A 72,089-nucleotide genomic window follows, 5' to 3' on the forward strand; every position below is an offset into this window, starting at 1 on the left:
AGATGCACCTATGCAGGGGGAGCATACTCAAGAACATATCACATCTCAAGAAGCATCAGAACATACATCTGGCTCGTCAAGTTCTGATAAGCCAAGTTCTGATAGTTCTGAAACTCTAAATTGTGAAGAATCCAACTCAGAGAGCATAGTTTCAGGGGGAGCATCAGAAAATGAAAATGAAGACAGCATGGATCATGGGGGAGAATCCAATTCTAGAGAAAACCTTCCATCTGCAAGGAAGTGGACTAAATCACATACACCTGATTTGATAATTGGAAATCCTGATGCAGGTGTCAGAACTAGAACAGGTACTTCAAACGAATGTCTTTACAATTCTTTTCTCTCTCAGACTGAGCCAAAGAAAGTGGAAGAAGCTCTTCAAGATGCTGATTGGGTGCAAGCAATGCAGGAAGAGTTAAATGAATTTGAAAGAAACAAAGTCTGGACCCTAGTGCCAAGACCAAAGAATAGATCTGTTGTTGGTACAAAGTGGGTATTCAGAAACAAAACTGACAGTGATGGCATAATTATAAGGAATAAGGCAAGGACTGGTTGTAAAAGGATATTCTCAACAGGAGGGAATTGATTATGATGAAACATTTGCACCAGTTGCTAGGTTAGAAGCCATAAGGATATTTTTGGCTTATGCTGCTCACAAAAGTTTACTGTCTTTCAAATGGATGTGAAAAGTGCTTTTCTCAATGGAGAATTGGAGGAGGAAGTATATGTTGAACAACCTCCAGGCTTTGTAGATTCCAAACATCCAGATTATGTCTACAGGCTTGATAAAGCACTTTATGGACTTAAGCAAGCTCCCAGAGCATGGTATGAGACTTTAGCTCAGTTTCTTCTGGAAAGTGGATTCAACAGAGGAACAATAGACAAAACACTGTTCCTACCTCAACCATGGAAAGGACTTACTACTGGTCCAGATTTATGTTGATGATATCATTTTTGGGTCTACAAATGACAGACTTTGCAAGAAGTTTGCCAAACTGATGCTAGTCAAGGTATCAGATGAGTATGATGGGGGAACTTAGCTATTTTCTGGGCCTTCAAGTCAAGCAAAATGAAGAAGGCACTTTTATTTGTCAAACTAAGTACACCAGAAACTTGCTGAAGAAATTTGGAATGCAAGATTGTTCAAGTGCATCCACTCCATGGCCACTGCAACAAAATTGGATAAGGATACTGGTAAATCAGTAGATATTAGTGATTACAGAGGTATGATTGGCTCTCTACTCTATCTAACTGCTAGTAGACCTGATATCATGTATGCTACCTGTCTTTGTGCAAGATTTCAAGCAGATCCAAGAGAACCTCACTTAACAGCTGTGAAAAGAATTTTCAAGTATCTTAAGGGAACAGCTGATCTGGTATTGTGGTATCCCAGAGAATCAGATTTTAAACTAATAGGTTACTCAGATGCAGATTTTGCAGGTTGCAAAATTGACAGGAAAAGCACAAGTGGAAGCTGCCAATTTCTTGGAGGCAGATTGGTTTCTTGGTTTAGCGAGAAACAAAAGTCAATTTCCACATCAACTGCAGAAGCAGAACATATTACTGCAGGAAGCTGTTATGCACAGATTCTTTGGATGAAGAATCAGTTACTGGATTATGGGTTAACATATTTCAAAATCCCTATTTACTGTGATAATCAAAGTGCTATTGCTATGACAGGTAATCCAGTTCAACACTCTATGACAAAGCACATCAGCATCAGGTACCACTTCATCAGGGAACATGTAGATGAAGGTACAGTGGAATTGCACTTTGTTCCAACAGATCAACAACTAGAAGATATCTTCACAAAACCATTGTGTGAAACTACTTTTACAAGATTGGTAAATGAACTTGGAATGGTTTCAGGTTCTTTCTCTAAATCTGCTTAGTTTTGTTCAGTTGCATCAGACTTTATGATCAGTATTTACAGAATTTAATCTCTTTGATGTATTCTATGCTTAATTGAAAAATATGTTTAAGTACTGACTATTGTCTGATCAATGTTTGTAAACTCTGATAGTGATATGTCTGTTTAGGTAACTATTCAATCCTATGAGGATAACTGTGCTAGATGATGACCTAGTAGTCTTCAATAAACAAGGGATCCCATATAAGAAGTAATTATATCTGTGGAAATCTATTGACACAAGCAAATTCTGATAATTGAGCTTAGTTGAGTTTACTTTGTCTATCTTATTCCTAAGTCACAAACTAGAATAATGCTACTCATCTGTTAAGTTCTGATGCTAGTAAATCTGTTGAATAGTACTAAGTGCTGATAAACCTCACTTATCAAAAGAAAAAGAAAGAGAAACAAGGATTAAAAATCAGGTACTCCTTTGAGATCTAGAGTAAAAATGTGGAAGGGAAGACCCAAGTGCATTGCTGGTATTAAGTAATATGCATCAGAAAAGAAAATAAAATATTTTCTTGGTGACTTTTCACACTCTATGATTACTGGAGAAATACTCTGATAATAGCATAAATTCTGATAAGCAGTCATGACTCACTTACACTGAGAAGCCACTGTAAAATAGAATTTAAAAAGATGTACACAAAATTAGCACAAAATAGTTGAGGTGGACTCAAGCATGAATTCATTCAATAGTAGGTTTCAGAATATTGACAGGTTTTTAGTAAAGTTTTAGTTATGCCTTATTTCTAAGATGTACTGAAGTGAATCAGACTTTTCTCTTTGTCTGATATTTAGCTTAATGCACACACTAACCACTCCATATGAATGATGAAAATCACTGTGGGGATCTATGTTGTTTTAGATGAACAGTCGTTGTGTCACATTGCACAAATTCTGAGGATAAGTTCTGATTGCATGTTCTGATGATTAAGTTCTGAAGAATATAAATCAGAATTTGTGTGAGGACTTACTAAAATAGGCATTTATTTTTCGAGTTAAGAAAATATGTTCTGATGACTGTTAAGTTCTGATATAAGTCTAAGTTCTGATATTACAGTCTGATTCTTTACTTGACTTATTTTTGGATAAAATTTGACAACAGTCTCAGTTTAAACCAGAATACTGTTGAAGTGGAAGATTAATAGTCACTATAGTTAGGGATAGTGGTACTCGTACATGAACAGTCAACTTTTACTTGCTTCTTGTGCGCATTAAATCATGTTTTCTCTTTCCAATGAATGTTTTTCTTTTTCCAAGTCTGGGGAGACGAGGTAGAATTAATTCCACCTGTCAGCATTAAATTTCTTTGCGTCTCCTGGCATTCTCTTGCCTATATAAACAACCACTTCACATTAGCATTCCCATCAACTCTTTTATCACAAACTCACCTTCATACTTTTTCTATCAAAAACACCATGGTCAATTATAATATGTTTTTGAACTACGAAACATTCAACATGGAGCTGAGCTGTGCCGATTGGCAGCAGGAATGGCACGTCACTGCCATTCCTAATGAGATATGGGACTCCGTTCCCCAGGAGGTACTCACCCACCTCCTGTTCTTCTACATGGACTACCATCGCCATCTGGAGCGATTGGAGGAGGAAAGGCTGGAAGCTCTCCACCAGCAAGAGCGAATCATTCGACTCGCTATTCTGTTTGTCGAGAGTAGGAAGAAGAAATAATTTATTTTCTTCCTGTTTTTCTTCATCATCAGCCTTGCCCTGCTTCTTGAGCTAGGACAAAGGCTGTTGACGTTAGGTTTAGCAGCTTAGGGAAATCTTGTACAAGTTCTGATGTAATTTAAATTTCATGAATGTATTCTCTTGATATATTAATGAAATTTGTTTTTGTTTCAAGATCTTGTCTCTGAGATATTTTGTAATGCATTGATAAATCCTGATACATATTCATATTCTGATGACCATATAAATTCGTTTTAACTTAAGTTCTGATTTTTTTATCAGTACTTGCTCGTCGATTTATTATGGTCATTTTCACTCGATTTTTTTTTCAGAATATTGATGTTGCAGTGAAAAATAATTAAATAAGTGGGAACAGTTTTTCTCAAGCCAACAAGTTCTGACACTTTGGAGAACTGGAAACTTTGATAATGGTGGTCAATATGGTACTCCTAGTATTGTTTTCGAAGTGGGTGATTCTCCAAATGTCAGCAACAATCCATCAACAATCTGTTACTGATGCTGCTCAAAATTCAGACTTCTCTTCTACACCTTCTCTGCATCTCGATGCTGATGATCAGAATATAGGTGAGCATCAGGATATGGCTGTTGATCAGAACTTAGAACCAGATCAGCAATTAAAGGATGCTGAAGCCTCCATTGCTACTCACACTGTTGTTTTATCAGAAGATACTGATTCTATAAGTTCTGATGCTGCAAATACTGGAGATACTAGTGATGTTGCTCCAAATGTAGATGCTGATGAAGCAGGTCCTTAGGACATGCTCCTCAATAAACTATTCTTAAATCTGAACTTGTTAAGAAGTTTGTTACCAGAGAAGCACCAGTGCCTTGGAGTGAAACTCCTGCAGGACAGAAGTGGACTAAGGAATGAAATTCAGTTTCCTGTGTTCCAAATGCAAAGCATCTTGCTGAGCACTTGACAAAAGCTGATGAAATGTTAATTTTTGATGATTTCAAAACCCAGCTTAGAGTCACTGCATTGAGTACTAAACATCTACAAGGTCTCCATTCAACTACTCATGCAGAGCTACACAAGATTCAGGAAGAATTCATCAAACAGGACCAAATTCAGAAAATTCACAAGAAAAATTTCTTCCAACCTACCTTTGACAGGATTGCTTATATTGAGAAGACTCAAGAGAAACAACAAGCTCAGATTGATGATATTCTGAAAAATCAAGCTTCTCAGCAATCTCAACTTACTAAAATCCAAGCCTCAGTGGAATTGCTTGTCTCTCTTCTACTACCTGCTAATGCCAAAAAGGGGGAGAAAGTAATTAAGTCCAAATGCAAGACTGGCAAGACACTGAAAGGGAAGGATGATGAAAAGGATGATCAAGGAAACTCTGGAATGGGTAGAGGTCATAGTCAAGGTAGAGGTTTCTCATCAAGAAAAGCTGAAATCCCAAGTCACAGGACAAGTTCTGATACTGGGAAAAGAATTAGTTCTGCTACTGGTAAAAGGATAAGTTCTGATGAACTTTTAGATCTTGATGAAGAAATGTCAAGACAGTTATTTCTTCAGGAAAATTCAGGAATGGACTTGGAGAGTTTAATGGAAGAAGAAGCCAGACTTAAATCAGAAAAAGTCACATCTAAATCTGAAGCTTCTGGTAAAAAGACACTTTCAAAAATTAAAGGCATTGTGATAAAAGAAAGGACAAATACTGAAGCAACATTGGCTAAATCACAACAGCAGATATATCCAAGATCCAATGGTAAAGAAAAGGTTGGTGAACCTATCAAGGTTTATGTGCCTCCTGAGAATGAAGAAATCACTGATGAAAAGGATTATCTTGCTCTGACTTCAAGAAAAGTTCTTAAAACAACCTCTAACATGGCTCGAGTTGTTCAGAGTCAAGAGACAGTAAGTTCTGATATTCCAAAGAAGCAAGTAACCTCTGACATAGCTCAAGTTAACTTGATATCAGAAGTTAGACCAAAGACACTCCTACCAGGATTCACTAAAGCAAAACAGACTCAACCTTTGAAGACTGCTGCAAGTGGTTTTGAAGCAAGAGTAGTTACTGGAAAGGAATCAAGAGATAAAACTGGATTGGGAATTGCTGATGAAAGAAGAATACAGAACACTACCAATGATCCAACTTTCTTGAGTGAACCAGGTATTGGAGCAACTCCTGAGAGATTGAATCAACTGGAATCTGTACAAATGGTTTACCATACCTACTTGAAAGAACACATCTTGTTGTACTTCATGACAGATGGTAGGGTTTATCATATAAGGCAAAATGCCATTCCATTGAAGTATTTTGAAGAATTGGAGCATGTAATATTCTTACTTCAAGTGGATGACAGATTGACAGGAAGTGTTGCAAACTATTTGAAGGATCAGATTCAGAGACAGAAAAGGCTTTATTCTGTTAAGTCTGACAGCACATATGTTCCAAAGTACAGAGATCACAATGGTAATATAGTTGAAATGAAGCCCAACACTGCTAAAATTATAACTACCTTTCTGGGTTACAGGGCTGTGGAATTCAATCTTGAGTCTGATAAAGCTTATTTGATCAGACTGGATCAGGATATAAGAAAAGCAAAGATTAATGATCTCAGGGCTGCAATCTTTCAAATTGGTGAAGATAATGTAGAGCTTAAAGATGATAAAAGGAGAATGATTGATGAACTTAGATATGCTGAGAGATGTTTGTTGAAGAACTATCTCAGAATAACTCCTGACATCAGAGAGATCAGAAGATGAAGCCAAGTCAAGATCTACAACTGATTAAATTCTGATATTTGTACAGACTGAAGCTGTTATCAGAAGTTAAATATTGGTAAAGCTTTAAGGACTGTAAGTTGTAGTTATCTAGTCTAATTCTCATGCATTTATACTTAATGTTTTTGACATCATCAAATATCTGTTAAACTTGTATATTATGCTAATTTACAAGTTGGGGGAGATTGTTGGATATATTTGATAATGTCATGGCTAATATGATTTATGTTTAGTTTTCAGATCTTACTTAAACAGGATAAATCAGTACTTACTGGAAGTCAGGGCTTAAGGATATCAGTACTTATATTATCAGGAGATAATCATCAGAAGATGGATATCAGAACTTAAGTGTTGAAGTACATTCAGATAAGGACAATAGCTGATTAAAGGAAAGAAGATCGAGATAAGCATAAGAAGAGATATGCATGAAGAAGGAATTCTATGAAGAATAGAATACTTGGAAGAAAAGATATCTGATTGATATATTTTAGGAAGCAGAATTATATTACATATCAATTAGTGATTATCTTGTAACTGTGTAGTATATAAACACAGACACAGGGTTTACACTATAAGTGTTATCATATTCGAGAAGATTATTCGTAGTAACCCTAGCAGCTCTCGTGATATTTGTTCATCACCGAGAGGTAACAGTTCCATACTGTAACAGAGTTTATTGTTTTAATAAAGTTTGTTTGCTGTTACTTGAGATATTAAAGTTTGATTTGATTGTACTTTACACTGTATTCACCCCCTCTACAGTGTGTGTGACCTAACAATGTCTATGTGCTTTGTCCTTGAATGTTGCACTAGATTTTCAGTGATGGTAATTGCACTTGTGTTATCACAGAAAATAGGAATCCTTTCAACTTGCAAACCATAGTCTAGCAATTGATTTTTCATCCATAAAATCTGTGCACAGCAACTGCCAGCAGCAATATATTCAGCTTCAGTTGTAGAAGTAGAAACTGAATTTTGCTTTTTACTGAACCAGGACACAAGCTTGTCTCCTAAAAATTGACAGGTTCCTTTTGTGCTCTTTCTATCAATTCTGCAACCTGCATAATCTGGATCTGAATAACCAGTTAGATTAAAACCAGAATCTCTAGGATACTAAATGCCAAGTTTTGGTGTTCTCTTGAGATATCTGAAAATTCTCTTGATAGCTATCAAGTGAGACTCTCTAGGATCAACCTGAAATCTAGCACATAAACATGTAGCAAACATTATATCTGGCCTACTAGCTGTTAAGTACAGAAGTGAGCCAACCATGCCTCTATAGCTTGAAATATCCATAGACTTTTCAGTACTGTTTAGTTCAAGCTTAGTTGCAGTAGCCATGGGAGTTTTTGCAGATGTGCAATCCATTAGATCAAACTTCTTTAAAAGATCAAAAATATATTTAGTTTGACTAATGAATATTCCATCACTAACTTGCTTAACTGGTAAACCAAGAAAGTAAGTTAGTTCTCCCATCATACTCATTTCATACTTACTTTTCATCTGTTTGGCAAACCTTTTACAAAGTTTCTCATCTGTAGAGCCAAAAATAATATCATCTACATAAATTTGAACAAGTATGCTAGAGCCATTAACATTTCTGAAAAATAAAGTTTTATCTACATTACCTCTTGTGAAGTGATTTTCCAAAAGGAACTTTGATAAAGTATCATACCAGGCTCTAGGTGCTTGCTTCAGTCCATAAAGTGCTTTCAGTAGATAATAGACATACTCTGGAAAATTTGGATCTTCAAAACCAGGAGGTTGACTAACATACACTTCTTCCTCCAAATCTCCATTCAGAAAGGCACTTTTGACATCCATTTGATAGACCTTGAAATTGGCATGGGCTGCATAGGCTAAGAAGATTCTGATGGCTTCAAGTCTTGTAACAGGAGCAAATGTTTCATCAAAATCTATTCCTTCTTGCTGAAAATAGTCTTTAGCAACCAATCTGGCTTTGTTCCTTACTACTATGCCATTTTCATCCATCTTGTTTCTGAATACCCATTTGGTGTCTATTGGATTCTTTCCTTTAGGCTTGGGCACCAGCTTCCACACTTTATTCCTTTCAAATTGGTTTAGTTCCTCCTGCATAGCTAAAATCCAATCAGGATCTAACAAAGCTTCTTCTACCTTCTTTGGTTCTTCCTTTGACAGAAAGCTGCTGTATAGACATTCTTCCTGAGTTGCTCTTCTTTTTTGAACTCTAGAAGAAACATCACCAATAATCAGTTCAAAAGTGTGATCTTTTGTCCATTTCCTTGGTTGAGGTAGATTAGCTCTAGATGAAGAGACCTCAATGTTGTTTTGATGTGTGATTGAGTTTTGATTGCTAGAAACTCCCCTGAGTTTGTGGATCTTTGATTTGAGAAAGGGGTACTTTCTACGGGTGATCTGCCTTGATTTCCTGCTCCTTTTGATAACCCGACGGATGGTGAATCTTGAGTACCGACGGATGAGGCAGGTTGTCTACCGACGGATAACACAGATTGCCTTCCGACGGATGAAGCATTTTACAACTCGACGGATGTTGAGTTTTGTGCTTCATTTGTGGTATATTTGTCTGCATTATCCTTAGACACTGTTTCTTGATCACTCTCATCATCACTTTCATCACTGACCATCTCAACATTGTCGAATTTGAGGCTCTCATGGTAATCTCCATCTTTCAGTCCTTCAATCTTTTTATCATCAAACACAACATGTATAGATTCCACAACAGTGTTGGTTCTTAGATTGTAGACTCTATATGCTTTACCAACATCATATCCAACAAAAATTCCTTCATCTGCTTTAGCATCAAACTTCCCATTTTGATCAGTTTGATTTCTTAGAATATAGCATTTACAGCCAAAGACATGAAGAAAATTTAGAGTTGGCTTCTTGTTCTTGAACAGTTGATAAGGAGTCATGCATCTTGCTTGATTAATCAGAGAGATGTTCTGAGTGTAGCATGCAGTGTTTACAGCTTCAGCCTAAAAATAAGTTGGTAATTTTGATTCTTCAAGCATTGTCCTTACAGCTTTAATGAGAGATCTGTTCTTTCTTTCCACTACTCCATTCTGTTGTGGAGTCCTTGATGCTGAAAACTCATGCAAGATCCCATTTTCCTCACAAAATGCTCTCATGACATAGTTCTTGAACTCAGTTCCATTGTCACTCCTGATTCTTCTAACTTTGAAATCAGGATGATTGTTAACTTGCCTTATGTGATTGATGATGATTTCAATAGCCTCATCTTTAGACTTTAGAAAATATGTCCAAGAGAACTTTGAGAAATCATCTACAATTACTAGGAAAAATCTTTTCTTTGAAATTGACAATACATTGACTGGTCCAAACAAATCCATGTGAAGCAATTGCAGAGGTTCTTCAATTGTTGAATCAAGTTTCTTCCTGAATGATGCTTTGATCTGTTTCCCCTTTTGGCAGGCATCACACAGTCCATCCTTTGTAAACTCCACTAGAGGAATGCCTCTTACTAGTTCTTTCTTTACCAGCTCATTCATGGTCTTGAAGTTTAAATGGATAGCTTCTTGTGCCATAGCTAACTTTCATCTTGAATTGCTTTACTGAGAAGACAAGTTACAGATTCGGCTTTAGTTGAGTTGAAGTCAGCTAGGTACACATTTCCTCTTCTCACACCAGTGAGAACCACTTTGTTGTTTTGATTGTTAGTCACAACACAGGCTTCTTTGTTGAAGGTTACTGAGTTTCCTTTGTCACAAAGCTGGCTGATACTCAACCAATTGTGTTTGAGACCATCCACTAAGAACCTCTTCAATGATGACATTGTCCTTTGAAATCAAGCCATATCCCACAGTATAACCTTTGTTGTCATCTCCAAAAGTAATACTTGGGCCAGCTCTTTCCTTAAACTCTGTGAGCAGGGTAGAATCACCAGTCATGTGTCTTGAACAGCCACTATCCAAGTACCAAAGATTCTTTCTATTTCCCTGCACACATCAAAATCAAATCAAGTTAATTTTGGTACCTAAGTTTCCTTGGGTCCTGCCTTGTTAGCTTTCTTCTTCTGTTTCTTAGGTCTTAACTCATTTGACTTAGGAATTTCAGATTCTTCCTTAGTCATTTGGGTTGGGCCTTTGAAACCATTTAATGCAATAGAATTATCATGCATATTATGGCTAACAGGAAATGACATGCTTGGTGCAAACATGTTATTCCAGTAAGGCATGCTAAATGGCATTTTGAGGCATATTGTATGCAGCATAATATGGATCAGGTGCAAATGGCATATTAGCAAACTGTGCATTTATGTTCTGTGTAGGCATAGCATTGACAGGCATGGGAGGCATGGCATTCATGTTAGGAAATTGAGGCTGAACAGGCATGGGAGTAGGCATGGCAAATTTGCAATTAACAGACAAATGATTTATACTACCACACTTGACACAGATTTTTTTAGGGGCATATTTATCAGGTGTGTAGTTATTGTGTTTTTTAATCCCTACTTTACCATTCCTATTGTTTTTCTTTTTAGTATCTGTTTTTACCTCTATTTTCTCAAGTTTGTCACTTAACTGTTTGACAGTCATGTGACCAACATTTGCCTTTTTCCCTTTCTTAGCTTGACTTGACTCTCCTGAAACAAAGTTCTTGGAAACAGACCCGTACTTATCATTTAGCTTGATTAATTTGGATTTGCTAATGGGTTTGCTTACAGCCGACGGATGAGGATTTTCATCATTCGACGGATAACACTTTTTGTTATCCGACGGATAGTCCTCATCATCCGTCGAGTCTACATCTGTCAGCAGCCCATCTACCAAAATAGGTTCTAGTTTCTCTTCATTCTTTTTCCAGGCTTCATCACAAAAAGACTCAATTCCTTGAACTTTAGTGATTTGAGCATGAACATCCCTGGATGTTTTCCATGCTTTAATCACCTCTTGTTCACGCTCGAGCTGCTTCTTCAAAATTTCTTCCTTTTTCAAGGACTCAGTTAATTCCTCCTTGGCAATCTTACACTCAATTTTTAGTTTCTCAAACTTAACAAACTGAGACTCAAGCACATTATTCCTCTCATTTAAAAACAAGTTGTTTTCTTTGATTTTAGCATTTTCTTTAGTGAGAGATTTGCAAATGATACAATTCTGTAGACATGTCATTTATTGCATCATTACACTCAGCTTTAGATAAATGTGCAAGGTTTATAGTGATTATCTGATTGCTTGAGGAACTTGTCTCTGTTTCATCAGACTTGGTCATTAGGGCTAGATTGACATAGCTGACATCTTTATCTTCATCCAAACCATCAGCTGCCCAGTCATTCTCTTGTGTAATACAAGCCCTTTCCTTCTGTTTGAGTAGATCAAAGTATTTTTGCTTATAATCCACAGACTCAAACCTTTTCTTACTGGAATCTGACTTTCTACACTCATTTGCAAAATGCCCTGCCAAGCCACATTTGAAACATTTGAATTTTGACTTATCCACCATGTTTCTATTTGGCTTGGCTGCTCCAAAGTTCTTCTTAAACTTGAACTTGGCAAATCTTCTTGAAAGAAATGCTTGGTGCTCATCAATGTCCTCCATGTCATCTTGGCTCAATGAATCTTCACTTTCTGCAGCTAGCCCCTTACCCTTATTCTCACAGACCTTTGAAGTTGATTCTACAGCCTCCATCTTCACTTCCTTCTCCTTTTCCAGATCAGCAACTAGTGTAATGGATCCTCCTTTCTTCTTTCCTCTCTCCATTCTTTCATCTTGCTCTATCTCAAGCTCATAGGTCTTAAGAATGCCATACAGTCTCTCTAAAGTAAACTCCTTATAATCTTGTGAGTTTCTCAATGAGACTGTCATTGGTTTCCATTCCTTTGGAAGAGATCTGAGAAATTTCAGATTGGAGTCTTTAGTCAGATAGACTCTTCCATGTAACTTAAGAGCATTTAGTAGTTTTTGGAATCTACTAAAAATGTCAGTGAGTGACTCATTTTCTTTATTGTGAAAGTGCTCATATTGCTGAATCAGGAGCTGCATTTTATTTTCTCTTACTTGCTCAGTGCCATCACAAATTATCTGTATTATGTCCCAAACTTCCTTGGCAGTTTTGCAGTTGATGATGTTATCAAACATATCTGCATCAACACCATTGAACAGAATGTTCATGGCCTTTTTATCTTTCCTGACTTGTTCAATGTCAGGATCAGACCATTCATGCATTGGCTTTGGAACAGATGGCTCGTTTCCTGTTGCAGCTCTCATTGGAACATGAGGGCCTCTTTCTATGCAGTCCACATAGGCCTCATCTTGAGAAAGCATATGAAGATGCATCTTTACCTTCCAATGATGGTAATTATCTTTATCAAGAAAAGGAATCTTGACTCCAACATCTTTCTTGTTCATCTTACTGAATTGTTTTGATCTTTAAACTCTTTGTAGATTAAGAGCTTGCTCTGATACCAATTGTTAGTCCCTTAACCATATAGCAAGAATTACAGAAGGGGGGGTTGAATGGAATTCTTGAACCTTTTTCTTGAAATAAAAATGTTCAACTCGATTATAGATATATTTGTTTTGATTAGCACAATGCGGAATGTAAACTTAATTGAATCAAAACATGAGTAATTAAAAACAAGAGTCTTTAAAAACTTTCTGGTGGATTTAAGAAATTCCACCAGAGATATATATAATATATCGAGAGGACTCTGTGTGCAGAAATACTCACAGCTGCTTACAAATGGAACTACTGAGAATACAGGAAATGCTAAAGATTCTGCTTACAAAGATTTCTCTGTTTTTGTGTTTTTTAGCTATCTCAGTTATTTTTCTATTTGCTACTCTCTTGGTTTATATAATACCAAGATTACAAAGTCAAAAAGACTAAACAAATATAAAATCTAACAGTCTTAAGCTTTGCTGCTTTTCGTCCTCTATTACCCAGTTAATGGGCTTCCACAGTGTGTTTGTATACATCTCGACGGCTGTGTGTCAGCTTTCACTGTTCAACTGCTGTTTGAATTCTTCATATGATCATCCGTCGACTTTCAGAACATCCGTTGATGATTTAATCGATCATCCGTCGACTGCTATATTAAACATCCATTGATAGTCATTTGATCATCCGTCGATGGCTTTGTTAATCATCCGTCAGTAGCTATTTTGGCACTTGACTCTTTATCACTTATGCAGAATTACAAGACATCAATTATGTATAATTAATCAACCTATTCTGCATATCTAGTTAAAGTCAACATGACTTATATGCTACTACAGATTCTATACAAAGGTGCATACATAATTGTGCTACAAACTTATTATTACATAAGCTACTCACTCGATGGATAATAAGTTAATCATCCGTCGGGACTAAAATGAGTTATCCGTCGGGACTATAATTCTTATCCGTCGAGTAATACATAATTTCACTAAGTAAAATCTACTTAGATGTTTTGTTTATGAAACAATCAAGTACACAACATATGCACAACAGTTAACGCTAGTGAGTAGCGTGGTATATATATTTTAGACCGGGAGTCGGTCGGTGTAATTTATTAAAAACTTGGAAGTATTCTGGATACATTTGGAAATATTAGTTATCTATTTTTATGAATAAAAACAAATATTCTAAAGTACTCGATGTTCCTCTACGGTTTATCAAATACCTAAAAGTTTTATCAAACAATTTCCAAAAACTTTACTTGCTTGATTTAAATGTTATTTAGTCAATAAATATATTTTGTGGGAAACAATATAAGTTCCAGATATATGATACGATTCTTAAAGGATAAGGAGGGGTAGACTCTAGTATTTTGTGTACTGGAGAGACTACTAATTATTTCCGCATGAGAAGGTACCATGTATACCGATGGACATGCGAAGTATGAAAAATATACCAGGGAGAAAGGGGAAGCATATAAAGCCCGAATGCGGCCAGGGTGACAACCGGGAGTAAGGAAGTCATCCATCTAATAGTAGAAAACAATAATAATATTTTGATGTACGATTGATTATCGTATAGTAGGGACTCCGGTGAATGTCCTAAGTATTTCCAGTTGGAATTGTATGCAATACTGTGACTCAAGCCTAGGTGATGGGTTTACTGAAAGTATTCACAAAATTTTTAAGAAAATAAAAGATGGTTTTGAAAGAGGTGTATATCACCGAGTAGTTATTCTTCTAAGTATATAATATTATATAAGAAAATACAATTATATTTAATATTCGTTCTTTAAACTATTTTATACATTATGGCTGAGCATTATTGCTCACTCTTGCCTTCTTTTAAATGTCACACCACAACAGTTAACCAATATTCCGATGAGGGAGTTAACCAACTGCGACACGTGGAAACACATAGGTTTTACGTAAAATCCTTGCAGCCTTGCCTCAGGTGAGCCAGAGTATCTAGACAATTTCATGTAGAGGTTGTGAGTAGTTGTGTAGGGTCCTGGAATGTACATTTGGTTTGTAATAACAGATGCTACATATTGTATATAATTTCTAAAGCTATAACTTGTATGTGTAAGATTTTGGGGTCTATAATTTGGTTTAATGGATTATTGAGTTAATACATGTTACAAATGATTGGATGATTGCGTGATGACCCAGATTCCTGACCCCGTATTTGGGGGCGTTACAGAAAACATCATTTAAAGTATCAAAAAGCTAAAAACAGATCTGGGCATAATTGGAATCGTGGAGATTTTTAAGATTTAAGATGTTTTGTGTTTGATGGGTTGCTGAGTATTCGGTATGGGTTGCTGAGAATTCCTCAGTTTTAGAGTTTCAAATCATAGAATCCGGTCAGCGGATAGTGTGACATATAGAACTAGTTTACCCACTTTCTGGAACACATCGATACTTTGTCAAGTTTTGGTTTTACTTGACGAGGGACGTCGGTCACTGGCAAAGTGTGGCATAAGATGTGATTTATGATTGTGGGACTTAAGAAAATAATTAGATGATAAGATTTATTGATTGATTAAGAATTTTGATTAGTAGATGAGTGCATCTTTTTGATATATCATGTGTATCTTTGGCATAATTGTTATTGAATATATTTGTGATTTATTGTGATATTTATGTGTTATATGTCTAAACTAAGTTTTAGCAAAGATAAAAATATTATTTTGAGTCATTGGATGGTAGTTGCTTGCTGGGCGTCGTAGCTCATTCTTTTAATATTTCAGGTTTAGTCTTAAGATTCGAGTTGGATAGTATCAAATTTCAAGGACTTAGATTTGGAGTAGATTGACTTTTGGATTTCTACTTTTAGCTGTGTGTTTGTAATATCAATCTTTGTAATTGAATTTTGAATTGATAAAATGTATTTTCTATTAGTTATGATTTAGATTTAATAGTCCGAGAAGTGCGGGCTATTACATGTGGCTATGATTTAATTTGGATTAAAAAATGTATGGTTGAGATTAGATCTCAGTTCTTACATTAGTGGGGGTTCTTATGTGAGCAAAAGCGCGGGCACACACACACATGTTAGATATAATTGATGATATCAGGAGATAAACTATTAGGAGTTAATATCAGGACTTACTAAAGGTGACATCATCAATACTTGTATATCAGTACTTGATGATCAACAGTTGATGTCATCATGACTTAATCACTTCAGTAGATATTCGAGAAGGAACAGGATTACAGAATTCAAGGCGGTGAAGGACTTTATATCAGAAGCAATCATACATGGATATGTAATAGGTTTTCTTATTGTAATAGAATATGATTCCTTATTGATTGTGTAACTGTGCATTATAGAAGCACAGATTAGGTTTACTCTATATGAGTTGAGATAATGAATTGTAATATCTTTCAAGATAACCTAACAGCTCTCAAGGATAATTGTTCATCCTTTTAGAGAGTACTTGTGTAACAATATTTATCAGATTAATATAAAAACCATTGATTCTGTTAAAGCTTTATCGAATTATTTGCATAAACTATATTCATCCCCCCTCTAAAGTTGATTACGGACCTAACAATTGGTATCGGAGCTTGCTGTTCATATATAAATAGTTTAAGGTCTGAAAATTAATCTTTAATGGAGCAAATAAGCAAGATAAAATGATCCCAGACTAGACCAATTACACTTAGAGTTGAAGAGAAGCCAAAGGAGAAAGCTAGGAGAAAAGGTTGTTCCAAAGGAAAAGCTATGATTGCAAAGTCTGATACTGAGTCATCAAACTCTGATGATGACTCAAATACTGATAGTGAATCAGATAATGATAGTGATCATGACAATAATGAAGACATGGAACAAATGGCTGCTCTACTGGTTAAAAGCTTCAAGAAGATGGTCTACAAGAACTTCAAGAAGGGGAAAAGGTTTTCCAGAAAGGGTTCCAGTTCCCCAAACTCTAACAGGAGGAATGACAAAAGAAATACTAATTGGAAGGAATCAAAGTCTGGAAAGCTTGACAAGTCGAAGGAAAGATGCTAAAACTGTGATGGAATTGGATACTTTGTAGATGACTACAGAAAACCTAAAGCTGAGAAGAACCGATCCTTGATTACAAAGAAGAAAAATTGGGATGATTCATCAGATTCAGATGATGGTGTTAACTATGATCTCATGGCAAATACTGATAATAAGGCTGACACTGCTGAATTAAAGGTACCTCAAACCACCCTTGCTTTTGATATTGATGATATCCATGAATTAAGACTGTTTCTTAAATCTCTGCATGTTAGTTATAGGGATCAAACCTTAGAGAATAATAAAATCAAGAGTGAAAATTCTGAGTTAAAGAAAAGGAATGATCACCTAGAAATTGAGTTATTTTCCATGCTAGAAATTCAAACAGAAAGAGATAATGATGTTTATGTTAAAGAAAATTGTTAAAAAAACATGCTTATCTAGAAAAGGAGTTAGCTAAAGATAGAGAGGTTATTAAGATTTGGACTAACTCGGGAGAAACAACTTAGGAGATTTTAGAAAATGGTTGTTGGGGATCAGGATTAGGATATGCTAAAAGGTCTAATTCTGATAAGAAAAATGGAAAATAAGCTGAGAGAACTAAACCAGTAAATACTGATATCAAGGGAAAACTGAACAAAGTTCAGTTGAATCTCATTAAGTTTAATTCAAGTGCTGATACTTTTAAGTCAATTTATGAGGTAGGTTCAACCTTAGCACCTAAATCAAACTTAAGTACTGATAAGAGTGAACAGGTTCACTCAAGATCAGTAAATATTGGTTATTATTATGATTATTATGAACTAAAACCCTCTTTAAATAAAGCAAAATCTGTTTCTGCATGTGTAAATACTGATAATAAGGATGTTAGCATAAACTCTGATATGAAGTCTTTTGTTGCATATGTTAACAAACTTAAAAAGGCCAAAGGATCTAAGCAAGTCCGGGTCCTTAAAAACATTAATTGATTTTAAATACTGATTGTAGGGTACAACAGATGTTTTCTAGTCAAGGACAGTGGATGCTCAGGACATATGACTGGTTATAAATCCCTGTTATCAGAGTTTAAGGAAAAAGCTGGCCCAAGTGTTTCTTGTGGAGATGGAAACTTAGGATAAATATTGGGATATGGTAAAATTAAAATTGGGAATGTCATCATTGAAGATGTAGCTTTGGTTGCAGGACTCAAGCATAATTTGATCAGTGTGAGTCAAATCTGTGACAAAGGTTACCATGTGAATTTCTATGAAGAATATTATGAAATTGTCAGTAAGTCTGATGGCAAGATTGCAATGACTGGAGTAAGACATGGTAGTTTATATGAAGTCAGAGTCTCCACAAATACTGATGGATCAGAAGTTTGTCTACTTAGTAGAGCATCAGTGGAAGACAGTTATAAATGGCATACAAGACTTTTTCACCTCAATTTTAATAATATCAATAAACTTGTGAGAAAAGATCTAGTGAGAGGATTGCCCAATGCAGTATTTACTCCTGATGGCTTATGTGATTCATGCCAAAAAGTCAAGCAAAGGAAAACATCTTTCAAGAGTAAAACTGAATCCTCTATTCTTGAACTATATCATCTACTTCATATTGATCTTTTTGGTTCAGTCATTGTTATGTCAATTTACAAGAAGAGGTATGCACTTGTAATTGTTGATGAATCTACAAGATACAAATGGGTGTACTTTCTGCACACCAAGGATGAATCTCCATCCATTCTTCTTGATCATGTGAAAGAACTGGAAAAAGGATCAACACACAAAGTGAAGATTATCAGAAGTGATAATGGAACTGAATTCAAGAACAGATCTATGGAAGAGTTCAACAAATTCAAGGGGATAAAACAAGAATTTTCTGCTCCTGGAACTTCACAACAAAATGGAGTTGTTAAAATAAATAATAGAACTCTCATAGAAGCTGCAAGAACCATGCTAGAGGAAGAAAAATTTCCTACCTATTTTTGGGCTGAGTTTGTGCAAACTGCTTACTTCACACAGAATGCAACCTTGATCAACACGCATGGTAAACCACCATTTGAGATGGTGAAGGGAAAGAAGCCAAATTTGAAGTGCTTTCATATTTTTGATTGCAAGTGTTTTGTTCTCAAAACTCACCCAGAACAACTTACCAAATTTGATCTAAAAGTTGATGGAGGTATTTTTGTGGGATATCCATTGTCTACAAAAGCCTTCAGAGTTTACAATATGAGAACAAGGACAGTCATGGAATCTATACATGTATCTTTTAATGACAAGAAGATTATAGGTCTAGAAGATGCAGATGACAATGATGAGTTGAGATTTGAAAATGAAGTACCATATGTTGAACAGTTAAATCACGGTATACTGACAAGTCCTGATATAGTAAATCATGATATCACTCAAAGCTCTGTTGATCCACATGATAATGAAAATTCTGCAGATACTGAAGCACATGTTGATGGGGAGCAACATGATTATAATCCCGAGTCTTCTTCAAGTGATTCAACTCAAAGAACATCAGTAAATGGTTCATCAGACAATAATTCCTCAAGCACTAATGAGTCAAATTCTGATAGCACTGGGAATACTGATTCAGGGGGAGCATCAGGAAATGATAGTGGTACAAGTCAAATAAATAATAGAGAATTCATGGATCAAGGGGGAGGTTCTTCTTCAAGGAGTCAACTTCCATCTGCAAGAAAATGGTCTAAATCACACACACCTGACTTAATCATTGGAAATCCTGATAGTAGTGTAAGAAACAGAAAAGCTACTCAAAATGAATGTCTCTAAAATTCTTCTCTATCTCAAATTGAACCAAAGAAAATGGAAGAAGCTCTTCAAGATGCTGACTGGATAACATCAATGCAGGATGAGCTTAATGAATTTGAAAGGAACAAAGTCTAGACTCTTGTGCCAAGAGCAAAGAACAGATCAGTTATTGGTACAAAGTGGGTGTTCAAAAACAAAACTGATAGTGAGGGCATTGTTACACGAAATAAAGAAAGGCTGGTTACAAAGGGCTATTCACAGCAAGAAGACATTGATTATGATGAGACTTTTGCTCCAGTTGCAAGCTCGAAGCAACCAGAATTTTTCTAGCCTATGCTGCTCACATGAAGTTTAAAGTGTTCCAAATGGATGTAAAGAATGCATTTTTAAATGGTGAACTTAAAGATGAAGTTTATGTTGAACAGCCTCCAGGGTTCATTGATCCAAAATATCTAGATCATGTCTACTTACTGGATAAAGCACTCTATGGACTAAAACAAGCTCCAAGGGCCTGATATGAAACATTTGCTCTATTTTTGTTAGAAAGTGGTTTCCAAGAGGTAATTGAAAGAACTCTCTTTTATAAATACCATGGTAATGACTTGTTATTAGTACAAATATATGTTGATGATAGCATTTTTGGTTCTACTAATGATAAACTTTGTGAGAGATTTGCAAAGCTAACACAGTCTAGATATCAAATGAGTATAATGGGAGAATTGAGTTATTTTCTGGATTTACAAGTAAAACAAACTGATGAAGGGATCTTCATAAATCAATCCTAATATACCAGGAATTTGCTCAAAAGGTTTGGAATGCAAGACAGTTCAACTGCAACAACTCCCATAGCCACTGCAACCAAGTTAGATTTAAATACTGGTTCATCAGTAGATATAACTAACTATAGAGGTGTGATCGGCTCACTCTTATACTTGACTGCTAGTAGACCTGATATCATGTATGCTACCTGTCTCTGTGCAAGGTTCCAAGCTGATCCAAGGGAACCACACCTATTAGCTGTGAAAAGAATTTTTAAATATCTCAAAGGCACCATGAATCTTGGATTATGGTATCCTAGAGATTCAGATTTTAAGCTAATTGGATATTCAGATGCTGATTTTGCAGGATGTAAAATAGACAGGAAAAGCACTTCTGGAAGCTTCCAATTTCTTGGTGGCAGATGCTTATGATATGATTGAGCACCTTCAAAGGATGTTTGAAGGATAGGCTCGTCAGAAAGATTTGATAATAATAAGGCACCATATTTTTGTATTTATGGGAGAATGATATCCGGTTGGACCACATGTTCTAAAGATGATAGGTATATGTACCTTGATATTTTGGGTTTCAAGAATGGTCTAGAGACTTAGCTTGATTTGATCAAACAATCTTTAAACAACTTTTATTCTCAGTTTGTTAAAAACAAAAGGAATAAGATAGACAGAACACTCACTGAGTTATTAGGCATGTTTAGAACTGCTAAAAATAACACAGTAAAGGCATGAATTATGTCCATATTGATGGTTTACACATGGAATGCAAATGGGAAAGGAAAGTGGACAAGAAAGGTGAAGATTTGATCGTATTCGGTGCCAAACCAAAGTCCAATCCCAAAGGGCTTTTGAAGCCTGCTAGTGGTGTTGCTAAAGGAGATGATTGTCACTTCTATGGAAATAACTGGATGATTGGAAGTTAAATTATCGAGCTTGTTTGGAAGATCTAAAGAAGAAGACCAGTAATGGTCAAGCTTCAGGTATCGGGTTATAATTGGAGGAAAAGTTGTTGCTCTAGTTGAAGGAATTCGATACCTAATTTGCCTATAAGGCGTGATTGAGAACTTGATAAATTGTTATTACGTGCCTGCCTTTAGCGGATAAATTAAATCAATTTCTTGTTAGGACAAAAAAGGTTTTCATTTTAATTAAATAAATAATAGTTGTTTATTCTATTTTAATGATAAGGCTTATAATGTTGCACAATTAGTTAACAATTTATATGTTCTAAAATGACTCAAATCAAACATTACCTCTAGCATCGACGTTAAGCCATATTAATGAGAAACACATTTATGAGTTACATATAGATAGATACTTGGACAAGTTTGATTTTGAATCATACGAAAGATGTGAACTTTGTCTCATTGGCAAAATAACTAAAGCTTCTTTTACCTGATCAGGTGAAAAAGCCACCGAACGATTAGGACTATACATAATGATGTATGTGGTCGAATGCGTATGATAGCAAGGGGTGGCTTATACTACTTCATAACATTTACTGATGATTTCAGTAGATATGGATATGTGGTTCTTATGAAGAATAAATTCGATTCTTTTGAAATGTTCAAATAATATAAGGCCGAAGTAGAAAAGCAAACAAGGAAAAGTATAAAAGTTTTACGATCAGATCGTGGAGGAGAATACTTAAGCCTCAAATTAAAGAGTTTCTTAAAGGAGTGTGATATTGTATCTCAACTTACTCCTTCTGAAATACCTCAATGAAATAGAGATTCTGAGAGGAAAAATCGTACCTTGTTGGACATAGTGCGATCGATGATGAGTCAAGCGGATCTTTCAATCAGTTTCTAGGGTTATGCTCTAGAAACGACTGCATATACACTTAACCGAGTTTTCGACAAAAGTGGTTCAAAAGACTCCAAATGAGATATGGACTGAGAGACTTCATAGCATGTCATTTATGAAAATTTGGGGATATGAAGCGTTTGTGAAACGTTTAGCCTCTCACAAGCTTGTACCAAAGTTAGATAGATGTTATTTTGTGAGATATCCAAGTGAGACTAAAGGGTGTAGTTTTTATAATCCCTCCGAGAACAAAGTGTTTGTTTCTCGGGCCGCTGTAATTCTTGAGGGAGGACTAATTTTTAAGAAAATTAGTTGAAGGATAATACATCTCGATGAAGATCGAGAACCACATGATAATACTGAACTAGAGTTGGAATGAGATCAGGATGTACATCAAAATATTAAAAGTAATCATATTCAGGAAACACAGGTTGTTCGTAGATCTTGTAGGATTCACCATGAGCCTGTAAGATACTATGAATTTCTCTTGACTTAAGATGGTGATGTGATATTTGTCAAAAAAAAAGATGGTGATGTGATTTTTACGGATAATGATGAGACTCTCACCTACGAAGATGCTATGAACAGTCCAGACTCTGAGAGATGGTTGGAGGCCATGAAATCCGAGATGGAATCCATGTATCAAAATAAAGTATTGACTTTAGTTGATCCACTCGAAGGGGTAAAACTTATAGAGTGCAAGTGGGTTTTCAAGAAGAAAACTGACATGGATGGTAAAGTACAGGCCTATAAGGTGCGACTAGCGGCAAAAGGTTTGAAACAAATTCATAGTATAGACTATGATGAGACTTTTTCACCAGTTGCTATGGTCAAGTCCATCAGGATTTTGCTGGCAATAGCTGCTTACTTTGACTATGAGATTTGACAAATGGATGTCAAAACTGCTTTCTTATATGGGAGCCTTGAAGAGGATGTACATATGATACAACTTGAGAGTTTTATCGATCCAAAATTTGCCAAGATGGTCTGTAAGTTGCTTCTATCTATTTATATATTGAAGCAAGCCTCAAGGAGATGGAATATTTATTTTATTGAATAGTCAAAGAGTTTGGCTTTATTCAAAATGAAGATGAATCATGTGTTTGCAAGAAGGTTGGTAGGAGCCATGTGACATTCCTAGTATTATATGTAGATGACATATAACAGATATGGAATGGTATACCTTCTCTACAGGCTGTTAATACTTGGTTGAGAAATAGTTTCTCGATGAAAAACTTAGGCGATGCTACCTATATATTAGGTATCAAGATCTATAAATATAGATTGAGGAGATTAATCGACCTAGCCAGTGTACATACATTAATAAAGTATTGCATCATTTTAGGATGCAGGAGGAAAAAAAAGGTTATGTTTCGATATCTTATGGGATAGTGATCTCAAAAGATAATTGCCCTTAAATCATTAGATGATAAGGGCCGTTTGAGACATCCATATGCTTTAGCAATTGGATCTATAATATGTACAATCATATGTATTTATCCTGATATTTTGTATGCTTTGAGCATGATGAACATATACTAGTCTAATCCTGGTGAGGGTCACTAGATAGTTGTCAAGAATATTCTTAAGTACTTAAAAAGGACTAAAAATTTATTTTTGGTGTATAGAGAAGATAGGGAACTAGTCGTAAAGGGTTACACTGATGCTAGTTTTTGAACCTAATTTTTTGGACAGACAAGGAAAATTAAGTGTCTATGTCTAGTTTGTGTTTTGTCTAAATATAAGTGATGTTAGCTGGAATACTTCACAGTAAGAACATTAATGAGCCTAATATATTCATGTTTTCAAAATAGCCAAGGAGACTGTTTGGGCATGTGCTTAGGCGATATCACCTTATTAATGAGATTAATGATCAAGGAGATATATATGTAACGTGCATAGTAATGATAATGTTGCAGACCCACTACTAAGGTTTTATCGTAGCAGAAGCACGACGATCACACTAGTTCCATGAGTATTAGATACATAGGTGATTGGCTCTAGTACAAGTGGGATTATGTGCTTGAAACCCTTCACAACTACCAGTGCTACATCTTTAATGACAACATTTACAGAAACTAAATTTCCATATCCCATTATGAATCCTTTGATATTGTCTCCAAAAGTTACCAATGGGTCAGCCATCTCCTCAAATTGTAATAGCAGGCTTTATCACCTGTCATATGCCTGGAGCATCCACTGTCTATGATCCATATGACCTTCTTCTCTTTCTCATGCACACAATGAGGATTAAGTGTGTTTAGTTACCCAATCAGTGTTGAGTACTTTCTTCTTGTTAACAGAATGTGCAGAAGTAGAATTTGATGACTCGGAAAGAATAGTGTTCAAATTTTGATTAACAGTTTCCTTCTTGGCTGTAGAATCAGTTTTTACCTCTTTGAGATTCATTCTCAGTCTATAACAACTTGTCATTACTTTCATATTGCAAGGAATGAATGCAATCAAATTTGTCATAAAAAATAGGGGTCTTCAGCCTTTGCTTCATTGTATTTGCATGCTCCCACTTTTGGCTCACTAACAGCCTTTTTACAAAGGTGAGTTAGATGACTAGTAGAGCCACATTTTTGACATTGCTTCATGGGAGCATCTTCAATAAATACAAAGTTGTTGCTCTTTTTCACTCCAATTTTCCCATTCCTATTCTTCTTTTTCTCAGTCTTGATTTCCTTGACTGGCTTCCCAAAAACTTGATTTACCATGTACTTCTTTTCAGTTTTGGGAGTTGGAGTTGTTTCTGTGCATTTCTTCTCATTGTCTTCATCTGCAAGCTCTTTCCTGATGACCAACTCAACTTCACTGAAATTGACTTCACATGTCTTGAACAAAGGTGCATTAACTTTTCACTGCATAACTGGGACATCTTAATTTGCAATTATCTTTCCTTTGTCACTTTCATTTTTCTTGTTGTTGTTCAAGGCATCATAGTCCAAACCAATAGCTATATTAGCACATGGTTTATTTTTCTCATGGTATTGTGCAACCAATTCAGATGCATTCCTGAATGACTTCAGCTTCACCTCATTCTTCTCTAGCTTTTCCCTTAACACAACTTCAATTTCACTTGCACTTCAGCTTGTTTTTCAAATATTCATTTTCTTTCTTGACAATTTCAAGCTCAACAAGCTGCAGTTCCAACTTTTGTTTCTCAATCTCAAGCTTCTAATTTATCTTTGATAGCCTACTCACTTCCTCTATAGCTGTCACCATGTTTGTCTCGATATGAAACATCTCTACACTCATCTTTTCAACTTCTTTATATTGACTTACATCTAAATCAATAGCGGTTAGAGTTGGTACCTCTGATTTTGAAGTGGATGATTCTCCATGCTCAAGAGCCATGAAAGCAGAATTTCCAAATTCTTCCTTTTCATCATCTTCATCAGTGTCATCCCAACTCTTTCCTTCATTAATATAAGCTTTTCCCTGTTGTTTCTTCAAGAGAGCTTCATACTTTGCTTCCAATTCCAGATAGGCTTTATTCTTCTTCACTTTCTTTGGATTCCTGCACTCAGTAGCAAAGCGACCCAACTCATCACAGTTGAAGCACCTTATCTTTGATTTGTCAACAGATCCAGTCTTGTAGCCACCTTTGCTAACTGAGTATACTGAGCTTTTGGTTTCCAATTGTTGTTGTTGGAAGATTGTCCCTTGTTCTTGAAAAATCTTGGCTTTTGACCCTAATGTTAGAAAATTTTCTAGCCATGTATGCCATAGATTGTTATATCTCATCTAACATATCAAGGGTATAGTACTCATCTTCCTCTAGCTCCAAAATAACTTATTTTTGGGGACCTTTGTTCTTTTGCTCCACAGCTTGAATGACTGGAGTTTGTGCATCTTGTTCATCTTCACTTTCTTCACTGTCATTGACAACCAAGACACTAGATCCATCAACTACCTGTCCTTGGTTTGACCTTAATGACTTTCTTTGTAAAATTTCAAGTTCATATGTCTTCAAGATTCCATACAACACCTCAAATGTGTTAGGTGGAACACACACAAGTATAGAACCAAACAAACAATGCAAAACACACACTCAATATATGACGCGGAAAAACCCACATCCCAACTTGTATTATTAAGCAAAACAATTATCAATAATACAATCAATCTCACTAAACGGTATTCACTCAAGCGATACTTAAGTCAAACAATACTCAAGCATACATCAAAACAATAACATGACTATGTATATATAGCCATCACAAACTTAGCCAACAAGACATACCTAATCTGATTACAATAATAATTGTCTACCCATACAATTATTACCCATTCCCATTATAATAATAATTGTCAACACATACAATTATTACCCAACTCAATTATGATAATAATTATCTACCGATACAATTATTACCCAATTCAATTATATTTTCTATCACCAAGACCATACTACCTATTGGGTTTAACCCCAACAATCCTCCCCTTCAACCCAATGTGATTTCATGCACAGCCGAATTAACGGTCACCATCAAGCCACCGACGTCGATCGCCCAATACCTCCCCTCGAACAATAACCCCTCCTTCTAGTACAAAAAGATTTCTCTTATCTTTTCGACCTTTGAGTATCTCTAAATCTCCTTTAGTGACTTTCAACATACTGTTCTTCATCATAACAGTATATCCCAAATCAACTAATTTACCCAACGAAATCAGATTTCGATTTAACTCCGGTATGTATCTTACTTGAGTTAACTTCTGAACACGACTGTTGTGACGTTTCATTGTTACCTCACCAATGCCAGCAACCTTTACCGTTTTACCGTTCGGTAAAGTTACAATCTTTCCCTCACACTTTTTATAGGACGAGAACCACTCCCTCCTACCACATATGTGATGAGAACATCCCGAGTCAAGCACCCATTCTTCTTTTGATCCCTTCTCTTCTTGAACCAAAAGAACATCTTCATCAGCTTCTACAAGCGAAACACTACCCCCTCGATTTTTCTTCAACTCTCTCAAGTCTTCTCTTACCTTTGGACATATAAATTGTATATAACCCAATTCCTCACAATAAAAACACCTGATATTAGGATTATGTTTCTTAGCATACTTCTTTTCCGTGTCACGCGCACGTACCACAAATGCACTTCCATCATATGTGTCACTCGATTCTTGTTTCATCAATTTTTCGACCTCCAGAAGAACAACAATAGTCTCATCCAAATCTAACTTCGTTTTTCCAACCAATAAAGAAGTCATCACAGTATTATACTTCTTCGGTAAAGACACTAGTAGTAGAACAGCTTTGTCCTCATCCCTTAATTTTTCATCCAAATTATTTAGCTGGTTGATTAAGCCATTAAAACGATTCAGATGATCTCTTAAATCTCCGTCTTCTTCCATCTTGAGCCCAAACAAATCTTTCTTGAGAAACAGCTTGTTGGCCAAAGACTTTGAGTGATAAGTCTTCTTTAACTTCTCCCACAAATTCTTGGGATTGTCCTCTTCAAGAACATCATACTTGATTTCCGGTGCAAGGGCCAACCGGATCGTTGATGCCGCACGTAACTTCATGTCTCCCCACTTTGTATCATCAACTTCAGTAGGCTTCTTCCCTCCGAGAGTCGCATATAACCCTCGTTGAATTAACAGATCTTTTACCGTACTTTACCACAAGGTAAAATTGTTTCTTCCATTAAACAATTCAATTTCAAATCCCCCAACTTTCTCCATCATGAACCTTGGCTCTTGATACCAATTGTTAGGGGGAACACACACAAGTATAGAACCAAACAAACAATGTAAAACACACACTCAATATATGACGCAAAAAAACCCATGTCCCAACTTGTATTATTAATCAAAACAATTATCAATAATACAATCAATCTTACCAAACGGTATTCACTCAAGCGATACTTAAGTCAAACAATACTCAAGCATACATCAAAATAATAACATGATTATGTATATATAGCCATCACAAACTTAGCCAACAAGACATCCCTAATCTGATTACAATAATAATTGTCTACCCATACAATTATTACTCATTCCCATTATAATAATAATTGTCAACACATACAATTATTACCCAACTCAATTATGATAATAATTATCTATCCATACAATTATTACCCAATTCAATTATATTTTCTATCACCAAGACCATACTACATATTGGGTTTAACCCCAACAATATGTCATTCATTCTGCTCAAGTTTCTTCCTTCTCTTATGGCTGATATCTTCTGTTCAAGGTGGTTAGGAAGAGATAGCAAGAACTTTAGGTTCACCTCCTCAGCTTCATAATACTTATCATGAAGTTGTAAGTCATTTATCAATTTGTTAAACTTTTCAAAAGCTTCAGTAATTCCTTCTTTAGGCTTTGCCATAAAACCCTCATACTGAGACACCAGTATCCTTCTTTGATTTGGCCTAACTTCCCCTCTTCCCTCACACAGAATCTCTATTTTCTCCCAGATATGTTTGGTTATGTCACAGTTGACAATGTTGTTGTACATCACATTGTCAAGTGACTCTATCAGAATTAATTGCAAGCCACTATCCAGAGAGACTTTCTCTTTTTCAATTTCAGTGTATTTTGAAGGGTCTTTAGGGGCATAATGAGCTGGGATGACCATGTCTCCATCTGTAGATTCCTCAACCCTTTCCATGGGAGTGAAATGGTCATTTTTGAGAATCTGAATATATAATGAGTTGGTCATTCTTATAAACAGCATCATCTTCTTTTTCCATAGTGTGTAGTTGGCTCTGTCGAAGGCTGGTATCTTGATGCTACTTAACTTCTATGCACTCATACTTCCAAGATCTTTATTTGTTTTCTTTCAGATTTTGCTCTGATACCACTTGTTAGATATTAAGTGCAACACAGAGGATGGTGAATGTGTTTTCTTGATTTTTAGCCTTTTTCAAACTTGTTTGGATATGGTGAACAAAGCAGTTTATGATTTATAAAGATATTATGTTCAATCAGAAATAAAATCACAGGCACAAGCACAGTAAACATAATATTTCAAAATTCACTTAATTTGTATTAATTAAGTTTGTCTTGCTATAAATTACGTGTTCTTAAAAATATAAGAACTCAGCTTCTTTCTTAAGAAAATGTACAAGAAAATTTAGATCTGTTTGTTACAACCAAAAACAAAGGACCAGTGTTTACTTTATAGATTAGTAAACACGGGTTTACACAACATGCAATAAGATGTACTAAACCTTTTTCTAAGCTACGTCTAATTCTTTCTATTTTTGGCTCAGTAAATCTTTGCAAATCTTGTAGGTATGTGACCATCCTTTTTCAGTTAATCTTGACCCTTGATGTTGCACTCTTCAAGCTGCTTTTGTAGACTTTCCAATTTAAGTGAATAGATCGTTTGTTGATTGATAATCTTGAATCTTTAATTTGTTTGTATTACTGTATTTGAGGTTCATGTCGAGATCTCTGGTTTATTCAATATAGAACTGACATCTCGATAAGTATAATGACTTACGGAGATCTCCGAGTTCTCTATAAGTGTATTTTAAGGAAATTGTGAAACAGTAAAATTGTTTTAAAGGAGTTAAGAAAACAGAAAACTGAATATATATTATTTTGACATCAATTTTTAACAGTTTTCTTATAAATAAAAATTTCATAAAAAAATTAAAAAACAGAAAAAAGTTCCACTAAGTAAACATTCCCAAAATTATTGTTCAACAAAAAAAAACAAGAAACACGATGTTAAGTCACAAACGTACTATAAAAATAAAGAGTGACAAAAACGCACGGTAGGGGCTTGCGCTATGCTCTTGACAGTCTCTGTTTCGGGGCCCAAATTGTTTTCTGTGACCTAATCTCAGAAATAATCTGGCCCAGTTCAGGAAAGTTCCCAAAAGAAACAATACAATTGCTCCAATATATACCGCCTCTGCCTCTCTTCCATCTCTCTTATTTTCTCTACAAACCCTAATCCCAATTCCAAGATGCTCCTCTCATGTTCCATCAGCTGCTTCAGACCAAGCATCTCGATTCTTTTATCTCCTTATACTGCCATCATTAACCGATTCTGCAAGACAGGTCACACTTCTGTTACTTCTTACGAGAAGTAGGGAGCACAAACATGATGTCGTGACTTATAACACCATCATCGATTCTTTATGCAAAGACAAACTACTTTTCTGGTACGTGGATAAAAGATGTTTCAATTGTTGTAACGACCTATCATGAATTAGTTTATGATCTTTGCAACTTCGTCGATGGTATTACACGAGTTGAAGAGAGATGGATATTAGGAGTATTGCTCTTAGTATGCTTATTTTCAGTATTACAATCCTTTTAATGGCTAAAGAAGGAAATAATTGGTTACTGTTGACTACATATAGAGCAATAGATCTCTTTCAAAAAATGGGTTGCTAAGATTTGACACCCACAATTGAAACTTACAATTCATATCTTTTATTAAAGATCCCCAAAGGTTCATATAGGTAGACATGTTGAAGCACGGAAGATTTTCAAAGATGATTATGCTAAACAAAAGTCTAAAGTTGAAGCACTCATCAAGGTTTTGCATTAGGGAACGATGATTGCAATCCATCTATGATTGCTTAACTGCTCTTCTCAAAATGAAACACTGATCTCGTTAAAATGAAACAGGCAACACAAAATTGTAAAGAGCAATACTTGATATTATATGTATATAATTATATAAGACAGGTCACACTTCTATGTCCACAAGTTTATTCAGATTGTATTGCTCTATTTATTTGATCTTATATGTGAATATGATTCACATGTTATTCTACAATAAGTTTGAAGTTTGTAGTGTGTAATATTTTGTATGGCTATCACCAGCAATTAAATACATTCATTTTTTATGTTGTTACTGTTGTACACAAAACTTGTAATTCCGACGAAAGAAGGCCTTTTCATTTATATGTCATCATGTCTTCTTATGAGAATCTTGAGATGACAGTAATTAACAAATGTGGATTGTAAAGACTCAAGTGGCAAAAGAGCTCTATGTTTTGATGAACTTATACTTTCATGTCTGTTCAAGCAAGACCAGCATCATTTGATTGGCGTGATTATTGTTTTCTTATATAAGCTCTTCAGCTTATGGATGTAACTTGTACCTGGCAATGATTAATAAGGGCACATAGGATAGTCAAAAGAAAATCAATCTAATATATTGTGCTCGGAGGGAGATAAAAAACAAAAGGAAAACCATCTACAATATTAATTGATATCATTACACAACCAAATGCCTAAAAGATCCACTTTGACTGTTCTTGGTGATGGACCGGACAATCTAATCAGATCTGGACAAATGCAACATTACAAAATTATATGAAGAGATTATTTAAAAGAAGAGCTTTCTTGGATTTGATCTTTGAGTGCCGGAAGGTGTTAATGTCTTGAGGGGGATAGTTGATTTTATGTTTTCTTGGCCTCCTGCCCCTCTTTCATTTAATTTTACTCCTTTCGAGTCCGTCAAAAAAGTCTTCTGAAATGACTGCGCAAAACCTGTGGCAACTATGGTAACATGGATCTCCCCGTTGTACCTTTCATCCACAACTGCTCCAAATATTATGTTAGCAGAAGGATCTGCCAAACTTGTTACAACCTGCATATCAGCAAAATTGAGATTCATATACAAGACTACACATAGATAAAAGGAATGACATTTGCAGGTTCTGAAGCTAAAGGATCATTTCCAATTACTGCATTCTGGGTAGTCAGCTTTAGTCTGGAACTAAGAATCGGAAGTAAGGTCCTTGCATATATTTCACATGTGCTAAAACATGCACAGACATGCCCAACCTCTCTAATATTTGTGTTTCAGAGATTGTTCCAGTATCACAAGTAGAAAATATGTTTGGGGATGAGTGATGAATGTAATCTCGGATATTATTTATTGTCCTATCTGTACGGGCGGGTTATCTGTGATTATGTTGGTGAATCAAACACATAGAAATAAAAAACTAAGGCTACCTGAGACACCCGGTTAACTTCTTGCAAAGTTATATCCTTTCCTCCCGTAATGTTATACACTACTCCAGTTGCAGACTGAATAGATGACCCAATCAAAGGAGCCAGAGTTGCCTGTTCAGCTGCTTCTTCGGCACGATTCTTGCTAGACGAAACACCAACTCCAAGCATTGCCGTTCCAGAGTCCTTCATGACTGCCTTTACATCTGCGAAATCCACATTGACCAGCCCAGGAATCTACAAAACAAAGACACCTTAAACTAAGCATCAAATGCAATCAGCAGCACAACTTTATGCTAGATTTATAGATACAGACGAAATACAACTCGTAGGTAATAATAGTGTTGCAACCCAATTTGCCACTTAACCCCCATTAACGGAAAGTTAATTCCCACGGAAGTTTCTGCTTTGTGCTAATAAAGAGTTAAGACACTTTATTCCTTTTTAAGGTTGTATAATTTCTCTTTAGAAAACTTTATTCATCTAATTTTAAATACAAATCTTGAATCCAATAATCGGAAAGAACACCTACTGTGATTATGTCTGAAATTCCTTGGACCCCTTGACGTAGGACATCATCTGCCAGAAGGAAAGCATCCTGAAGGGCAGTCTGTTCGTCAGCAATATCCAATAGACGGTCATTGGGAATCACTATTAAAGTATCAACATTTTTCTGCAACTTTTCGATGGCCTCCAGTGCCTGCAAATGAAGCAGATATAACAGTTTCAATGACCTAAATTAGTCTGTATGCTGCTGCCCAAACCTCGACTTGATGTAGCTCTCTAAATCAATATGACTATGCAAGAAATAATATATTTATGCAAAGCCTCAACAGCATATTAGTTCTTCATTTCATAAGCAGGCAGCATGACTCAAGCAGATAATCTAAAAAATAAAATTGGATAACATATGCAAAACACTTGCCCAAGTTCTAATATATATATATATATATATATATATATATACTATACATGGCATTGTCCAAATAAGTAAGAAATATCTTACTGGTTAGCAGCTCCCACTCATTTAAATTCTTAACATTTTGCTTCAGGTACATGACATTGCTGATGACAACATTAATTCTTGAATGTTAAATGATATAAACAACCCCAAGAACCAAAATCTTGGGAAAGGAAAAACAGCACCTGCCTGCACAGATCTTTTACGTCCTTCAAAGCTAAATGGATAAGTGACAACACCAACAGTTAGATAACCTGCTTCTTTTGATATCTGAGCGACTACTGGAGCAGCACCAGACCCTGTACCGCCACCCATACCTGCTGTTATAAAGACAAGGTCTGATCCTTTCAGAGCATTTGCAATGGCTTCCTTTGATTCTTCTGCAGCCTGTTCCCCTAAAAGTGGATTTCCACCCGTACCTGCATCATTACAAATATTTATTAAGGGAAATCATTACATAGACATAGTAGCATATTATAGCAGGATTGGAGATATCCAAATTGACGATATACTGTTGCAAAGACCACTGGTCTGATGATGGTCAACAAGTATCAGAGAGCGGAACCTTAAGAGGATTATGCTTTTTTAGTTTTGTGAACTACTCAAGTCAAAACTACAATTGATATAAAATTAATATAAAGAAACTTGGAAAATGGTGAGTGTCAAACCAAGTCCACGTGTCAAAAGCTCTCCGATTTGAAGAGGGTTCTCGGCTTCAGATTGAAACAACGCCTGAGCATCTGTGTTAATGGCGAAGAAGTCAACACCCTATCCAGCACACAGATCAACATTGTCATTGATCAACTTCAAGATGACACGCAAGGAATTAAAAGAGCAAAAAAACGGAGACAAAGATGTACAATAACAAAAAACAATGGGGAATTCCTTTTAGCAGTGCAACGTCTTTTCAATATTTGGACAGAGACGAAAAACGATTCCTAATACAAAGCCTACAAAACAGTAAATCAGCTGTATATATTGGGGAATGAGAAGGAATAGGGAGAGGAGGCTATTTGCAATAGGCGCATTCTATGTAATTACAATTTGGAGTGGATATCCCATTTGGTACCTCCTTTCCTCTTGGACACTTTACACTGGTAAAAACAACACCGTGTCTATAATTAATTAGGTTATACTACACAATTGCAAGGCTTAAAGAGTTCAATTACAATAGATAAGCAATTCAAATAAAAGGGATAAACACGGGGAATTAATAATTGAGCATATATAAACTTGCATACAGTGAAAGGGGAGAGAGAGAGAGAGAGAGAGAGAGGGAGACTAAAGACCAGATATAAACAGACAAACATAGAGACAAAAGGTCAAGAGAGTTAAGTTGAAGCTCTAAAATGTTGAATTGCAGCAAGATATACATATATATAAAAAAAGGACATGTAGAAAAGGGGAGAAGTAGGACGAACATGTAAGCCACTGCCAATCATACGATTAACGGCATTGTTGCCGCCGCCACCGACACCGACGACCTTAATCTTAGCAGAGTCCAACTGAGCAAAAGAAGAAGAAATGCGACGTGGTAGTCTGATAGGTGGGCACCTGTGTTTAGAAATGGATGGATAGAGTGGAGGAAGTGTGGCAATATGGTGTTGACAATAAGACCTCCCAGCCCCAATTGAAGAGGAAGAAGATGACATTAGAGACATCACTCACTCCCCCACTGGCCTAAACTCTTATCAGATTCACACTCTTTCTCACCTCCCCCCCTCCTATTGCTCTCAAGTGCTTCGTTAGGGTTTTACTATTTCCGTACGCTAATGCTCCTTTCCTTTATTTTTCCTCTTTGTATTTTGTCTGGTTTTTGGTTAGGAAACTGACTTTTTCCCAAAACTATTTCCAAATACCAACTTATCAATACATATATGGTAACTTTTTCAATTAATATTCCTCTCTCCCATCCATTTCTTTACGGTTATTATTTTGATGGCCGTTACATCCACTTCTTTACATTCCAAAAATACTAAATTTTTAATAATATAAAACACTATTACACCCACTAACTTCCTCCACTCTCTCAAATCTATTATTAAATATTGATAGGTCTCACTACTTTAACCAATTTTTATCACTTTTCATTACTTTACCTACTTATATATATATATATATATATATATATATATATATATACTCCGTGCCCACCCGAGATGTAAAGATCCTCGTGGGATGGAGGGAGTAACACGAGACTTCATATACATAAATATGCGCCTCTAAATCAAAATTCGTCTTTTGTCATTTCACGTCATTTACTTAAAATTTGGAGAATTTTTTTGAGATACTTAGCATGTTTTTTGTTTTTTTCCCTAATCAAGTTTATATTTCTTATAATTGAATATCTATTTAACAAATTTTGGGATGAAAAATAATTGAACGGTAAAGTGATAAAAACTTAACCACTTAAACTTGGACGAACAATAATCGAACCGTAAAGAGATAAGCCCTTAAGCTCTCACCTCATTTGCTTATCTAACTTTTGTTTCTGCTATTTCATTCAACGTGAAAGAGTTTAAAAATTACCATGTATTTTAAATTTTATATATACTTTTTGTTGAATTTATTTTTTTAAACAAATTAACTTATGTTATTGAACGTAATCTACCCTTAAAAAATTGCACTTAAATACATAATTTTTTTAATCAAATTGTATAATTACAAGTATACCTCTCGTGGATTCCCTTTTAAAAAAATTGTACTCAACTAAGTATCAAGCAGCTAAATGTGCATTTGGAACAAAAGAGAGAGACGATTTAATTATGAGCACATCCAGGGCCTTGTTCTGGGAAATGAATTGTAACATGTGGTAAGATCCGAATTAAATAAATTAAATGTTGTAGAAGCAGCAGCAAACCTAAGAACATTGTGCACTGGGAATATTTTAAAAGAATAGTTGGAGGATCAAGTCCAGATAAAACACATAGACAGGAAAATTAAAGTTTTCGCCACAATTCAAACTAAATATACATCTTATATAATATCACTTTGCATATAACATGCCTTCAAATAATTATTCTTCACTCTCCAATACCCTCTTTTCATAATGCTGGCTGCCAGGAATCAGGTACGCTCGTTGGCGGAAGCTCATTCTCCTTCGCTCAAAATTGGGACTATTAGTGGATTCATCTGTGCAAGATAAACAATCGCCCACCTGACAAGCAAGATAAAAGATTATGAACAAATGAACAAACAGAACCCAGACTATACTTATTAGATAGGAATACATTGTTTTCACGATGCCCCCCTCTCAAACTTATTAACATGAATTTATTGGTAGTACTCTAGTAGTAAGAGTCTTGACCTCTTTATGCACTTTATCATGGTCTCATCAGATTACAGAACCTGTCTACAGAAGTCTCAATGTATCAACTTGCTGCATGACTTCATACTTACAGCTGATGTTGCCACACTCGACGATAAAGAACGGTTAATTCCAACATATATAGGATACTTCTCTAAAATCAACAGGCATGAGAGCCAAGACCAAACTTTGGTTTTGCTACTAGGGACACCATTCAGGATATATTATACTCAACACTACAAGGGTTGCAAAGAATAATAATAAGCTTTTTCCTCATACGTAACTATTCCTTATTGAGTATGATTCATTCAAAAGCCATAGTACAACTGATAGCCATGCAGTACTGAGTGACCTATATACCATACCTTCTTAAAAGCCTCATCTTTGTAACCACCACATCGAGCACTTAATGATTATTCACTAGACATACATGGATTATAATATACCATACCCTCCTTGAAAATTGAAAAGGCTAATATTTGAAAGAGTAAAAATCTGAGTGTAAACTGTACACTGATAAAATAAAGTTTTAAGGTAAGAGAACTTACATCATCCAACAGCACACGGTTGCAGTGATAACCAGAGTCAAATGAAGCCTGAATCAAAATAAAGAGAACACAGTCAAATACAGTATTACACGCCGAAAACACAATTTTTCAAAGCAGATATGTATATATAAAATCAGCTGCAAATTAAAAAATAGACATCATAAATGAAAAGGATTTTACCAGAAACTAAACAGATCTATATGTAAAACATTTAATGATATTGACAACATATAATATTCTTATCTCCATACAAAAAATCATCCATATCAAAACGTCAAACAGTTTGAAAAAACTCAACAAACAATGGTCTACCTTAATTAGAAAAAAAAGTTGGTTTTCCGAAACTTTTAAATGGAAAAGATAGAAATCATGTGCGTCTGCAGACTAACATCTTCAAAGTCTCAAATAGAAAGCTTCATATCCAACCATTAATAACCCGTTGGTATCAAATAATCTTTAATGATAAACAAGATAGGGGCCCTATAATCCAACGTATACCAGGCCAGTTATGCATTCAACAAGAGAAAAGTCTCAAAGTTTAAAACGAACTAAAATAGAAAGCAAAAAAAAAAAGTCATCACTATAACACTAAGGTGGCATTTGGAGGCATGATGGAAATGGCAATGGAGGGTATGGGAATAGGGGTTAATGGGAATGGGAATGGGAATGAAATGGAATCCCAAGGGTTATGATAGTTTTGATTAAGCCACCACGAGAGAATGGGTTCCCATTCCACACAATTAAAATGTTAATCCAAACAGTATTACATGGGTTTAAGGTTCCAATTCCCATTAACCATGAATCAGACAACCCCTAAATCAATTTCAATGTATCCTAATAAAGGACCTAATTGTCAAAAAACCGGAAAGCAAAGCAATTCCCACTACAAATCTGAAATTCTAGTATTAAAGTCCTTGGATATGCATATGAATAACAGAGAACCAAAAATGTAACAATTGTAGAAGGATCACATGTACAGAGAATCGATGTGAGCTAATGAAATAGCAAAGGAGTGGAAGTGACATACAAGTTAGTAGAAGGGCCTCGGTTGCAGCAGATTCGGGTACAGAGACAAGCAATGACTCCAATCACAACAAATATAAGGGTTGTCACCACAAAACCCATCTTTATTCCCACCTAATTAATTAGCATACAAAGATTCAAATGACAAACAATTAATAATAAATAAATAAATAACAAGCTAAAAAAATAAGTAACAAATAAATTATATCTGGATCTAAAATGCGACTAACCACAGATGCCAAGTCCTGTAGATATGATAAATGTGAGAACCTTTTAATCTATGTATAGAAGGGTGTGTGTGTGTGTAAACAGAGGGATGTTGGTGTTATTGTAATGTAATCATACAAAAAGTGAATCTCCGATGAGAGGTCAAGCTTTCCTCCGTGGCTGATCTCGTTTCCCCGTTCCTTCCCTTCTGGGTTATTAATGACTTTGTGTTTTCAATTTGGGGCTTTATCTTTTTGGCCCAGATCTCGTTATAGCTTTCTCGGCCCAACATATATGAAACCTCTGTTTTGTCAGTATCGTTATTTTGTTTTGTCAAGTCAGTTTCACATTTTATCAAGCACATGGCATCCTCTACACGGGCCCGTATTGTCGAGCCAACTGTTTTCTTTATAAAAATAATGTTGGAAGAAATTGGTGATATGAGCTTATAAGAGCATTTTCACTGGGAGTTGTCAAGGAGGTTGTCAAACTTACGTGGCATGGCACACTTAATTGCCTACCTATTGAAGTTGTGAGGTTATCAAAAGGTTGCATAGCAAGGTTGCCAAAATTTGGCAACCCCTTGACAACTTCCTAAATTAGCAAAAAGTTATAAAAAATATCTAAAGTGTATATTACACAACCCACTTTTATATTGAACTAAATATAAAATTAATATAGAGGGACCACATTGGCAACCTTTAAAGTTGTTTAACTATTAGAGCAAAATTTTAATAAATGTTGTCAAGAGTGACATGGATGTGAGAGAAAATTAAAAAATAATATATTTAATGATTTGTCATGGTTTGACAACTTTGTTAGCAACCTCTACTGGAGATGCTCTAAACTATCAGAGTTTATTATCAGCATTTGATATCAGAGTTTAGCAGAAGGTGACGTCATCAGTATTTGTTGATCAGTAATTAATATCAGTATTTGATCACTTCAACTAAAAGTCAGGAGATATCAAAGATGAAAAAAAATTGCAGAATTCAAGTCGGTGAAAGACTTTACTTCTAGTAGCAATCAAATTAAGAATATGATTTATGATTTTTTATTGTAATAGTTTAGGATTCCTTATTTGATTCTGTAGTTGTGCAGTATATAAGCACAGAATAGGTTAACACTTTATGTGTCGCGTATTGATATATCTTTTTTGTAACCTAGCAGCTCTCAATGATATTTGTTCATCCTTTGAGAGATTAGTTTGTAATCAATTTTTATTAATCAATATAAAAATGTTTATCCTATTGAGTGCTTATTTCGATTTATCTGCATAAACTCTATTCACCCCCCCCCCACTATAGTTGTATTAAGGAACTAACAATTGGTATCAGAGTTTGTTGTTGATATACAAACAGTTTAAGATCTAAAATTAATTTAAAATGGCAGATAAAGAACTTCAACAGAATCCCCCACCTCCTCCACCAGCCAATCAGCCTATCAGTCATAATATGAGCAGATATGAGGCTATCAAGGTACCCATCCTGATAATTCATGAATATCCAATATGGAATGTGAAGATGGCCATGTGTCTGGAAGTAACAAATCCTGAATATCTGAGCAGGATTTATGATGGTCCTCATAGACCAATAAAGCTAGATGTTGTTGTTGCGGGTCAAGAAGAAAAGATGGTTGATAAGGACAAAAAAGACTATCCTCTTGAAGATCTTTCATCCATTATGAAAGATGCAAAAGTAAGACATATTCTGCATAGCAGTCTAGACAGTGTTATGTTTAACAGAGTTATCGGATGTAAAACTGCCAAGAAAATATGGGATACTTTGGAAGTCAAGTGTCAAGGAACCATTGATATTAAGAAAAACAGAAGGACAATACTTACTCAGGAGTATGAACACTTTGACTCAAAATCAGATGAGTCCTTGACTGAAATCTATAATATGTTTCAAAAGCTGATGAATGACTTATCTTTGGTAGACAAATAATATGATCTAGAAGATTCTAACTTGCAGTTTCTTCTTCCACTCCATGAAAAGTGGGACTTGAAAGTCACATCTATAAGGGACAATTATGGTCTTGATGATACATCTCTAGATGAGATTTATGGTATGCTGAAAACTCATGAACTGAAGATGGAGCAAATAAGTAAGAGGAAAGGACCAAGAGTAAGACAGGTTGTTCTCAAAGTTGAAGAGAGGTCAAAGGAGAAGTCTCGGAGTTGTTCTAGAACAGCTAAGGCTAATGGAGGAAGACTTCAAGAATTCCACGAAGACAGAAAATGTCGATATTGCTATTATTTCTCAAGAACTTTATGAAGATGATCTTTCTAACAGACCAACCAAGGGTATAGTCATAAGGGAGGAAAGTTAGACAGATATTGAAAGGTATTTCAGACCTCAAGCTATCTTAACTGCTGACAGGAAGCATAAAGGGAAATAGAATATTGGAAATAAGTCAAAGCTTTCAAAGCCTAAAGCCAAAGATGTTGCAATAAAGAAATCAGTATCTAAAGCAACTAAATAACAAATACTGATAGATCCAATCTATAAAGTTGTTAAATCTTTTGATACTGATGAAATTGCTGAAGAAGAAGAAATCAGCCAAGCTCACCAAAGAAGGAAGATTTATGGAGCTGATTGAGCTGAAAAATTGAAATTAACCTCTGACATTGCTCAAGTTAAAGAAGAAGTTGTTATTCAACCAATCACAACCTCTGATTCTACTCATATTGTTGATTTCTCAAACCCAATTCAAGCTAATTTAATCAGATCCTGATTCTGAAAACATAGTCTCTGATAAGCCAGAACTTACTTTTGAAGAAAAGAAGAAGCTACTATGGAAAAGTAAGAAACCAACATCTAGAAGAGATTCTTCTGAAACATTAAAGAAGATTTATGGTGGAAGTTCTCACTCTAGAAGACCTGGAATCACAAGTGGTCTTGGAAGATTAAATATTGATCCATTTGTAGGAGATGCTTTGAGTTTAAGAAAGCATTCTGACTTGACAGAAATTGGAGACAATGTAATGCTTGAAGACTTACAGAAGATCATATCAGTGCAATTTGTTATTGATCGAGTTGAAGAGAAATTAATTTATTTTCTGGAGTCTGGGAGAAACTTAAGGTTGACACAAGAACAGTTAAGAGACAAACCATGGCAGGAATTAGAACTTATTACTACAATTCTCAAGGTAACTAGTTATGTAACTGTCAGATGGTCTGCATTCATAAAGAACCTGATACAGTTAAAGCAGAAAGGAATCTCTTAAAAATATAATTACATTCTAAATACATTGATCAAACTGAATATACTGTTAATACGCCTATTGGAGGAGCCAAGATAGAAATGAGTCTAGGGACTAAAGTTTTAACCTTTAATCATGATGGAAAGAAAATTGGGTTTCTGGAGCTGGATGATCTATCTTTTGGAAATTCAAAGTTACATAATCTCAAGGTTGCCATCTACCAGAATGATGAATCAACAGATAAACTGAGTGAACATAAACAGAGGATGCAATGATATTTGGATGTAAAATAAGAAAATCTGCTGAGAAAGTTTCTTGAAGATTTTCTAGAATGTGTTAGAGTTCAGAATGAAGAGTAAAGTCGGATATGCACTGAAGTAAGAAAGAATATGCTTACTTGATTGTATTTGGATAGTTTTGACATCATCAATAGGAACTTGTACATATTGTCATAATGCACAAGTTGGGGGAGATTGTTAAATATAATTGATGATATATGGACAAGAAACTATCAGAATTTCATATCAGGACTTATATCAGTATTTACTGAAGAGTGACATCATCAGTACTTATATCAGTACTTGATGATCAGCTAATGATATCATCAAGATTTCTCACTTCAGTAGATATTCGAGGAGGAAAAGAAAAGCATATATTCAAGGCGGTGAAGGACTCTATCTCAGAAGCAATCATACATGGATAGATTTCCTTATTGTAATTGAATAAGATTCCTTATTTGATTATGTAGTTATGCTCTATATAAAGCACATATTAGGTTCATGCTATAAGCATTGTGAACATTGTTATATCATTCGCATAACCTAGCAGCTCTCAAGGATATTTGTTCATCCTTTTGAGAGAGTACGTTTGTAATCAGTTTTTATCTGTTAATATAAAAAATGTTGATTATGTTGAAACTTTATCGAATTATTTGCATAAACTGTATTCACCCCCCTCTACAGTTGATTATGGACCTAACAAAGCTTGATTTGACAAGGAGAGGTCATGTCCAATTTGATTCACACCATTTAAAGTCTTACAAACTTGTAACACTCATTATTTAAGCTTCCTTGATTGTATTCATTATCATTTGATATGAGCTTTTAATTATTAAAGTGATAAAAAGAATCCTAGATTGATAGCCTTTGTATTTGGTTCTTTTTATATTTGTTACTTCAGATCTTTGTATTTGAAGTTATAAGCAAACCTTCGGGTATTTATACTTTGAATAAAAGCATATTTACCCAAAAATATTTGTGTGTGTTTATTTCGTTTACATAGTTTGATTATCCGCTGCAATTAATTTTAGAAAACGAAGAACATACATTCACCCCCCTCTATATGTACCTTTTGGACCTAACATGATCCACTTCATATGGTCGTTATTCTTGAATATTTGGTGTTAATACTGAGGACATGGCAGTTTCTACAACATCTGATTATCACACAGCTCCAATTCCTGATGATTTGCTAAATACTGATGTTGGAGATGAAGTAGCTCAGTTCATACAGGAGCAAGTTGATGATGGGGAATCTGTGCGTGAAAGTGAGTCTAATGATGGAGAAGATATCAATGCGGAATTAAATCCTGACGATGATGAACTTTTTTCCTGAAGACATGCCTAAACATGAAAAGAATATGAGATTAACTGAGCTTCATGAAAAGAAAAGTAAAGAGTTTCCTGATGCAGAATGGAATTCTAAGTGGAAGGATGTTTCATATCCTATCTCTGTTGTTACTGCTTCTAAATATCTGGAAAGAGTAGAACAGAGCATTGCAAATCTTGATATTTTGACACATCTCAAAGTTTCTACAATGTTGATCAAATCATACAACATACTCAGTCCCAGGCTAATAATCAAATTGATAAAATCAAGGAATCTTTTCTTGAAACCAAACTGACCACAACCAAGGAAGTCCAGAAGCAATTAACACTTATCCTTGCTAGACAGGACAAATTGGAAGCCAACCAGCTTAAGTTGGAAGTTACTCAAGCTAAGATGTCTAGTCAACTGGATGAGGTACAACAGTCTATGAAGCTCATTGTTTCTCTTCTGCTTGGTGATGATGCCAAAAAGGGGGAGAAAATGTTGAAATCTAAATGCAAACAACTCCAACTAAAAGATGCTGATGACAAGGATAGTCCTGATGGTGATGGTCAAGGAGGTAGTAAGAAGGAGTTGGTTTTGAAGAAACAAGGCGGAGATCTGATTGGTTCTAGTGGCACATCAAAAACCACTAGTCAATCTAGACCAGGTGGATAAAGGAGGAGATCTGGAAGGAAAGTCTCAAAGACTGTGCAAAGTAAAGAACTGACTGTTGCTAAATCTCAAACTCTGAAAGTCATAAATGCTGATGAAGACCGAGGCATTCTGGAGATAGAAGCTGGTGCTGAAGCAAGTTAGTATCTATAAACTCTGAAAGTAAAAGGGAAGAAAACAACTATATTCTACAAAGATCCAAAGATTCAAGCATTTGATTCTGAGGTGAGTAGAAGAAGATTTGAAAGATAAAATCTTGGAGTTGATATGGAACAACTTAAACTTTTGGAGGAAGAATACAAATCTTTGAAAACATAAAATATTGATGTTGTCTTATCTTATGAAAATATTCCTAGTAGCGGACCTACAAAAGGTGTGGTGATCAAGGAGGTCAGCCAAACTGATGCTGAAGGGCCTTAAAGGTCTCATGTAATTTTAAATGCTAGCAGGAGTTATAAGGGGAAAGAGAAGATTTGTGAGAAATCAAGGCCAAAACTTAAAGCTAAATCCAAGAAGAAATCAACACCTATAGGTTCAAAATCTCAAATACTGATAGATCAAATCTATTCAATAGTTGTAGCTCATGATGATGCTGATGATCTGAAGATTCAAGAAAAAGAAGCAAATCAGTTCCACAAGAAAATAAAGATGAATCATGGAGCTGATTGGGATGAAAAATTAAAGAAAGTAACAACCTCTGACAATTCAAGTAAAATACAAGCTGATGTCACAAATCCTGATTCAGAGGACTTAAACTCTGATATGCCAGAATTAACTTTAGAAGAAAATAAAAAGCTACTATAGGGAAGTAAGACACCTGCACCAGTAAGATATTCTTCCGAGACTATAAAAAAGATCTATAGTGGAAATTCTCAGTCTAGAAGAGCTGGTAGAAGAAGTGGCTTGAGACTTCCAAATGTTGATTATTATGTTGTTGATGCCTTGATTTTAAGGAAGCCTAGAAATCTGATAAAGATTGGTGATAATACAATGCTTGAAGATTTGCAGAAAATAAAATCAGTACAAATTATAAATGATCTAGTTGGTGAAAAGCTGATCTATTTTCTGGAGTCTGGAAGAAGGTTGAGGGTCACTCAAAAGCATTTGAAGAATAAACCATGACATGAGTTGGAATTCAGCACTACTTTACTCAAGGTAACCAACTATACTACTGCTATATGGTCTGAATTTTTGAAGAACTTAGTACACATGAAACAGAGAGTAATGACATACAAGTCCAATTATGTTCCAAAGTACATTCATGAATCCGGACATACTGTTGATATGTCTACTAGAGGAGCCAAAGTGGTTAAATCTTTAGGAAGAGAAGTTTTTACTTTCAATGTTGATGGAAAGAAAATTGGATTTCTGAAACGGGATAATTTGACACTTGGAGAAACAAATCTACATGACCTTAGAGCTATTGTTTATCAGAATGATGAATCAACTGAGGAGCTCAAGGATATCAAGCAGAAAATGAAAATATATGTAAATGTTCTTGAAGATCAACTACTCAAGAAACTCCTTGATAAAGCTACAGATTGTACTGAAGTTCAAGACTGAAGATAAAGTTTGGAAGCACTGACTGTAAGATAGATTATCTGTTTGTATTTCTGCATTTAGATAGTTTTGGTGTCATCAATTTAGAACTTGTCCATATTTCATAATGCACAAGTTAGGGGAGATTGTTAGAAGAAATTGATGATATCAGCTTATAAACTATCAGAGTTTATTATCAGCATTTGATATCAGAGTTTAACAGAAGGTGACGTCATCAGCATTTGACATCAGTATTTGTTGATCAGTAATTAATATCAGTATTTGATCACTTCATCTAAAAGTCAGGAGATATCAAAGAAGGAAAGGATTTGCAGAATTCAAGTGGGTGAGAGACTTTACTTCTAGTAGCAATCAAATTAAGGATATGTATTATGATTCCTTATTGTAATAGAATAGGACTCCTTATTTGATTGTGTAGTTGTGCAGTATATAAGCACATATTAGGTTAACCCTTTATGTGTCACGTATTGATATATCTTTTTGTGTAACTTAGCAGTTCTCAAGGATATTTGTTCATCATTTGAGAGATTAGTTTGTAATCAGTTTTTATTAATCAATACAAAACTTTTTATCCTGTTGAGTGCTTATTTCGATTTATCTGCATAAACTGTATTAACCCCCCTACAGTTGTATTAAAGACCTAACAAACAAAAATAAATTATTTGCGTGAATAAAAATAAAATACCTAAAAATATATTGTTTTAATTTTTAACTCAAATTCTCCGTATCTTCTTGGGGTCCTCTTCTTTGTCAACTCGAGCTCGGACTCGGGTTCTAATATGGCACTTTAGCTGTTAGATGAACTCCTGCAAAGTAGACCATGTTAAGAGATATAAGAAATATATTATTAATAGAAAAATATGGGAACATTATAATAAATTAGAGTATTATGAAAATATGATTTATTTCCGTTAGGATATATTAAACTTGTTGACCAAATCTTATAAATTATATATACCAAATTATTATGAATGAGAAAATATAAACTTGAGAGCATATTTTATGGTAGCGGGGTGTCGTCTTCGCGACATCTCTAATGTGTGAATTTAGAGAAAAACGGTAAAACATGAATTACTTAAATAAATGTGGTGTGTGTGGTTACTATAAGTATATAGGTGTATAAAGAATGTAACCCCTAAAATACATTTTTTAAGTATTTTATATTAGGGTTCAGAATTTTGTACCTTGAATCGCAGGAGTTGAAACATTTTGAAATCGGGCACCTGAACCCCTAGTATGGAGACACGGGTTCCAAAATCGGGCACCTGAATCCCTAGGATGGAGACATGGGTCCATGCGCTCCTGCTATTGGACATGTGCCACAAGAAGCACGTGCCGGGGGTAGGAGTGAGAGTAAATGAGCCATGGTTACAAAATATTATTCGTACTTACAAACGAATAATTGGAGTTGATATCCTTATATGACAAGGCACGTGCCGAGGTAGGAGTAAGAGTAAATGAGTCATAGTTACAGAATATTATTCATATTCACAAACAATAATTGGAGTTGATATCCTTAAATGACAAGATATCGCGAATGAAAATGTTTCATCCTGAGGTCTACTATAATCTGAGGTCTACTGCAATCTGGCGTCATGTTCTTTATTGAATCTGAACTCATTGTTTTTGAATTTTTGAAGTCATATATTCGGTGTCATATGAAATCACGTGATCTTTATTGAATCTAGACTCACTATTTTTAAGTTTCCGGAGCCATACATAAGCCTAATTAATTTATGGCCTCTCAGTGACCAGACTATAACAAAGCTTGTAATCTTTAAATGTTGTTTAACGCATGGGGCATAGCACGTGGCCAGTGGAGTCATTTATGTAAGGTTTTTATCCTATCAAATGCAGTATTCTAAAAATCGGTCTAGACGGCCGCCTAAGCGATAGTAAAACATCTCGACTCGGATTTAGACGGTGATTTATGTGTTTTTTTAAAATATCAGGTCAAAATCGGAATTAGATGGGTTAGGCGGTCAAAAATCGGTCCTAGGCGGTCTAGGCGGGAAATAATTAAAAAAAACATTTTTTTTATGTTTTTATAATTTTAATTCATTAATTTCATAATTTCAAACAATATCATGTCAATTTCTAATATAAAGTATTGATAAGAATTAACAAGTAATCTAATATATTTATTTCTTACTTAAAATATAAAAATGACATATTGTAATTAGTTTAAAAGTGTAAACTAAAATATATTCAATATTGTAAACTCAATAATTAGTACATAACGAATGTCAAATGTGTAGATAGTGTTTAATATCATTCTCATTTCTTTTTTGAAACAAATATTTGACATATTGATCATTTTATAATTATAAAAATTAAAAGTAATATTTATATTCTTCCGATTAATGTTTCGATTAGTCTCCGACTTACCGATTAATCTCTTGAAAGTATCCTCACCTACCTGGCACACATAGCGATTTCTGGAACACGGATAAAATGTACAGTATGAGTCAAAATTTTACGGATAATAATATTAATGTTTTGACCCATCAAGTAATTTTATATACTAAAATTTTGACTTTAACTTTCAATATAGGGCTGTAAACGAACCGAGCTGATCGTTAGGCTCGATTCGACTCGACTCGTTTAACTCGACTCGACTCGCCTCGTTAAGTAATCGAGCTCGAGTTCGAATAAGAAAATATGTTCGTTTAGCTTATCGAGTCGATCCGAGTTTTACAAGTGGTCGACTCGAACTCGACTCGAGATTGACTCGAGATCGACTCGACTCGTTAAACTCGACTCGAACTCGACTCGATAAGCAATATGTATAAAAAAAATCTAAATATATACATGAGCATGTTCTATCTCTACATGTATCTTCCTAATTGGACTGGGCTTAAATTTTATTTTATTTGGGTTGGGATTTATTTCGACTCTAATTGGGAAAAAAGTCCAAAAAAAATTAAAAAATTAATGACCAACTCGAACTCGACTCGACTCGAAAAGTTCATGAACAACTCGAACTCGACTCGGTTGTTAACGAACTCGAGTTTGAACATAAAAATCTGATCATTAAACTTTTCGAACTCGACTCGACTCGTTAAAAAAAAACTCAAACTCAAACTCGTTAAGAAAAAACTCGACTCGACTCGGTTCGTTTACAGCCTATTTCAATATTTGGGTACAGCCCCAATGAGAGAGAAAAGCTCCTTACGGGAGCCGGCACCTCATCTCCTGTATACTAATACAACTTACAAAGACCTCTTTTACATTAAATATATGGAATAGTAAAGTATAAACTATCTCATCATCCCTAAAAACTTCATGTACAACTTTTATATGCGAGCCTATTCCTTTCTATCGGCTAATTCTATGCATGTCCTAGTACACCACTCGCAGATTATTCTCGCTGAATTTTCATTGTAAACCTTTGCGAAGATCTTGTCACAAAGCTTGCACCGTCAGTAGTCGAGCTCAAAACCTCGCCAACACCCATTGACGCCGTCCTTCCCTTCCGTCTTTCCCCCAACGAGAGCGTATTCATCTTCGTCATTGAGATTAGCTATTATCGCGACATCAGAACTGATAGCAGCTGCAGCAGTCGGTAGTGAGTAATTATTCTTGCAATGTGCAGGTGAGGAATCCATAGTAGTAAGTGTAGCAGTATTAGCACCGGCAGTGAATGGAAATGACTTGACATCAACTGAATCAAAAGGTGATGCAGACGCAGGAAAGACAGGCAATTCACAATCATTTGAAGTTGCAGCTGCAGGAAAGGTGGACAATTCACTATCAATGGAAGTTACAGCCGCAGGGGAGGCAGGCAATTCATTATCAACAGAAGTTGCAGCCGCAGGAGAGGCAGACAATTCACTATTAGCGCAAGTTGCAGTTGCAGGGAAGGCAGGCAAAATACTATCAACAGATGTTGCAAGCGCAGGAAAAGCAGGCAATTCACTCTCAACGGAAGATGCAGCTGCAGGAAAGGCAGGCAATTTACTATCAACGGATGTTGCAGCCACAGGAAAGGAAGGCAATTTACCATCAATGGAAGTTGCAGCTGAAGCATTAGCATTGCTAGTAGGAGCAAGCGGTGGAGATAATTTTGACTCTTCTGTTGAATGTTGCAGGCTCCAGTACATGATGCTGGCTGTAAGCATAAGTATCATCTTTTGGTTTACCTGCCACGTAGCATGTTTTATGGTTACATTGACACCATCTTTCTTAAATAGACAATGCAGTTCAAATTATTTTCGTCAAAAGAATGTTTTTTTATCATCAAGCACAGCTTCAGAATATATAATGAGCATATAATACTTCTCTTCTTCTTTTGTTCATTTTCCTTTTATTATCTAATATATTGCTGATTACTATAATTATCATTAATCAGTATAGAGTACCTTACAATGTTAGACCATTCATAAGATGTAACTACGTCTTCACATGCATTATGACATAATTCTCAACAGAAGCTTAAGTAATAAAGAGTCTAACTTAGATACCGCTATAACAGTATTTATCTCACCTCCATAATGTCCTCTGGCAACAAGAAAATTGAGCACCCAAGCTTTCGTGCCACGCTTATTATGTAAGTAGCGTTCAGCTTTTTCTTTTCATCTATTACATACACCAACAAAACCGAGACACATAGAAAATGAGCACCAGGATTCCAAAGACTTGGGCACGATACAAAATATACATAATTACAATATTTCCATATCGATCTGCTGCTCCACCCAAGTATATCTAGCTTTCTTTTAATACTTGTTGTACTTCTCATTATACCATAACTTCATTAACTTGTTAAGGCACTACTTAAAAGTGATGAAGTGAGATTTAATGCCCTATACATGAGAACAGATAAACAACAATGGGTTTATCAACTTCTCCAAGCACCCCAGTGTAAAGAATTAAGGGACAGTTTGACCGACGTGAACTGCTCAACATTACAAAAAAACTAAGAGTACTAGGAGAAAAATGACACATACATTTTAAAACAAAGCACAAGTGAAAAGAGTGCACTACCATCTCCTAGGCTACTTGAACACTGAAGCCAATTCTAATCACATGATTTTGGGGAAAAAGAACCTTACCGCTTTCACCCTTGGTCACAAGATTCCAGTTTACAACCCTTGGCTCTACTGCAGTGAGAAGCTCAAGAAAAAACAATCCATTGGAAAGATTCTTATCCTGAAAAACATTCCAACAAATAATACCTGATGATTAGACATGTATCTACAAACAGATAATGATGAAGAAGAATTGCCTTTTCTAACCTTGAAGCTCTCCATTTGAGAAGTCCTTCCTGCACTTCTTACTTTATCGTTTGCCCATGACAAAATATCAGTGTCTGTGATCTCCTTGCCCTGGGAGCGAGACCTTAAATTTTTCAAAAGCTGTAGCATGTTGAACCTCATCAACTGCCACAAGAAAGCTGCAATCAAGGTACACAAACTTTGTTACTTCAGGATCTTAATAATCACCTTTATTATATAATCTGTAGACATCTTCTTTGCAAAAAAACCCAACAATATGCATTATATCACCATCTAATTATGGCCATTTATGTAGCTGTGGCTGGATATCCTTTAGACAAGCGTAAGAATCAATCAAAATATGGTCTGCATGCTTAAGTAAAAAAGATCCAGAACGTTTTATATACGATGTATAACGTCTAAGGTCCAGTTTAACAAAGTGCATCTTTAAAATTTATGTGTAGCTGACATAGACCAGGGAAGCAGACAGAACAAGAGATGAAGCAACTGGTTTGAAGTTTGTAGGGTCTGTTTGACTTGAGTCAATTTATTTACTGATGGTAACTAAGCAGTTTGGGAAACCAACAATTTTGCAACATGACTGTAATTGTGTAATCAGTAATGACACTCTCGTAAATGCCTCGTAGAGTCGCCATCCAAGTAGAATAGTTTATGTTTGTTCCATTTGTAAAGTAAAATATCATGTGCCCAATATTAGAGAGTGTATAAGAAACCCACAAGATATTTAGGTTTGGAAGTCAAGTTGCACGTGAGTTCACAAAAGTAACTTAGACCAACTTCTGGCCTAATCTTAATTGTAACGAAGATGGAAAACTGTACAACTGAATGATCACACCTCAGGCTTGGTATAATAGTGATTCAGTATTTTATATACTAAGAGGACCAAAGAAACAGCAACTGAAAAAAAGGTTTAAAGCAATCAACAAAATATGAGAGAAAAATAAAATAAATCTTAAGTTAATATGCCCTAGGTGCTTAAGATTGAGCACATACCAAGTATAAGTTTTTTATTCCCTTGCACAAAGTCATTCCCTGCTACATTCACCAAAGAAAACTTCAACTGCTTCCCTATTTTAATTACTTGATTGCAGTTCTCTACTTTTCTAAATGGCATTTTAATAGGAGGCTTTGTTGCCTGTTTCCAATTTACTGATCCTGGGGATACCTTGTCTAGCACTTCCAGGAGTATCCAACTGCATAGAAAGATTTAGTGAGCTCATAATTATGATGTCATAACAAACAATTTGAAAACGATATCTAGTTTATTATCGCAATAATAAAATTCAAAATGGCTGCGCAAGTGATCATAAATGAAAAGTACTAGGAGGGATATGAAAAGAAACTTTAACCGGTAAAATGCAGTGATCGCAGATATTAATCTAGCCATTTTACCACTAACTTAAACTTGTCAAAAAATTGCAAGACATACAACTATTAGATAGCATACAGAATCATGAACTTCTGAATAGAGATTACTGATTAGGAACTCACCCACTCCTTACATCCTCAAACATATGATTAACATAAGAAGAAATTCCAAGACTGTTGATCCATAACCGATACCATCTCTCTTCTCTAGATATTTCTTCATCATCTGTCATCATCTCTGCAAAAGAAATCTTCTTGCTATCTGTAGACAGGCCATTCCTATAGGAGATTCACAGTCAGAATATTTCTAGATTCCTAAAACATATCTAAACCAGTATTAGCACTGAAAAAACAAGATTGGGCCACTGATGCGGTAAAGAGTACAGTTAAAAGAAGGATTTTGTCCTCAATAAACAAAATGGTGCTTGTTGATACCAAAGTGAAATGGTAAAAGTGCAGATTCCACAAGAATGTAGTACAAACAGACGATGACATCAAATTTAAATTTCTCTTGCTTGATGTGAAACACATCATAAGCAATAGATGAAACTTTCAATTTTATATATATATAAATAAATATATATGTATATATATATATATATATATATTTTACTTCAAACGGATTACTTATGCAAGATAGATATTTTTTAAAAATAAAATGATAGCAAACAATTTAGCCAAAAGATACCTCTTAAAGATATATGATCCAACTAATCCTCCTTCGACCACCATAAAATTTCAGGTAAGTTGGTAACTTAACATGGTATAAGAGCACACGAAATGGTCTTTCAAGTAAGTAGGGAGGGGGAGTGTTGAAGAGATATGATCCATTGAAGTCTCCTTAGTACCATAAGATTTTAGAAGATTTGGTAACTTAACAACACCAAGCATTGAAGAGCGCACCTCTGATGGAATATCTGGGCAACAAATGCAAGATTTAAGTTGGGTAAACCATCAACGATATCCTCCGGGGTTAAGTATCTTTTGCAATCCATTTTTTCTGCATGTTCAAGTACCAAATTAGCTCTTTTGGCAGGATCCTTGATATCTAAGGTGGATGGACTGCTGTGCTCTGGTGCAAGAACGTTAAGCAGGTAAGCATAAGCTTCTCCATCCTACAGCAAATAGATATTGAATTGAACTGAAGTATATTAGCATTTAACTTTGTCTTTTTCTTGCTAACTGTAAACTATAAGAAACACGTAAATCTCTACCGCTGAAATTTAACTACCCAGCTGGATACACTACCTTTAAGTCGGAAGAGAAATTCGTGACAACTTTTTTGTAGCCAGCTTTCTTGAGATGGAAGTTCATCCACTTCAATAAAACCTTTTCAGGTGCTAGACCCATAATCTCATCAACATCCTGTATCCATTATAAAGTACGTCACTGCGTTGTTGCTCATTAATTTGTCAAATAAATGCAGAAAAAGAAACAAAAACATTCTTGAGATATATAAATATATACAGTCAGTACATTGTTATCTTCCACCAATTCCACAAGCTGAGGTGTGTTCCTGAGGTTGAGATCTGCCAATAATTGGATCTGAAATTGCATATTCAGAAGTTAAAGGATAATAGAAGACAGAAAGTAAAAACTCGGGCACCGGACCAATTAGGAATTTAGGTCTCCATACAGTAAAAAACATCCTAACATCATATTAGCATCTTCACTGCATTAGAAATTATAATGAAACTCACAATAGCACACCTAGCTGTTTTAAACATGAAAATTAAACTACATGAAGTTAAACTGTTAAAGTTCTACCTTTATAATTTGCGATATTAAGCCAAGTACCAGATGTGGCTGCAAAATTACAAAATTTAAGGAGGAAAACGTCAGAGACATTATTATGATCCAAACGCTCTAGATTACATTGTAATCAAGCTTACTCTTCCTTCAACCAGGTCCTCAGTGCCGATGTTAACTACTGTGCAGCCTATAGCCTTGGCAGAGTTGAGACAAAGTGTATGATTCTCATTTCTTTCCCAAGGATTTAGTACCAGTTTGGTGTTAATAGCTCGTTCATCAATCGTATTTGGCACAGCAACATTGATAAGCTTACTGTGTCAGGACATACAAGATGTCAAAAGTAAAAATAACTGATAGCAGTATCCAAACTTATTGCCAAAGAAATTATTACAAGGCACACACTTATATACCATAGAAGCACTCCGTCCTTTGCAAGCTCAAATAGATAATTTGTAGTTGGATCTATAGGAAGAAATTGCTTTAAGAAAGGATCATCCTTGAGATAACTATTAATGTGGGCAACATAGGACGCTTTCTCTGATTCACTTATAGTGTGTAGAAGGGTAGTCGTGGTGGAGTTGAGGAATGAAGATGAACTTTTCAAATTACCCAATTTCGCAGCAGCACGTGCTTGTATATTAAGATAAGCCTATCCAACAAATACAACAAAAAATGAAGTTATAAACACAATGACACCATCTCATAGTAACTAAAGGAAGGCTACTATAGTTATTTCAGTTTCAGTAGGCTACAAAGTATTATATTATTAACAGCCTACAGTAATATAAACAGTATCATTTAATTTCATATATCGCGCAAGTTATGGCAAGACATTTAATAATAAAGCGTAAAACCTCACCCTGAGGTAGCCTTCAAAATCAACCTCACTACTCATATCAGACTCTGATTCGCGCAATATAAGTTTAATATCTTCCTCCGTAAAAATCTCACCAGAATCTTTAAGTTGTGCAAGCAAAGGTGGCAAATTCCCAATTGTAACAGTACCATTCTGTTTCTCTACCGCTACAAACTACAAATTAAAAATTAACTTAACAAAACAAAAAGACCTAATAAAACAAAGATGGTAATACAAAAATACAGTAAATTTAAGATGGAGATAAAATGGTAAAGAAATGTTACTTTGTCTTTGAGGTTGAGTAACTGGAGTTGTGTGAATTGGGCTTGGAGCCACTGATCAGATACATGAACACCCGTAAAGCTAGACATGTTTGTGTATATATATCACAATTGCACACCTGCAGCAATTGAACAACAGAGGGATTAAGTGGCATAGGCCAGAACAAAGTATAATTATGTAATAATAAAAGTGTTATTACATTAAAACTTCAATTTCTACCAATTACGCAGAAACTTATTGCAGTACTAGTAGAATTCATATTAAACAGCAGAAAATAACGTCGGTTGGAAACAAGAAACTTACATGAAAAGAGAGAGAGAGAGAGAGAGAGAGAGAGAGAGAGAGAGAGAGAGAGAGAGATGCCTGTTTAGAGAAACAGGGGGAGAGTGTTTTGGATGTGAAAAAACATGCTCACCGGCTTCTGCGCCAGTTACAGACGAGTGTTTTTGTTTTGTCCTGGACACTATAAATTATACACGTCCAGCTGATATCCCATATGTACTGGACTCTCCTATGTATGCAGAGCTGGCCTCGTACCCACGGGGACATCCAAAAAAAAATTAATTTTAGGGGCACATTTTTATTATATAAATAAATAAATAAAATTATATTTTTAATTTTTATTCTAAAAATTCCTTAAAAATATAAAATATTTTTTATATTTAATTGAATCGACATAAATATTAATGATATCTCACTATTTTAGATTTATTATCAAAGTATAAATAAAATCACTTAAAATTTTATATATTTTATGACCGATCATGTATGTGTATATCTAGAGAATTTCTTATATGGGAGGTGCGGTCTTGCTCCAAATTAATAAAAAAAGGAATTATTTATTTTTATGTTATTATTAGTTCGTGATTTTTTTTTTGAATTAATGTCTTTTATTTTTCTAATTTTTTAATAATATTTTATCACATGAACAAATTAGAGTAGTATATTACGCGTGTAAAAAGTTTAGACCTATATTCATTTTCTTTTGTCCAGAAAACTTTTATGTGTATATAATTTTGACAAAATTTTAAGGATAAATCCTTATCCCTTTGGGCAATTGTGCTCAACGCCTCAACCAATGCACATACATACAGTTCGTCATGCGACTGATCACCGCGATGCGCTGCCCTGTGATGCCATCATGCCACCGCCGTTCTATTTCTTTTGCTTTCTTACTTCAACTTCATACTCATCTAAACTAATGCTACTCACTCCCAAACAGGATAAGATAACTCAATTCGTCCTTCTTCATCTTTTTGAAATGAGGAAAACAACAAGTTTTATCTTGGCACAACTTTTACTTGGACCTAACACATCCAACTTTTACTTGCCCCCGGTACACTTTTTCGCTTAATCAGAATGAAATTTTAAGCGAATCTCTAAGCACATAACTAATTTTTATTTAAAAGTTTATATAAATAATATCTTTAATTATGAAAAAAGATTTAAGTATTAAAAATCAAAACATAGAATTTAATTACTAAAATATTGTTTTTTAATTTTAAATTAATATTATTATTACATTAAAATTGAATATTAATATTTTAGAAACAACAATTGTACATGTCAATGTCTAGTTGACCGCTTCATATGCTTAATTAAGTTAGGAGGTGGCTTAATCTCTAAAAAAATTTAATCATCTGATTAGTACAAAATTGAAGCACTTTAATATATAACTAGTATGGATGTCCGCTTCGCGGAACATTGGTTTTTTAATACATTAAGAGGACAATCAATTGATTAAATAGAATCGTTCTCCAAATTCAGAACATTGGAGGTGTATTGGTCTTATTTTTAAAAAGGAGCAAAAGAAATGCAAAAGAGTTAAATTGATGAAGTTACATAACTGTGAGATACAGTAAACAAAAAATGAGGTTGCGCCACGTATTTGTATTTCTTTGTTTTGTAGCCTGATTAATCCTTCTTCTTCTTCTTCTTCTTTGTTGTTGGTGGTGGTGATTGGAAGTTGATCTGGGAAATCATTTGAAGATGGTAACCTGAGCTTGAAGCCTAATTTGATATTAAAACTATTGTTGAAGAGTGACTCATTAATAGTTGTAAATAGAATGTTATATGTTTAAAATATGTGTAATGTCATAACACACCTTATTTGATCAACAATTTGAAAGCCATAAGTACATATAGTTATACTGAAAAAGCAATTAATTCATTACATAATAATGTTTCTCCATGAGTTTGAAGGTTGGAGACCAAACGAAAACCATAAGTACATATAGTTATACGTTGTAGTGGATGCAAAATTCAAGCAAAATAGAGTTTGGAAAACATATGGGTTTGATCTTTGTGTTTGAAGTAGGCTCATGGATTGTTTTTCAGTTTTGTTGGTGGAGACCAAAAGGTTAGTTGTGATATCATGTCAAGGTGGTAGCTGTTGCTTCATGCCTGTAATTTGCAGTAAATTGAAATAGATTTCTGAGAAATAACCTCTTTGTAATATATGAATATGACAGTTGGGGTGTAATAGCATACCGGGGTTGTCTTTTGCTGCATAGAAGCTTTTTCATCAGCCAGGTGTTGGTTCAGATCGATGAAGCCTTTGCAAATATTTGTTCCCAAGTATGTGGTTGCCCTGTTTACTACACTGAATTCGTTGATGATAAGTTTAATGGTGTATTTTTTGTTAACCATTTTTTTCAATTCTGAAGGGAACGATTTATCTTCTCCCATCTGAATGCAGAGAATGAAGTCAATGGTGTGTGAATTCATGCAGAAATGTTTTGGTTAAAGTTTAAGGTGTTACCTGTTTGAGGAGGTGACCAGCTCTCTTTCTCAGGACAACTCTAACATGCTGGTCACGTAGGATGATTTCAATGCAACCCGTGTCATCAGATGCCTTAACAGTAAGCTTGAATCTATGTTGATTGAAGAGCCAATAGAAGCTTTCATTGGGATGTTACATGAATAGAAGATTAAATTTGTAGGAGCAGTTGGTAAGCTGTAATATAACTCTTGTCGGGGCAAGGCAGGATACGATTACAATGCAGACAGTACCACTTATCCCCTTCTTTTTCTATGTCTTGAAAACACTGTGTGCAAACCGTCGTGTACCACATATTTGTCTCTTCCATAGAAGTGATTATGAGGTGTGCAAAAATTTGTCTCTGCAAGTACATATGCAGTCAGATTGAATAAAGTGAAAGGATTATGTTATTTGTTTTTGTATTACCATGATATATTCCTTTCCCAGGCTTACAATTCTTGCAACATTATGCATTTCCACCTGTGCATGCTTGTCCATTGCAAACAATTCTTGTTGGAAATCTAGTTGGTTCACCTAGCCATAAATTTGCAATGTTCAAAGTTTTCCATTACATAGAGGTTTTGACTTATTTAATAAATAAGTTTTTTACTTACTTCGGCCTTTGCTGCATGACACTGTAATGATTGTAGTTGATATAACACTGAGTTCCTCCTACACTGGAAATATCAACTTGATCTTGAAAGCCAAACATGTTAATATACATAGACATGGTGTGGAATGATCAATTGGAAGAAGAAGTTACTAATATGATACCATTCCACAATCCTACTCGACTACTTTCTATAATCATTTGTTGGTTTTCCATGAACTTCTTTCATCTGTTCATCGAATATTTCAGCAAATGCATCCCAGAGAGTGACAATGACAGAGGACCTACAATTGATTTTGGGTCTATATAAGGAATAACCATTAAAAAAACCTATAAATATGAATATAAACAGGAAAAGGAAAATGTAATCTTCCATCGGTCAGTATTAGCTTAACTTGCTTCCGAGCATCATTGAATCTGTTAACCAAATGTGTGAGTGGCTGATAAAATTTGACAATTCCAATTACATCTGTCGATAAAATTATCTACAGTTGTTATTTTCGATTATAGATTGCAAAGTAAATAAGTTATAGTTAATGATTGCACCTGCCAAGTGAGTTGTTTGTTTTGTAAGCTCCATAAACTCGCTATGATCATAAAAATTAAAAGCATTTGTTTCAATACCACTTGTACTTTCTTAAATCTCTTTTATTTGAGTGTCTTTTGAGAAAACCAATTGCACATCATTTGTGAGGCATAAAAACTTATCATCCGTTTTATATGCCTGAATGACAAACTTCCTAATGATATAGTACTTTCCCAAAATGAACTTATCTTTTAGCAGGTCATCTGCGTTTCCAGATAAAAACGCGTGCATTCTGTTATTCTGCAAGTATTGCAGAAAATGGACATTACAATCTGAAGCTGAATGTATAATTATAAAGTTACATAAGATAGGTTACCTTGTTATCTAAGAGAATAATGTTGAAACTTTTGAAAATCTCGCCCTTTCTTGTTGCTCCTCTCCAAAACCTTACAACTCTGACTTTGATTTTCCAATCAAACTTCCCAATTTTAAGAGTACTTAGCTTGTCAAACTTTGCTTTTGACATTATATTCTTCACTGTCTAACTACGATAGTATGTATGTTTGTGGTTGAAAGTATGGTGGTATGAAATACTTAAATTATGTTTACATAGGCATTATGTATTAAGTTTATCACCTACTACCATTTGCAATTATGTTTGATTTGATATCAGCAATGACTTCTCCACAAATGCAAATGATGAATAAAAGTTTTTAAATTTTTCCTTAATATTTGATTGTACTCTGTATAATAATTTTTTGTTTGCTTTACTGATATTGAGAAAATCAAGAATTTGTTTGTCATAGTTATGTTTTCGGTTGGTTATATAACGTTATAGTTTGCAGTCATAGGTGGAGGCTTTTGCGCCTGGTACTGTATAAAGGTGTTTGTAATGTACATAAAATTCTCTTTCATTTACGATAAATTGGCCATGACCAATATGGCAAAATAGTTCCTTCATATCTTACAAATACATAATGTAGTCAATTACAACTGAGGTTGTAAACAAAAGATAATGTCATATAGTTTGAGAAGTTATAACTTCAAATAGTTAGTGTACATAGACAAAAGTCATGCCCTCACAAAATCACATACTTGTCTTCACTTGGCCTTCTTTTTCTAGGAAATGTATACATTAGGTCAGAGAAAAAATATAGGGAAATAATAATACATAGTAAATTGTAAAGATTAGGTTATATACTTTGTCTGTTTTAGGCTCCTTCTGAATTTGACCTTCTTCATCAAATGGCACTGGTGCGTGAAGTTTCCTTACTCTAACCTTCTTGCTTGTTGATGTGGCTGTGTGTAGTGCTTGCATTAAGGTATCTTCGTTGACTGATACCTACATGCGAAGAGGTAGTCACACATTAGTTGTTGTTATACCAATATGGTAGTTATGATGGTAATATCTTACATTCATAGCCGACATATCATTTGTCTCTACAGTTTGGTTGTAAGACGGAGTGAAGGTTCCACCAGATTTAATTCTGTGACCGATTTCAGTAGCTTCATACACTTGTGATCCATTGATGACATTTTCCTTTATTATGAGTAGTGTCATATTGTATTTCTGTTTGTCAAACATTCTCAGATATGGTGGGAATTATTGTTCTCCCAGTTCCTACATTTGTAATGGAGGGATTATAGTAATATATCTGATATATCTTACAAAATTATTCAAGTAAAATGTTCGAAGTTAACCTTTTTTCCGGAGAGTACAAATCTTCAATACTTTTCTATGCAATTTGAGCAACGGCTGTATGAGGTAAAATTATTGTCACTGATCCAGTGTCATCTGAGCATCTTGTTTTCAAGAGAAAGCTGTATAAGGATGAAACTGATCATGCGTATTGAAAGTTATTACTCTTCATACATGTGTTAACTAATTCATTTTCATGTTACCTTCTTTTGGGATGTGGTATAATCCTTTTACAATTTTGACATTTGAATTTGTCAAGTATAAAAGGAACTTCAATAAGGCATCTCGTGCATTTTTTTAGGTACCAATTAGCATCCTCATTAACCTTGTCAATTATAACTTCGCAACAAACTTATCTCTGCACGGAAATATCAGAATTTAGTATTTTCCCAATTACAATTACAATATCACCACCATAATTATACAGCACCTGAACATGTGTTTCGCTTAACAGAGTAATATCTTTCACAATTAGTGTCAGTTTGATGTCTTCTTCATCAACATCGGACATATCAGTCATTTGATCGCATCTGAACATATTGAAAAGTAGTATAAATATATATGTACATTACATAATGTAGTTCCTCTAAAAAAATAAATCACGTGTTTATGAGGTCATCGACACTGTAATGATCGGGATTGATAAAAATTCTTATAGCAGGATAGTTTGTAAGTTGTGTTTTCCCTAAGTCCATAATTTACATTATTAGTGGGAAATTGAAGTTTATTACTCAATTTAAATTATTATTATCGGGACATTTTGCATACCTTTGTGCACACCAGATAATAATTATAGGATCTTCCTCCTCATGTTGTTGCAAAGCGTTGTCAATTAAGATCCCAAAATCGTCAAATAAAGTAACAGACACGGAACACCCATGTCATGAATTTTTTGTTAAGTACGTTGTTCAGTAACTAATTACAAAGTACACTAACAAATCGTTATTTAAGAAGACAAACCTGCCATCTACCAAATCAAATTGCAGCCTGTGTTTGTCCTGACTATTTTTTGTCGAAGTAATGAGCGATCTTCGGTTCTTCAAGTAACCAACCATGTCTAAAATCGAATAAATTTTAGTAATAATATACATTGTTAATATTTAAAAAAAGAGTATAGCTTCCATGCCTACTAAGAACCTATTGTCTGTCGCAAACTTCTCAATTTCAGTCATATAGAATAGATCAAAAGCATATTTTTAATTACTAATCCCGGCTTAGTTGCTTTGCTTAGTTTTGTGTCTTTCATGAAGAAGATGTGTTTTTTATTTCTTACAGGACGATATGTTTCCTCCCCTAAAAAGTCCTTCACTTTAAGATTGTCAACTACGTAAATTCTTCCCTCAACCAAATTGCAGTTCAAGTACGCACAATATTTTGCATTTGCAAAAGCTTTAATTCGATTGTTCTACATATAGTGAATCGGCATCATATTCAAAGTTGTTCTCAAAGTTAAGCATGTAGTGCAGAGTTATAATTATGATGTACTACTTACCATATCATCGATTAGAAGCATATTAAAATCCTAAAATTCCTGAGTTTCTCTGTTCATTCCTTTCCAAAGGGCATGCACCCTTACTCTACATTCCAGTCGTAACTTGAACTATTCACCTCACTTAAATTATTGTAGTGATGTAGATCCATTATTAGGGAAGTTATTGCTCAAATAGTAGGTACCTGCAACTGGGTGAATAAATGTCTTTAGTATTGAGTATAGTTACATAATTGAATGCAGAGTATAATTTTAGATAAAAAGATTCATACCTGATATGGCGGCTTCTTTTGGATGAGCTTCAGTAAGTCTTCACCTAACTTCTTAATTGTGATTTACAGACCCAATTGATACCTAACCTTTTATGTAACTATATGTGCTGATATGGCTGAAGTTAATGGCTAACATGCTGTAAACAATGAATTCTAAGAAGCTTGTGTAATAAAAAAGTAGTCAAAAATTAGACAATAATTTGTCTTGTACTGTCTCGAAGATATAGAGCTTCACACAAGTTTATATGGTTTAGTTGTATTTTTAAAAATATTTAATTCAATTTAAAATAATGTAACCAACAAAATCAAGTACGCACCTCTGCATGTGTACCTTCCAAAAAATATTATGAATACTATGAATTTTATGAAATATGATAGAAGTAAATTTAAATTCCACATAAAAAATAAAGTCTCGTGACTTATAAATTATTATTAGTGAACAGTATTGTATAGTCATCATGAGGAGGTAATTTTTATTTACAAATTTTGTAAATTTAACTTTTGTATCTCGTGAAAGAACAAAATGTTATTCTTAATATTCGAATTTCATTAGTGATTGTACTATTTGTCGTTACAAATAATTAATATAAGTGCGTAATATAAAATATTTTTAATAATTTCATGAATGTGAGGTTGTATTACATGAAAAAATATGTAATCTGTTATTTGTAGAATAAAATTTTTATAATTTCATGAATTGGAGGTTGACTAATAAATCTTTGTATAACCGTTTGTAGCGAGTTAATATGTAGATGTAAATGAATAAATCATATTTTAGCAGTTTCATATGAATGAATAAATGAATATCCCAAAGTCTTTCATTTAATGCACGAAAATAAATGTACAAATTCGTATATATCTAAAATTTTATATGTACTTAACCATGTAATATTATATATATATTATATAATAATTATGTCAAAATGTACATTACCTTGGTACATTATTGTATGAAACATAATAATAAGTATTTATATTAAAAAAAATGAATATATATATACATATATTGTAAAAAAATACGAATTCCCTTATACTTATAATACACCAACATGGCTATAAAATGAGTGGTATATTAGTTTAACCGGGAGAAATAAGTTCGTAGTGTCAATTGAACAACAGGCGTCATATTCTATAGTACATTAAAACTATGTATCCTATATGTGTATTTAAATAGGAAAATTTGAAAAGTCAATCCTATTTATAATTAATTTAAACAAAATTATAACATTTGTGATCATGTTTTTCCCCTTAAATTTAATATATTTATCTAGTTATAGACCGGGTCGTGGTTGTGGGTGTGCGAGTGATTGAACGTAACATGGCTCATATTTTTAGGAACACGTTTTGTTAATGTATGTGCATATTATAATTTGTCTTTAAAAATCTAAAACGAGAAAAAAATGATTATTTTCAGTAGAAGCATTGTACAAATAAAGAATGTAGATAAATAGTAAATTGTAAAGCTAATAAATTATTATTATGAGCATAAGTAGAAGAATTTATTTACAAAATATTTTTTTTATATTTTAAAAATGTACCTATGTTATATATGCCATGATAATTTACAAATGAACGAATTTTGGTATACTTATATAATATATATGTCACAATGTACACGACCTAGGAACATTATATTGAGAAAAATTAAATGATTTTATTTAAAAAAAAATTTGGTGTATAAATATATACATTTTTTTGTTTAGATTTAAACAATATAGATACAAATAAGTTATGTACGTCAACAATATAAATATAATTAATTGATGTACATAAATAATTTTAGATTTTACTGTTTTTCTTGAAATATTTTTTGAATTTTTATTAAGTAAAAAAAAAATTGATTGAAAATTATATTCATAATCGCATATTAATCTTCTAATAATTTTAGATTCATATATGAATACGCATACGAATTTGCGGATATAAATAGAGGCAATTCTTATATATTTTGTTGTTTTTACATGAGTGGAACTACTATTTTTAATTTAAAAATAAACTAATATATGTCGTTAAAAAGAACAACATTGACTACAAAACTGAAAAGTTAAATTTTGAGTCAGTTTCAAGCCTCGGGCATCTTACCAAAATGAAACAAATACTATCCGTATTCGAATCCTACCATTTTGGATATAGATACGAAAATAGGCATTTTCGTGTCTGATAATCTTCAAATCACAATTAATATTTTTTATTTTAATATTTATTAGAATCCAAACTTTAGAATTTTTGTTCAATAACGTAACACATTTTTTATTATACCATTTTCAAAATACATGTATATCATTTTTTCATTAATTATTGCTTCGAGCCTTTTCATTTGCTACATCAGCATTCATTGAATAGCTTCCACCTGTTAGGTACTGTGTCTTGGAGAACGGAACAGACGATCCATTGCATGTGATACAACTGGACTATTCATCTTCCCCCAAATCCTCTATTAAAGCACACTTCATCAGGCTCACACCGTTTCATTCAACATATCCTCTCACTCATATTTCTACTCTCCTTCCAAAGGCCCAATGGCATCCGCATCAAAGAACAGGTGATTCCATTTACTTATGCATGTATATACATAAGTACATACTCCCTTTTCTCTGCTTAGTTCCGCAGAGGTCGTGTATCTCTGATCTCCTACCCCCTTTGTGTTATTAGTTTTCCTTTTCTTCATGTAATATGATTTTGTTAGCATGTCTGTCATCTTCTTATTTTATAATAGTATGTCCACACTTATATATCTTTTATCCACTTTATGATTGAACATGTATACAATTATGTATGTTAGTTTTTCTCACAATACTATACACTTATGTATGTTACCTTATGTTAGAATAATATGTTCTAAGGGCAAATATGGTAGGTAACAGCCTGTAGTATTACAGTTTTAGGTTCATCATTCATGCATGCGATCCACTTCATTTTCCTGTTATCCCAACTGACTTCTGGCATTTTATTCATTTCATATCATTTCTAAATTTATATTTTATTATTTTATTATAGTGCTATGAGATCGGCTCTCCCACTATCTCCAAACACTGATAGCAGTTCTGATGAGTACGATAGTTGCATAAATGATAATCGGAGTTTCATGAAGTCGGAGAATATGGAAAAGAGCATGACCAATCTCGATGTTAACTTGGCGGCTGTGTCGAGGATAATTGAGGCGATGGGGGAGAGCCACATGCAGTTCACTAGGCACATGACGATGCAGCAGGAAGAGTTCAACAATAAGTTCAACACGCAGCTACAGCTTCTGCTTGAGGAGATTAGGCTTCTTAGGATTGAGCACGCTGAGATCCGGAAGAATATGAATGAATGGTTTTGAAGCCGTTACTGTTGGGGTGGTTTTAAGTTTATTTATGTTTATTAAGTTTTAATTCTGTTTATTAAATTTCTGCTGAACTACGGGCCTTTAATTTCATGAACTGATGTAATGCTATGGATTGGTGTTAAGTATCGTTAAATTTCTATGGTTTTATTCTGAATTCATATATTACTTTTCAATTGCTTAAAACTTATTATTAGCTTTCTGTTATTCCCTAACAATACAACAAGAATTACAGAACGGGGGTTGAATGTAATTCTGACTACTTTTTCAAATTTAAAGAATGTTCTAACTTGATAAATATAACAGTGTTTGATTAGCAGTGGTGCAGAATAAGAGAGTGATAGAAATCAAAACACTAAGTAATTAAAATACAAGCTTTTAAAACTTTCTGATGGATTTGAAAGTATCCACCATATATATACATATATATATATATATCAAATTGAGAACTTTGTGAAGCTTTGAATAGCTCACAGCTGTTTACAAGTTTGAACAACTAAACTACAGAGAAATGCTTACAGAATACAGCTTGATATGTTTCTCTGAAAATAAGCTTGCTTGGTTAATTGTTCTACTTGCTACACTTGGTTTATATATAACCAAGTTTACATGACAATAAGACAAGATAATAAAAAAAAACATATCTAGTCTAACTCCATGCTACTTCATTACTCTATTCTAGCATCTTTGAATATCTTCACAATTGCATAGAAATGGTAATGCTTTTTTGTTCTCGAAATCCTGCTTAACAGGCTGCCACATTCCTTTTGCAAACACCCAACACATGTGACTGTGTTATCACTGTCAATAGCTATTTGAATTTGATTATCCGTCGGGACTTAGGTGATTATCCGTCAGAAGCTTTTGTTGATCATCCATCGGGAGTCTTTGTGAACCATCCATCAGGAGCCTTTTCTGTAACTTGACTCCAATTCATTTATATAGAATTATAAGACATCTTATATTTACAATTAGTCACCCTATTCTGTATATCCACTAGTAGTCAACATGACTCATATACTCCTACATAATCTACACGATGTTGCTTGCAGAAATGTGCTACAGAACTTATTTGTTACATAAGCTACTCACTCGATGGATGTTAATCTGTCATCCATCGGGACTGTAAGGTTCATCCGTCGGGACTATATTAGATCACCGTCGAGTGCTACAAAATTCACTAAGTTAAATCTACTAAGATGTTTTGTTTAACTTATCATCAAGTTCACAACATATTCATAACACTTTCTCTTACTGGGATAAGTAAGGCTTCAATAAATATCATCAAAAGTTTGACACAATAGTGACAAAATGTTCAGAGGGAAACAAAGTATTTAAACTCAGTTGGAAGTAACAATCAGTAGGGGGAGACCAACAATCAGGATGTTGGTAGTAACTGTAGTTGGTAGTTGAAGAACCAAAAGGTTTTGTACTCTGCCTAAACTATTAGTTCCCAATAACTTAGTATTGCTCCAAACGGAAGCTAAATGTCAGTAAGCAATTAGTAGTGTGTAGCCTCGAGCCACTCAAAAGGAGTAAAGGCTCATCTCCTGTCAAATCCATTTAACGATACAACTACTCACTTCCAACTTTAACTTCCGGTTGTTATTTGTTTGTTTTTTAACTTTTATCTTCCCCTACACTCTTTCAGTTCTGGTATTCACGGGAGGAAAATATATATATATATATATTTTTAAATATAATATAATGAATATAATATATTGGGAGTAAAATATATTATCCTAATTTTTATTATTGACATGGTAAGGTCATATTAAATTAAAGAAATGAGTAGTCTTGCTTATTAATTTCATGTTGCAGGGTATGCAATCAAACTTGTCACAAAATGAGTAGGGATCTTCAGTTTTTGCTTCATCGTACTTGCATGCTCCCACTCCTGGCTTACTAACAACCTTTTTGCAAAGGTGAGTTAGATGATTCACATAGCTACATTTTTGACATTATTTTCTTGGAGCATCTGCAACATAAGTAAAATTGTTGCTTTTGTTCTTCTTCTTTCTTGCATCTTCAGTTTTCATTTCCTTGACAGGTGTCTTGGAATCTTGGTTGACCATGAGCTTCTTTTCAGCTTTGGAAGTTGGAGTTGTTTCTGCATATTTCTTTTCATTGTCTTAATCAACAATTTCTTGCTTTATGATCAGTTCTTCTTCACTGAAATCTACTTTACATGCTTCGAACATAGGTGAACCAACCTTTCTCAACATAGCTGGGACATCTTCATTTTCTGTTGCTTTTTCTTTACCACCTACATCTTTCTTGTTACTATTTAAAGTATCATAATCAATACCAATAGCTACGTTAGCACATGGCTTGTTCTTCTCATGGTACTGACCAACCAACTCAGATGCATTTCTGAATGATTTCAGTTTCACCTCATTCTTTTCAATCTTTTCTCTTAACACAACTTCAATCTCATTGGCACACTTCAGCTTATTTTTCAAATATTCATTTTCTTGCTTGACTGACTTAAGCTCCACAAGCAGTAGATCCATCTTTTGCTTCTCACTCTCAAGCTTCTCATTAGCTTTTGTTAGCCTACTAACTTCCTCATTATCCGCCACTAAGCTGATGTGTATATGAAACATCTCCACACTCATCTTTTCCACAGTCTCCTTATATTGACTAGCATTTAAATCAATAGTGGTTAGAGTGTTAGTGTTTGTGCCCTAGAGACAACATTATGATATTTTAGTTTAAGACATTTGGATTATTAATGTTTATGTTCTATCGATTATTCCCTTTATAATTTATTAATTCTTAATTTAATGTTAGATTAATAAATATCCTTGGAATATGATATGCAATTCTATATCTCTAAGAACGTGGCTTAGAAATGAGATTATGAGAATAGTATCAATATTTCTAAAGATCCCTAGTCAAGTATTATTATTAAGGGACAATAATAATGCATTAAGACTGGTGTATTTGTTGACTGATGATCACATCTCATTGATCATAGGTATAGTGATACTAAAGTCAAAAACACAGGCAGCTGTATATGTACATGGTGCTGGAGAGACCCAATGTGAGATTCTACATGTATGTTATTTCATAAGTAATTCTCACTGTGATAATGATGTAATGGTCCTTAGACTTGAAATCATTATATTTTTATACGGGAATTAATGTACTTTGATTACATTAAAAGTTACCTTTGACCGGGTAATGATAAAAGTGTATTTCATGTATGTTATGAATCGTATGAGAAATATGAAGGATCTAGAAAAGATTTAACCCTCCTAATTTTAGGAGTGATATTATTGGCCTCTTATGTGAGCTAGACTATGAAATGCGTGGCCACGCTCAAATATTGATTTGATATAATAGTCTACTTATTGATCAAGGAAACATGGATTAAACATTAATGAGGATGACACATTACATGCCTCTAGTTTAATCTATAATATGTGGTTAAATGGAATATATTACATTGTACATTATTCACGAAAGGTTTAATCAATCATCAATTTAATTATTATTACTTGGGTAGCAATGATGTATTACTAGATGCCGCTTATTGTTTATAATTTTAAATTAGATTTAAAATTTGTTGCCAACGTAATAATAACCTATAGGGTCACACACAAAGAATGCTTGAAGGATTATTTAATTTAAATTAGATTTAAATTATATTAAAGTAATCTGAATTATTTATAATATTAATTAAATATGACTTAATTAATTAGATACATAATGATATTCTAATTTACTAATATTAATTATGAAATTCAGTTGTTAAATAATTAAGTGTGACTTAATTATTATACAAATAGGAATTTTGAATTAATAATAACTCCTAATTAGCTAAGAGTTATAATTTGTTTGTCTACTCTCTATATAATATCTCTTGTGGATGATTTTTAAGATAAGACTTTTACTAAAACCCTAGCCACCAAGAGAGAAGATGGAGAGAGCAAGAAGAAGCGAGTTTATGCTAGTATACATCCAATCCTTGAGTTCAAGCATTCGTGTGGATACCGATAGAGCGTAGATCGCGAGAGTGGGATGCATGGTGATTGAACAATTTTTGGATCTCCATTATTCAACCAATTTATAAAGCTTCTTAAGGTAAATAATCTGATCTACTGTTTTTCGCATGGATCATGCGATGGGTTTCGAAAATTCTAGTTTTCAAGTTTTTAATTAATGTTCCGTTGCGTTTATGTGATTGAAACCCTTCAATTGCATTAGAGCTGCTTGCGAAAAGTGTTTAATTCGTTTATGTGTTTAGAGGTTTTATGATGATAACATGTATACAATATTCCATGATTGTTATGTATGCGATTTAGTATGTTTTACATGTTATTATATTTATATATGCGTATGTATATGTTTTGAATATATGATATTTATGAGAGTTGTATAATCATATGATGATTATATATTATGTATATATACTGATATATACATATTTTGTGTTTGTTCTTATTATATGAATCGTATTTAATATGATTCTGAATCGAATGCAGCGGATTTGCTAAAATCTGTGTCTGGTGTTTGATTTTGGCGAACGAATACGCTATTTTATATGGAATCGAGCGTCTGAATGAAACTGATAGATATAGCTATCATCGACTGATCTGTAAGGTGTTTGACGTTGTTTAGACCCTGTAATCTGCGATTGAATGTTATTAGATTTAATTTCAAATTTTCTGATTTTATCCATATTTGATTTTTATGATTAGATCATGATGGGTATGATATGTTAAGATCAGATTATGTGTTCTAACATGTTCTTATGTGTTAATTGATCATGGTGGATTCTTATGGCTTATGATATTAGGTTAATGGTTTTGTTTTTTTAAATACGGCTTGCATATCATTCGATCTTGTAATTATTAAATCTCGAATGTAACGCGAGTTCTTCTTGTAAGTTCATTAGATTAGTTTTATATTTCATTGTCGTAATGTACACGAAGACATGAAGATTTGAATATCAAGGAAGGGTAATCTCACATGGAGGCCATACAATGAAGCAATACAAAAAAGGAGACATGTAATAGTTAGCCTGTATTTATTTTCCACCTTAGATTGACCTAGATCTTTGTCATTATCTTGATAAACATCACATAGGATGAAGCCATAACCAACCACATTTAATTTACCGCACTTTACATATATATGCTCATATGATGAATGTATGTGTAGAGTAGTTTATAAAAATGCATGCTATATTAGATTAAAGATGTATATATTAGATACGACACCCATGCCATGCTTGCTAAACAAGATAAAATCTATAATGACTCAAGATTTTAAAATGGACAAACGATTATGAGATTCTCATGTTTATGAAACACGGAATAAAATACAAATTTTCTTTGTTTCTGACATGGGGCGATTTTGTCAAAAGCGAGTTCATTGAACTACTAAGGTTGCGGGTTTTAAGCAAGACCGTTGTGACTCCCTCACTACCTGGAAATCTAACCATTGACGAATATTGATTTGAAGTATTTTATTCAAGGAAAAATTGGGAATCTCTTTATGACGGGATCATGATCGTTTTAAAATTAATAAAATCCTAAAGTTGATATTAAGTTGATCACATGCCTTCTGATGAGTCCAATGCGTTAACCCCTAGATCGATAAGGAGTGGGTTCGCCAAAGCGAAGTACTCCTATCTATCGTGGGAGATGTGTTGAAGTATATTAATACTTTTTGACTATTGGGTTTGACTTAACTAAGTTACGACAATAGGATTGTAAACTTAGAGGCATAGAGTTTGGCGAGACTTATTAGATAAATATGAACAAATGTTGTTCCACCAAGCTATCCAAGAGTTATATATAGTTGATAAAATTGACAAATGTTGTCTACCTAAATAATCATGTTTTAGGAGAAAAGCCAAAGCTGACCTAACGCATGGTGAAATATGGATCTTGCCTCACCAGAAAGGATATAGAAGATATTCTTTCCGAATTAATAATTAGGGCTATTAATTTGATAAAAATAGTGGGAGATATATATTATGAATATATATGAATAATCACATGAACATAATTTAATGATCATCTGTAGACTAATTCATTTTATGCACTTTAATATTGTAAATATCAAATGACAAATAATACAAATAACTTCTCTATGTAATAGTCCTTGAGAAGGAATAGCTGATATGAAATAATTTCCTCAATTGACATGGGAACTTGAGGATTGTCCTCAGGTTCAAGGATGTCACTCAAACCCCTCCCTTATTTATTCTAGCTGAGAATGAAACATGTGATAAACAAAATGCTTACCAGAAGCAAATTAATTATGCAGCTGATGTTTCATGTCTCATGCTTGTAATTATGAGTGCTAAGCTTTAGAAGCAACAAGAGCATAATGATGCTTATGATATGATTGAGCACCTGCAAAGAATGTTTGAAGGATAGGCTCTTCAGAAATATTTGACAATAATAAGGCACCATACTTTTGCATTAATGGGAGAATGATATCCGGTTGGATCACATTATCTAAAGATGATAGGTATATGTTTCTTGATATTTTGGGTTTCAAGAATAGTCTAGAGACTCAGATTGATTTGATCAAACAATCTTTGAACAACTTCTATTCTTAGTTTGTTAAGAACAAAAGGTATGAGATAGACATAACACTCACTGAGTTGTTAAGCATGTTTAGAACTGCTGAAAATAACATGATAAAGACATGAATTACATCCATATTGATGATGTACACATGGAATGCAAATGGGAAAGGAAAGTGGACAGGCAATGCGAAGATTTTATCTTATTCGGTGCCAAACCAAAGTTCAATCCCAAAGGGC

At 34.3% G+C, this 72,089-nt stretch overlaps 3 protein-coding genes across 7 annotated transcripts; all 3 read right to left on the reverse strand.

Annotated features, from left to right (window-relative positions):
* Positions 1–31,269: 31,269 nt before the first annotated feature.
* Positions 31,270–34,859, reverse strand: LOC141684181 (cell division protein FtsZ homolog 1, chloroplastic). The gene is made up of 6 exons (XM_074489018.1): positions 34,435–34,859; positions 33,682–33,781; positions 33,203–33,432; positions 32,585–32,752; positions 32,056–32,289; positions 31,270–31,687 (listed from the first exon to the last, which is right to left on the reverse strand). Exons 1-6 carry the CDS (start codon positions 34,672–34,674, stop codon positions 31,424–31,426), a joined length of 1,236 nt encoding a protein of 411 aa, XP_074345119.1. The 5' UTR covers positions 34,675–34,859; the 3' UTR covers positions 31,270–31,423.
* Positions 34,860–35,870: 1,011 nt separating this feature from the next.
* Positions 35,871–38,377, reverse strand: LOC141686856 (V-type proton ATPase subunit e1). Of its 2 annotated transcripts, none has more exons than XM_074491949.1 (4): positions 38,237–38,377; positions 37,896–38,005; positions 36,869–36,916; positions 35,871–36,170 (listed from the first exon to the last, which is right to left on the reverse strand). In XM_074491949.1, the coding sequence occupies exons 2-4, from the start codon at positions 37,991–37,993 to the stop codon at positions 36,104–36,106; spliced, it is 213 nt and encodes a 70-aa protein (XP_074348050.1). In that variant the 5' UTR covers positions 37,994–38,005; positions 38,237–38,377; the 3' UTR covers positions 35,871–36,103. The 2 variants fall into 2 exon arrangements, with proteins under 2 accessions (XP_074348050.1, XP_074348049.1); XM_074491948.1 differs by having other exon boundaries at positions 38,122–38,360.
* Positions 38,378–48,213: 9,836 nt separating this feature from the next.
* On the reverse strand, positions 48,214–55,124 carry LOC141684390 (fimbrin-4-like). 4 transcript variants are annotated; one of them, XM_074489322.1, is made up of 16 exons: positions 54,924–55,101; positions 54,623–54,738; positions 54,342–54,512; positions 53,893–54,131; positions 53,623–53,794; positions 53,498–53,536; positions 53,207–53,275; positions 52,979–53,095; positions 52,634–52,845; positions 51,854–52,009; positions 51,356–51,555; positions 50,363–50,520; positions 50,180–50,276; positions 49,612–49,703; positions 49,129–49,267; positions 48,214–49,062 (listed from the first exon to the last, which is right to left on the reverse strand). In XM_074489322.1, exons 2-16 carry the CDS (start codon positions 54,707–54,709, stop codon positions 48,548–48,550), a joined length of 2,463 nt encoding a protein of 820 aa, XP_074345423.1. In that variant the 5' UTR covers positions 54,710–54,738; positions 54,924–55,101; the 3' UTR covers positions 48,214–48,547. The 4 variants fall into 4 exon arrangements, with proteins under 4 accessions (XP_074345423.1, XP_074345422.1, XP_074345421.1 ...); XM_074489321.1 differs by having other exon boundaries at positions 48,214–49,267; positions 55,036–55,124; XM_074489320.1 differs by having other exon boundaries at positions 48,214–49,267; positions 54,984–55,100.
* Positions 55,125–72,089: the final 16,965 nt, after the last annotated feature.

The sequence above is a fragment of the Apium graveolens genome, chromosome 9 (genome assembly GCF_009905375.1).
Source record: "Apium graveolens cultivar Ventura chromosome 9, ASM990537v1, whole genome shotgun sequence".
Classification (NCBI taxonomy): domain Eukaryota; kingdom Viridiplantae; phylum Streptophyta; class Magnoliopsida; order Apiales; family Apiaceae; genus Apium; species Apium graveolens.

Coding starts and splice junctions, on each gene's coding strand:
- LOC141684181 (XM_074489018.1), bottom strand. CDS start 34,674: ATGTCTCTAATGTCATCTTCTTCCTCTTCAATTGGGGCTGGGAGGTCT. Junction 33,433..33,681: donor GCTTTTGACACGTGGACTTG/GTTTGACACTCA, acceptor GTAATGATGCAG/GTACGGGTGGAAATCCACTT. Junction 32,753..33,202: donor GACGTAAAAGATCTGTGCAG/GCAGGTGCTGTT, acceptor CTTCATTTGCAG/GCACTGGAGGCCATCGAAAA.
- LOC141686856 (XM_074491949.1), bottom strand. CDS start 37,993: ATGGGTTTTGTGGTGACAACCCTTATATTTGTTGTGATTGGAGTCATT. Junction 36,917..37,895: donor CGAGGCCCTTCTACTAACTT/GTATGTCACTTC, acceptor ATTTTGATTCAG/GCTTCATTTGACTCTGGTTA. Junction 36,171..36,868: donor ACCGTGTGCTGTTGGATGAT/GTAAGTTCTCTT, acceptor CTTGCTTGTCAG/GTGGGCGATTGTTTATCTTG.
- LOC141684390 (XM_074489321.1), bottom strand. CDS start 54,709: ATGTCTAGCTTTACGGGTGTTCATGTATCTGATCAGTGGCTCCAAGCC. Junction 54,513..54,622: donor TACTCAACCTCAAAGACAAA/GTAACATTTCTT, acceptor TTTAATTTGTAG/TTTGTAGCGGTAGAGAAACA. Junction 52,010..52,633: donor GCCCAGATATTCCATCAGAG/GTGCGCTCTTCA, acceptor AATCTCCTATAG/GAATGGCCTGTCTACAGATA.